This window comes from Hypomesus transpacificus, chromosome 20 (assembly GCF_021917145.1).
Source record: "Hypomesus transpacificus isolate Combined female chromosome 20, fHypTra1, whole genome shotgun sequence".
NCBI lineage: Eukaryota > Metazoa > Chordata > Actinopteri > Osmeriformes > Osmeridae > Hypomesus > Hypomesus transpacificus.
This window is the reverse complement of record NC_061079.1, coordinates 5,004,220-5,071,534: the sequence shown is the minus strand read 5'-3', so window position 1 is coordinate 5,071,534 and position 67,315 is coordinate 5,004,220. Positions and strand designations below refer to the sequence as shown.

The following is a 67,315-nucleotide window of genomic DNA, read 5'->3' as shown; positions in this document are numbered from 1 at the left end:
GAACACGGGAACCTCACATCAGTCTTTCTTTCCCTGAGTTCATTGGACAGTTCGCTGGCGACGGTGCTGGATGTGTCTGGTGGTCCCACCTGTGTGTCAGAGCAAGGGGAGGCTGTGCTGTGGACCTGGATCCTGGAGGTAGCTCATCTGCCAGGGCAGACTCATGGCTGGGCCTGGCTCCGCAAAAGTGTCCATGTAGCCCTGGGCACAGGAGGCCCACACTCCTGTCTGGTAGCCCAGCCCCTCCCCCACTACCTGGGCGTACCTCACAGGGCTGGGCGGCCGGTCCAGGGGGCTCCCACAGTGTCCGTGCGAGGCGTAGAGCTGGCTCTCGGAGGGGTAGCAAGGGTAGTGCGGCGAAGGCGGGCAGGAGGAGCCCATGCCGTCCATGTAGAGATGCGTTTCCGCGGGCAGCCTGCGAGGGCCCTGCTGGCCCTGCATCAGATGAGACATGGACGTGGGCCAGGGGACGTTGTGGTTCTGGGGCTCCACGCGAGGGATGCCAACCCTGGGAGGGTCGAGCCGTGAGGCCCCCATCCCCGAGGGCCCCCCCGTGGGCCGGTGGCACTCCCGGTGGCTGCAGGACTTGCTCGGGGGGTTGGAGCTCAGGAACACCGACAGAGCCGATATGCGGTTGATTGCCCTCTGCAAGGTGGCGATCTTGGATAGGCGCTTGCCATTCAGGTCGTGGTTCAGGGCCACGCGCAGGGCGTTGAAGGCCTGGTTGTAGTCCAGGATGCGCTTGCGTTCGCGCACGTTGGCGGCCACGCGGCGCGCCTTGGAGCGGACGGGGCGGCTGCGCTTCTTGGCCTGGCCCTCCTCCAGCTCCCCGGGGCTGCAGGCGGAGCCCTCGCTGTCCAGGAAGGGCCCCTTGGTGCTGCCGTCGCTTTCCTCGTCCTCCCCGGGGCCCAGCATGCCCAGCTCCAGCTCCTCCTCGGAGAACTCAGATCCCGCGACACTACTGCTACAGCTCATCTTCGCTGGAGCCTGCAACTGCTCTGTAAGCGTGTTACGTGACTGGCCGTGCTGCCGAACTTCGGCTGCCGCTGTCTCTGTGAAGTAGTCCGACGTTCTTCGGAGGCTACGAGGTTCGAGTCGACGCGCCTTTTGGCTGCCTCGCAGGCCAAGGGGTTCCCGCTCTTCGTCCGCCTCTCCTCTTGCTGGGCTGTCGGCGGTGTGTGCTGTTCCGACAGCCCTGATCTCCTCCTGCCTGACTCCTCTGGCGTCCTGTGATCACCTATGCCTGTGCGAGATGGGACGGCCCGGCTTTTTAAAGCACCTGTAGTCACATGGTACAGTCACCGGTGAGGAATGGTGCGCTCTCTCTCACCAGGTTTATGGGTGCCCTCCAGGCAAAACAGCGCTGTCACCTCCTCCACCTCCTCCTCCTCCCCCTTGTCCTTGCCTCAGACTCCCTCTCATCCCTTACAGGATCTCTTAAGTGTTTCAACACTTCGTGTCCGTGTAATGCGTAGACGCAGAAGCAAAGTACTCATTTTGGAATGACGATTGATTTTTCTTGCCTTTCATTCCTCGATGAGACCATAAATTGCTTCCTGCCTCGTGGGTTGTTTTTTTCTTTCTTTTCTTTTGTCAGTCATTCTGTAATCCTCATAATGTTTGCACCGGAGATTAGCCATTTGTGCTATCACCAGCGGTGTCTGAGCCTGCATACCTCCCCTTGGGTCCAGGAAGGGGCTCCTATAGCACCAGTTCTATTGGGTCAAATTCAGATGCATTGATGACAGTCACTTACTTTGCTGGGACTGCGTCACCTGGGACACCTTTTTATCAGTTCCCAGTGAACCAGTCATTTTTCAGTTTTAATGGGCGTTGCATGAAAATTTGTCTCTGCATGTCCATGACAAATTGTGCATTCATCAGATTGGCCGATTCCCCTTGTGCTTGTTCTTCTTTTTTTTCGGATCTATGTGGAGGAAGGGAGGGAAACGGTAATATCTTCCATGGCTAAGATTTGTCCTTGCAATTAGTTGTCTCCAGAGTGATGATTCCCCCTCTCTTTCTCTCTCAGCGCTGGTTAAGAGCCGTGTAATTTAGGGGAGCTTCCCTCAAACACCCCCCCGTAAATCAGGCCTGGGCAGCGCCCAATGACAAGAGCCAAGCACTGTCTGAACTTCAAAGGCAGAGAAAAATGAGGGCAAATATTTTAGAATTAGAACCTCACTGTTTGTCTTTAACTGTCGATCTTATCAGGGTAACGTTAGCCTCCCCCTTTTTTTTATCTGCAGTTAGGAAAGTGTTTCTCTGAATTCTGTGAGAGTTCGATTTTTTTTCAGTTGACTGCCAAACATGGTTAGTGTGTGGATAGTGTTGCAGTATATGGTCAATTGCAAAACTGGGATTATTGGGTTTCCAAGACATCAAAAATCCCCAAAGCTCTGGCAGAACAATCAAAAAGATCACGGAAACATATGTAGATGAGACTAAACGAGTTCTCATGACTTTCCAATTACCAGGTGTCATTGCTTCACTCATTTTCTTGCTGTATTACTTTCTCCCTCAAGTACGCTCTCTAAGGTTTGATCATAGGCCCTCTGACTCCTGCTCGGTATGTTTGTAATAAACATCAACTGACCCAGTGACACTACTGAAATGGCAACTCGTCTCCACAACACAGCCCTACACACCACAGTGACCCCATCTGGACAAGGTGAGAGCCAATGAAAACCAGTTGAACTCGAACACACACTATCCATTAGCACCAACGCAGTAGCCTCAATGGAAATGACCAAACCCTTTCAACCAAACGACATTTACAATGTTACAGTAGACAAACCTCCTGTGCCCTCATGGTTCACTTTTTTTTCATACAAATGGGTCACAGTATTGTACACGGATGTGTCGGATGTGAAGCCTTGACGTGAAAGCACTTCACCCTGAATGGGGTTGTGAGGTAGCCTACTATGTATTTTTAACTGACAGAGAAACACACACAAAACTAAACAACCGAACTTCATGGGCTCTTTGAATCCCTTGACACGAAAATCTGACATTTCTTATTACAAACACTATTGCAACAACCAAAATAAATGTCAAGATTCAATTATACATCTGAAAATGTTCCTTTCAAAAACAAGATAAATCACTTACAACGAGAATGAAAAAAGTGTCAAGTAAAATTTATAAATTGGAAATGTATACCTTTCTGGCTGTGCTGCATAGACCTTCGTGCAATTTCCTCTGCTGGACAGTGAAAGGTGATTGTTTTGACCTTTTAACTGAGGCTTCTGGCCAAGTGCATTGGGTCAGCTAACTAAAGGGTAGGGCAGGCCTCTATGTTGAGAAACATTACTTTCTTCCTTTGCTCTTTCTTATTGGACGTGTTGGAGCTGAAAGACACCAACATTGATTGTCAGGTTGGGAATAAAGAAAAGCTCCAGTGCCTTGGGAAAGTATCTAGAACTATCTACAGTATATTTTGTTTTTATTTTGTTGTGTTTATTGTGTGTCTAAATCGGAAATGATTCAAATATTTTCATTAAATTAGAACATTTGTTCAAGGTCCTGTGAAGTTATTTCAAAATGTAATTCAAAATGATCAGAAAGGCACAATGCTGTACTGTTTTGTCAGCAATAGTATCAGCTGGCAATCTGTGTTTGGTCACAGTAGGTAACAAAAACCCTGCAGCATGGCAATCGCATCCAATGTGGTTCACCAAACCTGCAGCATGGAAATATAAGCTCTGGGCAGGCACATCTAAATTCAACATACTAAAAAACACAACCAGAAAAGGTCAGTTTGTCTACATTGCTAGATTGAGTAGATGCACTTTCAAAATGTAAGTTTACTTTAAATGTTTTCACATGAAGTTATTAATTTAAATTATCCCAAAAAAAACACATCTCTTTTTAAGAATGCCTGTCGTGTGTGAAATATTATGGAAGATAGGCTACTAAACCATACCACAGCAGTCAGAAAAGCGGTTGCTTTGCATGCGCGTTCATAACTGAAAAACGTGTTTACTCTTAATTTTGCAAAAATCTTGCCGGCCTTTTAGTAGGCCTCATCACAAAGTCTCTGATTTATGTCTTTACAGCCACGTCATGTTTACAACCCTGGCGTGGAGAGCATGAAGACCCTAGCCCCAGAGTCTTCCAGTCCATACATTTTGACAGGTGACAAGACACCAGTAATTATCGGCCGCCGTGAATAAATCACAAGCCTTTATTGCGTTCCTCACCATGCCCTTGACGGGATAACCATTTTCAAGCGAGGGGAACCTGCCCAACGCCACTGAACCGAAGATTTGTAAATCTCCTGCTCAAACCCTCATAATGACTAGTTGTTACCTCCTCGTTATTAGAGGTCTGTGTGCCAAACATTATAGATGTACATTTCCAAAGGGGTAGTTAAGGGGTAATAAGTGAGTATGGTCCGGGTTTGCTAACCTTGGCTTTGCCGCGGTATGTTAATGTATGTTTTTGACGTCCGCTGTGGAATTTTCTCACCTCAATAAAAAGCCTACAGTCAAAGGGAGAGCTTCCCGTTATCTATGCACTTCCATTTTCTCCCAACCCAATCCTTGTCGGAGGGTTCTTCCATGATTAATGTTAGAAAGTGCACCCATTAAATACCAAGTTATTTTATTGACCCTTTTAACAACAACTCTTTTTGTTTATAGCACTGCTCAGAGCACTGTATACAAATATCATACATGTCTTTTCAGTTCAGAGTTTTTGATCAGATGGGTGACTGTCTTACTTCCTTGAACGGAAGGAACTGAATCTCTACTGCGTGAAGAGAGTTACAATAGTCTGAGTTTCATCCCGAAAGAATTCCTTTCAGTTCCCCGCTGGCAATTCAGTGGACACTTGGACTCTGGAGAGTGTTATGCTGTGAGCTGTCTCCTCGCCGACCCTTGACATCCTTATCCAGCAGGTCTCTGTCCATTTCTCTCAGTGTCTACTGTCACTGCCAAATGCTGCCTGTCGGGTCGATGGTGTCATTCCTTGCATCAGAGACCGACTCATAAAGGGGAGGATCTCCCGCCTGCGTCTGACTCACAGTCTCACTTTTTCCTCCCCGGTGAATGGAGAGCGTACACCTTTCAGACATACCCAGACTGTGTAAAGGAATCAATCCTGTGGTCTGTGACTTTGTCCGTTTTCCAAGGCATGGACGTGATGGGGCCCGGTTCCGAATTCAGGGATCTCGTAGAGGAAGAGTTGAAGAAAATGGGTGCCCATGCCGAGGCATTGCCCGGTCTTTGGACATCAAAGGTTCAAACATGCTGTCGACAACATGTGAAAGGGGGCCAGGTTACAATAATGATGCTCGACATTGTGAATCATTCTCGTCTGAAATTACTGGCAATTACGTGTGTTTGGCTGCTGTAATCTCTTTCAGCCAGCGCACCGGCCATAAAATCTGAAATGTTGGGTGGAAAAACAGCCCAAGGGAGCTTCAAGTGCACACAACTCAACAGTGAAAATGCCATCTTCAGGATGTCTGTCAGAATGCTGACTATTAATCACGGACTTGTTTTGAAGAATATTGAACTTTGACATCGTCGTTGTTTTCCTCGGTTGATTGCCATGGTAACACAGGTCTTCAAAGACTGACAAAAAAACCATTAGAAAAGCTTTCCTCGTAAGAACCTTGCGTCCTGTGGAGGTAAAATAATATTTGGTCATCGCAAGCTCGTCACTCATCAACTGTATTTTTGTAAGGAAGGCAAAGTTGTTGTCACCTTTAAGTCCATGTCACCAAGTTCTGAAGGCATCCTTGCTTGATGCGTCAGTGCAAGACAGTGGCTGAGTCTCGTTCTGTGGGGTGACTAACAGTCTTCAACTCCTCTCATCTGAGCAGAGCAGTGTGTCGTCAAAACCCCTCTCAATGATTTACAATTCAGTAGCTAAAAAGCAAATATAGGGGTACTAGAATGTCAAGACATGTCTAACAGTTACTTCTGTTCACATTGGGCTTATAGGAATGCAGGACCCCCCCCCCCCCCCCCCTGTGTTTTTGCCTGCCCTACATTCTGATATCAAACAAAAGCAAACATTGAGTGATTGGTGATGATGAATTATTGATCTGGCATATTTAGCAGTAAATTAATGAATGCCTACCAGCTGAATGCCTGGCAGGAAAAATACGTGTTTTCATTTCACCACTATCAGGGCATCATGGTACAGTTAGTAGTCCATGATATGAAGTGTGAATCCAGGCACATAGTTTCACGTTTTATGTGTATGCATGAATAAAACATTGAGCAGGGAAGTCCAAAAAGTAGTCTTGCATGTTCTTGGTGCATTCCTCTCCAAGACTAGTCAGTAATTATGCTGGGTTGTCATTAAGGCATCCATTTGGAGCCTTACAACCAATGGTCAAGGTTAAGTGTCTTAAGGCTAGTTCCCACACAAAAAGGCACATCTACACAGGCCCAAGCTGGGTCTTTGTCAGTTATTTGTATTAACAAGTTTTAAACAAAAATGTTTGGGATATTTAGTTTTGAGAATTATAGAGAGTTCTTCATGTTGCCTGTATATTTGCCCAAGTTTTTTGCAGAGGAATCTGTACATTTTTTTTTACAGAACTGTCTTTATTGGTTCATCCAGAGACAATTGTGAAGGGTTTGTAGACACTACATGTATCACAGTAAGATTTGAATGAAATGCATAATTTAAGAATGAATGTTGTAAACGGTTTGAAGTCCATTTCAGTCGAGACACTCGCGTATTGATTTGACAGTTTATGAATAACCATAGACATGGAAGTAGGTTTGACTTTGGCCGAGTGGTTGTGTATAAGGGAAGTGCTCCCTGTAAATAAAGTACAAATCCCACTTGATGACACACACAACATGGGGGAGATGGGGATGGTGGAGGGTGGCAGCATGATAATACAACAACTGAGGGTAAGTGTACATGTATCCGTGCGGCATTTCCGCTAACCGCCATATTGGACCTGTGGGGTTGAAGTTCCACAGGTGTAGTTGATCCGCCAGACGACGTGCGCTGCCCGAGTGCCGTGCCTGAACTCGGCTTCGCTTCTTTGTCGTCAATAATTAGTCAACTATTCATTTTGTGTCAATCATATGTTAGAAACTCATTTAGCAGGTAGACATTTGAGTCCTTTAGGAAGTAGTAGTAGTAGTTCAGGAAGGAAAGTGTTTAGTGAATGACATAATGTTGCAATTTGATGGTCATCAGTAATTATAGTCCTACTTGTCAGAATACTTATTTGGGGATCGTGACCTCATGTAGCCTTTGGCAGTGTTACCGGCAGTCACATTTCGACCTTCTGAAACCCTGATTCCACAGACAAAGTTTTGCTTTCTTATTTGTATTATTTTTTTGTTACTGCAGTCGTCGTTGTTGAATCGCAAATTCCTCCAACCAGTCCATCTACAACAGAAGAATGTGAAAACTTTTCAAGGAACCCTGATCCTAATAATCTCTTCATCCGAATTGAAGGGACATTGTCTTGGTTCTAAAACAGATGACAGCAATCATTTGTCCAGACCATGTCTGTTATTGAAAACAATATGTATGTTTGCATGTGAATCTTATTTCTAAGTCAACATTTTCATATACACCTTTTGTAAAAGAATGCCCTCTAGTGGCACGGTGGTAACCAGATACTGTTTTTAAGACATTGAAGGAAAAGTCTAATAGTATAAGTGTAAATATTTAGCAAACGCAAGTTCTGTTATTAATCATAGTCTTTAATGCATTCATTAAATTTAAATGTGTGGGATTTATATCAAATTTGCTGAACTCACACGAACATTCTCAAATAGAGTAGTTGATGTGGGAACAACTACCCTGACCTTATAGTGCATATATAGTTAGTAAAGTATGCATATTGTTTTACTTTTCAAAAAGCATTTAACTCATGGCACAGAGATGATTTTCCAAAACATTCCAACCTAAAACCTTAAATAAATAACAAATATTTCTGAATTCAAGACATTATGCAATTTTGATTTGACATGCATGAAACCTCATTACTCATGATGTAATTTCAAATTTGAATGATCATCTATGAAAATATGTAGTTCAAGCAATTGTATTGCATCACCTCCTTAAAGCAAATCATCAAATTACTCGAAAGTGTATTACAAAAGCTGTATTAAAAAACCCGAAAACAATTGCATCCCAAAATAATTGTATCAACCCTTTTATAACCAAAGAGGTATGTACAGCAGGAGATTCAAATGCTTGCAGGCCCCTTTAAATAGGAAGAGTGAACAGTGATCCGAATCAGTCAGCTGCACTGTGGTCCATGTGGTCGCACGTCCTCTTCCCCTCTCATTCAGCTGTTTCCCAACGACAACACCTCCCCCCTCCCTCCAAACCCCTGCTCCCGCTCCGAGTGCAGTCATTTCTAGTGCAGAGAAATGTCCCTGGTGACACTGAAGGATGACGCAGGCTCTCTCCACCTTTCGCTGTTTCTCTCCCCTCTCTCTCTCTTTCAATTCACTCCCTCTCCCTTCTCCTTCCTTCTCTCCCCCCTTCCTCTCCTCCCCCTCTCTCTCTCTCTCTCTCTCTCTCTCTCTCTCTCTCTCTCTCTCTCTCTCTCTCTCTCTCTGTCTCTCTCTCTCCTCCTCGGCTCTCTGTTCAATCTTCTCATCCTTGCTCTCTCTCCCCCTCCCTCCCTCCCTCCCTCCTTCTGTCTCTCTCTGTCTCTCTCCCCGCTCCCTCCCTCTCTCCCTGCTCTCTCTCCCTCTCTCCCTCTCCCTGCTCCAGCACTGCAGTGCTGGTTGTGATTGCACACACAAGCGCGCGCGCGCACCCACCCTCACACAAGAGGAGCGTAGCTGAGAGCCAAGGACTGCAGCAGCATGCACCAGCCACGTCTGATCTGTGTGGGGGACACGAGGAGAGGGAACTGGAAGAGGATCTAGCATTGCACAGCTTACACAACCGCGACGAGAGCGTCTCTGCAGCAGTGGCAACGGTGCATTTCGAGACCGGACAGTCTATGTTCTCTGCCCCCCCCCTCCACCACCCCCCTCTGCACTGCCTCTGCATCCCATTCAACCTACTCCTCCCACTCCACCTCTTCCTCCTCCTCTTGACCACGGCATCATTAGGCAAGATCACGGATTGTTCCGGACCACTGGACACTCTGGCTCAAACCGTCTGGCCGTTCAACATCCACACATCGGTCAACAGCTGGATTCTAATCTGAGGGACGGAGAATGACCAAAGCCCAAGCGAGCCTTGGATGTCTGTGACGCTTTCTGCCGGTGTTGTCATTGGAGCGTTTCCTTTATTTGGTTGGCTGTTTTTGCCTTTTTCTGAGACTGTCAAGCAGGCACTGCAGCATCAGGACTGCAGGAGCCGTGAAGCAGTAGGACATGAGGACCTAGGGGCAATCCAGCGGAAGGGCTTGAGCTACCGTCGCTGCCACTGTTGGTGCTGAGGTGCTTATCTCAATTTTTTTCCCTTTCTTTTTTTTTCCTTCCCCAGAAAGGGCGTCTGGTGGGGGTTGGGGTGGGTGGTGACAGAGCAGGTAATCGGGCCCCTGCAGAACCGGGAGGGGTGCTCTGGCTTAGGAGAGGCAGGCAGGACGTCCTGTGGGAGAGAGAGAAGGGTGGCTGTCTCGGGCACGGGCTCCTGATGGTGGCTATTTTTGTCTCCCCTAGCTGAGCGATTGGGGACAGCAGGTGGAAGAGAAGATGCTTATGGCCCGTGACACGGCGCGGGACGAGGCCCAGCGCCTTCACAGGAAGTGGCTGAAGCACCAGGCCTTTATGGCAGAGCTGGCCCGCAACAAAGAATGGCTGGCCAAGATCGAGCAGGTGAGCGGGGAAGGGAGGAAGGAAGGTGGAAGGAGGGAGGGAGGCTGGAGGTGGTGGGAGGAGGAGGAGGAGGATGGAGGTCAGATAGTCAGAGCAGGTGAATGATGGGTGTGTGGGGGGGGGGGGGGTACTATGCACGTCGGACCATATGATGGAGATGGTGTGCTGGGGATGATGGTTGGCGTGGTCCAGACTGAATCGGTGAAATGGTGTGCCATAAAGACACCCTGAACCAACGTTCCTGTTATGGTTTGCGAAAGGATGTACAGATTTCAAGGTTACAGTAACAGCTATATTGAGTGGTGCAGTGGGGGGACTGTCTTTTTGAATTGCCATGAAAAATGTCTTCAGGCATTCGTGCTACTGCCACGATGCTGGACCTGCTGAATGGTGGGATATTTTTCCCCTTTTCATTGGGTATTCCTGCTCTCCATGTGCATGTCAGAAAATACGCTTTCATGCCCTAAACATCCACACCAAAACGCACAAGATGCAAGCCGTTAGTTAGAATCCCAGATTGTTCTGTTAAAGCAGCCTTCTCTCAATCCTGGTCCTCAGCACACCCTTGCCCTGCACGTTTTGGGTGTTTCAAGCTCAGCAGAAGCCTGATAACGACCCATTCATTTGGATCAGGTGTGTTGGAAGAGGGCAACATCTAAAGCATGCATGGCAAGGGGTCCTGAGGACCGGGATGGAGAGAGGCTGCCTTAAAGAGCCCAGACACCTTTGTGTTTCTGGAAAAGGGGGAACATTTCAGAAATGGGCCCACAGTTTATTGGCATTGAACAATCCATTGCAACCAGTGAGATCAAAACCCTGTGGATTCCCAATATTCTTTTATTTTGTAACACAATTCATTTCAGTACACAAAGCTTTCAGTTTATCGTGCTTCAAACCATAGACTATCTATGTTTGAGTCAATTGGATGAGGCCTCATTTCAACTAATGAGGTATTGGGTGTCAAATATGTTTTAACCAGCAATAAAACTTTGAATTTGAAATGTGAAATGTCGTCAGCATGATCTCACACCATATTCATGAGCTCTTTGAGATTAGCTTATTGTTAGCTAGACTAACCATGGCTTCCCATTTTAGATTTTAATTCACTGTCTCAATTACAATACATTCTATTGAGATAGAATATGGCCTAAGCTAGAGAATTTAGGACGTGGCTAATATCTTTCATGGATGCTCTTTTAGACTTGGATTGTGGAGAACTAACAGTAACATTGAAGTATATGAATGCAACATAAGACAGTAAGTCTACAGAATGTCATTGTCATCATGTATTCTCTCATGAAATCCATAAACACTAAAAAGCCATTACTTTCTAACAGAAGTATTACACATTGATGAGCCTTACGTACAACCTATTTAATTTGAATGATTTGAAGATATTTTGTGGGTGCACTTGTTTTTTTTCTGAATCATATGTAAATCTGGGTATTTTTTTAGGCATGGCAACATTTGTTTGAAAACTTCATGCCAACCTTAATAATTTGATGTATAATTCATGAGTACTTATTTTAGAAAAAATGGAAATAGAGTGCAGAAATGCTTCATTTCATTAATCCTAGATGATCATGTGAGATAGTGATGGTGAAGTAAAAAATGTCAGTATTAACCAATGGCAACTGTAAAAGCTTGTGCTAACAAACCTGATGTGTAAAAATGGTCACATGGTCCCTGGCATGGTCCATGCGCTGTCAAAGGTCTCATGCAGTGTACAATTGTAGAACATTCTTAAGGAGTCTGATGGTTCTCAAGATTCTGATTTGTTAGCGAAGATAAGACCGGAAAAGTAACCCTTGATTTTTAGTCCACAAGATAATTCACATTTGTTGTATTGTAATATGGCATTAGATTTTAGATCAGTTTCTGAAGGCTGAAATGCAATCTATAAATGACCATAGAAGAAGGTTGGTGCTTCCATAGCTCCCAAATGCAGCCGAGAAAATCCACAGAATCCATATGGTTTAGTTATTTGTTTTCCTTTCATTCCACGGTCTAGGATTACCATCACCATTACCATTATATCTCGATGGTAAAACCGATGCAATATAACTAGTTGTAGACCTGTGAAAGATGTACAGTACATTTCCATTAGCGTACAATTCGTTCCTGTTTAAGGCTCATCATGAAGTGTGCTCTGCTTGTCGTGTCGGTGTACAAATGGCTAATGGCAACATGGCCGAGGTTGTCCTCCTGGAATGACAACTCAGCTCAAAACGAAAAGGGAGTGAAAAGGGATACTGCTCTGCTCCTGAGTCATCAGCGTATTTGTATAACCTTTCATGCCAGATACCAGCTCGAAAGCCCTGAAAGAATGGACACTGTAGAAGTGTAGAAGATGGCTGTTCGCTGTTTGTTTTTCGTCCACAAAGCTGACTTGTTGGGATTCCTCAAGAGCTTTGTGTCGTCGTGCCCCAGAACCCGAGGTAGCTCCACAGACACCTTGTGTTATTTTGGACTCAAGCTAAGCGGCCACCGACCTCTCCCTTGTTACCTGAGAGACCGGAAGGAAAAGATGACACTGCATCCTGCTGGGATTGGAGAACTCGGTGTCCTTTTGGATGGGTTCCCTCCTCCGTCTTTCTCTCAATCCCTCCTCAGCCGACAGGCTCGAACACGGTGCTCCAGGCCCAGGCTGTGTCTAGAACACATTCGGTCCTCCGAGGAATATTCTTTGTTCAAAAGAGGGCCCGGGGGTTTACTTACATCTGACCTTGTGCCAAGCTTTAACAACCGCGCAGGAGTCCAGCGTCCTGTAAACATGTCAACTTAACCTATATGTCCACAGGGACGCTCAAGACAGTGTGAGAATGCAAAGCTAAATCCTTTAGGTGTGTTGTATTCCTTCGAACTGGTCATCGTGAGAATATGACCATGTTCACGCCTATTTGCGGGTTGGTTTGCCATGCATATGGTGGCATGCAAGTTTTGGCATTGAACAATAGTAGAAATTCGCCTGGCAGCTGTTCAGATTCTTCTGTGTAATTCATGTTGTTTTGGTTCTGTAGAGTAGGACGTAAGGTGCCTAACAGGCCCTTTTGATGCCTAAAAGTAAACCAAAAGGAATAAAAGGGATTAAAGGGATAAAACTGCCAGTAAGGATGCATACGCAGCACATCGTGCATGGAATTATTCTTACCGGAATGAATGTTCTTATTTTAAGACGGATGTGTGTGTTAAAAATATATACGCGAATAGGTAAATGCATTTAAATTGCAAATGATGTTAAAATGAAGGTTATTCCTGCATGTATGACACAAATGTTCGCAGAGCCCCGTTACGTTGCTGGTCCACATTGGCCCCTCTGCTGTGTCAGCAACGTGTGCTAGCCTGCAGAATTTGAATTGGCTAGGGGTGAAAGTGTGTAGCTGTTGATGTCTCGAGCAACGTATCGTTCGTCCCACCTTGGCTCATTTTTAATCAACTGCCCTGCATTGTTTCCTATATTTCCTCATCTCTGCTGTTTTTTCTCTCGTCTTCCCCCCCCCCCCCCCCCCTTCTCCCCAGTGCTCTCTATTTTACTCGATCCACGCCCCACACATTTCAATTCCCTCTCTTTCACTGTGTCAGAGAAGCCAGGAAAGAGAGAGACCTGTTTTTTTGCTGGCTCTGCATTATGAGAGGCCAAGAGAGGCAGATAAAAAATAAGACAGAGGGAGAGAGAGAGAGAGAGAGAGAGAGAGAGAGAGAGAGAGAGAGAGAGAGAGAGAGAGAGAGAGAGCGCTAGCAGCAGTTAGAGAGCCGTGCCAAGTGGAGGAATGCAGCACTGCATTATGAAAGCCACAGGATCGTCCGACGTTTACTCAGAGACACAGGGGGAGAGATAAGGCAGGATGGGAGGAGAAGACTATTCATTATCCTCCTCAACAGAGACCCAGCAAGGTGCGGGAGATTGTTAGCATTTTGCATCGTCAGAACGCATTGGTCCAGATTTTACTCTTCAGAAGGTCTAAAAACCAGTATTAACATGAGTGAGACACTAACGCTGATGGTTGGAAAGGTCTATACTGGCACGGTGTGGCGAGTTTGTTCCAGAAATGTCTCTGGCTGACATTCAGTGGTCCTTCATGTTAACAGACAATGATCTGTCTGATATAATAGCTTGTCATAGGAAACACCTCCTGTTCTTTATCTAAGAATGGGCGGAGACTGCTCGGATTCTATTTCAGGGACTTGGAATGGAGCCTCATTGACACAGAGGGAAAACGCCACAAGCTTTGATCTCCACATCTCCTCATCCAGCTCACGTTCTGTACAAAGACTAGGATTTTGAAGAAAATTTTACACAGTTGTTGGTTTTGCTTGGACTGACTAGGGGGTTTAATAGACTTTCCATGCGTGATTTTGTAGGTCATCCTTGGGCTAAGATTGGGTCTACACTTGCTTCCTTTTCTAGGGCCCTTGGGATAGGGCTATTGACCATGCCCATGTGTAAACATTGATTTTAGGAACGAGAATCTGAAACATCCTATAGTTGTGTTTTGCTAAACATATCAGGAGGACTGTCTTTGCACAGTTTCAACCCTTCTATAAGTTCAAGGGTCTTTCTTTTTCACCAGCTGTAACATTGACGGTCAACGTGATAGCTTCTCTTTTTGTTCACAACGAAAGGTGATGCTAAGACATATACATTTTGGGTGAGTTCAAAGGACAATATTTAAAAAGGACGGCTGAGTTTTTAAGAGTGAATGTATCTCAACAGTACCAAAAGACAATACTTAAAAAAAAAAAAGAATAAAAAGCTTGTTCTAACTCTTATTTATTTATATGCCAGGTGGCATTCTGTGCCAAGGAGCCATTAGTAATGGGATACTGTACATTTCAGTTCTCAACGTTGAATGGAGAAACAAATCTTTCGGCCAGCAACTAATATCCCTTGAAGGGAAGGCTGACATTATACTTGGGTGCATGTCCAGAGGGGCATTAAAATCACTCAGCTAAGAAATATGGCTGTTTATGACTTTATGTAATGTAAACAGTACAGTTAAGTGACTTCATAGTTTCATGGCAATGGTAATAACAGGCCCCCCCAGCCAATTGGTGAGGGGAGGAGTGGGGTGGGTGGGGCTCATGAAACATTCATCCATTCCAATGGAGAGTATGGACCTTTTGAATAACGATGGAAGCAAAGCACACTCGTCCAACAAAGCGTTTTTTCACTTGTCCCCCTCCCCGCTCGCGTCGTCGTAACCCCAGGAGGGTCAGGAGCTGATCCTGGAGAAGCCGGAGCTGAGGTCGGTGGTTCAGCAGAAGCTGGAGGAGATCCGCGAGTGCTGGTCCGACCTGGAGAGCACCACCAAGGCCAAGGCCCGGCAGCTGTTTGAGAACAACAAGCCCGAGCCGGCGATGAAGAGCTTCACGGACCTGGACACCCAGCTCTCCCACCTGGAGCAGCAGCCCCCATTGCTGGAGCAGGCACACCACCTGCCCACCTTCAACGAGCAGCTCCAGAAATTCCAGGTATGTCTCTTGGGGGGGGGGGGGGGGGGGGGGGATCGCGTTCGTCGGCTTTCGTTGATTACGGTGTGAGGACGTATTAGTCGGCGCATTTAAATACGTGTTCACGTGTTGGGGCGATTTCGATAGGAATCGGTTTCAGCAGGTAGCAGTTGTACATTTTGCCTTCCGTCAAGTGAATGTAATTACGTGACCCAAACCGAAATAACTTTCCAGAGATTAATGTACAGTTTGAGTTTTTCCAGGTATACGGAACAGTATGATAAACGCTTTTAGCCCCATGGCTTCTACAGTTCCAAACTAATTGACACTATAGGAGGCCGTATCTGCTTTGTACCTCTTGCCATTACCTGATATTGATATACCCACATAGGAAAACAGCTGAAATCGGATGTGCTGTGTGCCAGGCCATCTCTCAACTGTCTCTAATGTGACCTCCCTCTCTCCCCCTCGGGCTCAGACTATGGAGTCCCAGATAGGGGACTTTTATAAGGACGTTGGGGAGCTGGGAGGCTTTCAGGGGGTAAGCCTCCCCCAGCGAGGCCTCATGATGGCCGACGAAGAAGGGGGCGAGCAGTCAGGCGTGGTGGAGACGCGCATCGTCCGCCTCATCGAGCCTCTCAAGGAGAGGCGTCGCATCCTGCTGGCTTCCAAGGAGATGCACCAGGTCGCCCAGGACCTGGAGGATGAGATTGTGAGTGACACATATCGTGTGGTTTTCCCCTGGGGGGGACCTGCCTTCCCCCGTTTCACTTCACGTTTTTTATTCTTTTTGAATGAAGAACCTACATTTCAAGGGCATTCGTCGACATACATTAACACATGATCAGGGCTGTTCGGATCGTTTCGCATTCTCGCACGGCCAAAAGTGACTGGTTCATGCTTCATACAGAAAATGCGCCTCAGATCAGTGATAATGGCTGTTCGTCACCTGCATTTGTTTTTCCAGCTGTGGATCCAAGAGAGAATTCCCCTGGCTTCCTCGAAGGATTATGGGAACAACCTTCAGAGTGCACAGCAGCATGTGAAGAAGAACCAGGTTAGCTACTGAGGAGCGGTTTCGACACAGTACACTACCCCCCACCCCCCTCCCCCCTACTTATACTGGCCTCTTCCTTCTGCATTGAAACTCAGTTAAGCATGAATATCCCTTTCTGTGCTTGTTCCCATAGACGCTCCAACGGGAGCTTCAAGGACGCAGGGCGCGCGTGGAGGAGGTGCTGGACCGGGCGGGCATCATCGCCTCGCTGCGGACCCCCGAGGTGGACTTTGTGCGCGACGGGGCGGGGCACGTGCGCCAGCTGTGGGAGGTGCTACGTCTGGAGGCGGAGAGGCGGTCGGTGTTGCTCGACGCCGTGCTGCAGGCGCAGCAGTACTACAGCGAGGCGGCCAAGGTGGAGTCCTCGTTGGCGGTGCAGAAACTGCGTCTCATCAACGAGGACAAAGGCACGGTAAGGCTGCGGGTTTTTTTTTTTGTTCGCGTACGTTCCCTCGTTCCTCGTTCGAAGGGGTTACCAGTGAACTGTTCGAGTTGCCTGCGAGTATTTACGAGTCCGTTTCGTGTCGTTGTAGGACGAGGCGAGCACCCTGCAGCTTCTGAAAGAGCACCTTTCTCTGGAGCACACGGTGGAGAACTACGCCGAGGCGGTGGGCTGCCTCTCTCAGCAGTGCCAGCGACTTCTGGAGCTCGGACACCCTGATAGGTGCACACAGACACGCGCAACAAAAACACACAAAGGCACCCACACACCCCCCCCCCCCCCCCCTCAACATTGCATCTTAATACCCTGCTTTAAAACTGAGAGACTAGTTTGATATACGTGCCCTTTCAACAATTCCGCTCCGTGGCGTTGACGATGTTTGATGCTAAATCCTCTGTTTCTGCCCCTCTTTCCTGGACAGTGAGCAGATCACCAAGCAACAGGCCCACATAGACCGGCTTTACGTGTCTCTGAAGGATATGATGGAGCAGAGGAAGACCAAGCTGGAGCAGCAGTACTGGCTCTTCCAGCTCAATAGGGAAGTGGAGGATCTGGAGAAGTGGATCACGGAGCGCGAGGCGGTGGCCAGCTCCACTGAGCTGGGGGATGACCTTGAGCATGTCACGGTAAGTCCTTGCAGTCCTTCTTGGAAGATAAAAAAAGAGCTAACTCCATAACTGAAGTTCGATAGAATAGAGTTCTAGACTATAGCTTTAGAATTCTACAAGACTATTCCTGATGCTGTCGATTTTCTTGAGAGTTCCAGAGAGTCGTCCACAAATGTAAATCGGATTTAAACTGAATCTCACAAGCTCTAAATGGAAACGCGGAGGATGACTTGATCCCACTTTCCGACTTTCAGATGCTGCAGGAGAAGTTCATCAAGTTTTCCTCCGAGACCAACGCCCTGGGCCAGCAGAGGATGGAATCGGTGAACAAGATGGTGAATGAGATGATCGACTGCGGCCACGCGGACGCCGCCACCATCGCAGAGTGGAAGGACGGGCTGAACGAGTCCTGGGCCGACCTTTTGGAGTTGATGGAGACTCGTGGACAGATGCTGGCTGCCTCGCACCAGCTTCACAAGTTCTTCACTGACTGCAAAGAGGTACGAAGCTGGCACAACAGTAGATTCGACCTGAACCCGCAAAACGTTTGGGAAAAAAAAAACATTCGAGCCGCTAAGTTTGTGGAACCTATTTTTCGAAAGGCGTTTGTGACGTCGCTGTCCTGTGTTGTCATAGGTCTTGGCTCAGATCGCAGGAAAGAGGAGACAACTGCCAGAGGTGAGGGCATGCCAAGCCAGCATCGCTAACCCCGCCACCCTGCAGAGGCTCATGCACTCCTTTGAGCACGCCCTTCAGCTGTTGGTTTCCCAGGTGAGCTGTCCCAACTCGCTGTGACGCCGCCCGTCCATAAAGGGCATCAGAACGTTGTAGAACTTGGAAAACTTTGAAGGTCACTCCACCCAAAACACACCCTATCAACGTTCAGCATAACAAACCGATGAATTCTTAACAGTATTGCGTGCCGTATATACCTAGAGAACAAATACAGATCCAAATGTATTTGATGTGAATTTGAAGGGGCCTGAACTTAACTAGATGCGGTAAAGATGAGTCTAACTCCAGCTCCCTGTCGTGGTACAGGTGAGGCATCTGCAAGAGAACGCTGCCCAACTGAGGACCATCTACGCTGGGGAGAAGGCCGAGGCCATCATGACCAAGGAGCAGGAAGTGATGCTGGCTTGGAAGGAGCTGCTGGTGTCCTGCGAGGCCAGTCGCGTGCATGTAACCTCGGTGACGGACAAGGTGCAGTTTTTCTCGGTGGTTCGAGAGCATCTGATGTGGATGGAAGGCATCAGTGGCCAGATTGGGGGAGATGATGCCAGGTGAGACAACGGAACGGCGCAACACGAAACACTTTGGTTTGTTGTTTGTGAGCATCTTTCATTGACATTATTTAATCTATTTCAGCAACTATTTCCCCAGTTAAGCTGATTTCCTTTTGTCTTGTACATACAGTAGTTCATCACTGCCCGTTATGAAAAATATACCACTCTGTCATCCCTGATCGTATTTCATTTGACATTTGTTGTTCCATGAAATAAGGGTTTACTGTAAATTAGGATGTTTCATGAGTCCTTTGTAAGATATGGACTTAATATCACTCCTCTTTGCTTTCAGTCTTGGCTTTCAGTTGTTTCCGACCCTTGCTCGGCCCGCCATGTATCGTTCACAGAGCAGAAACATTTGCATTGTGTCATCCTCTCTGTTTCTTGACTGTCTTGACCTGAATCAGAGATGCTGCCGCTCTCGAGGGGATGGTCAAACAGCACCAGGAGCTGAAAGCCAAGATGGACGGCCGCAGCAAGACCATTCAGCAGTGTGCGGATCTGGGCAAGATACTGCTGGCCGCAGGCAACCCTGCAGCCGACGAGGTCAGGCTAACGTACAACACATATTGTATGCAGCAAAACCACAGTTTATCCACGGTGTGTCCCAATACAACCACACACACCGAATCATAAACAAAAACAAAATTCACCTCGCATGTTTTTCCTCTAGTCCCAAAAAATCGAAAATGAAGTGATCAAAAACGGTACGGCGATACATTGTGTGATCTTGAATGCCACCCGACTGTCTCCGCAGATAAAAGAGAAGTTGGACAGCCTCCTGGCAAAGCAGAAGGAGCTTGCTGAGAAATGGGACAAACATCAGGAGAAGCTTCAGTGCAGTGAGTGACTCACTGCACAGGCTCCGCGGCGGTACACAAGTCTGCCGTTCACACTGCAGAATTTTAAATATGGAAGAGAGGGGCTCTCGCTGGAGAAAAAAAGAAAAAAAGGGTTCTTACGCTTTGCTTTGTCATGTGGAGCGAAGCTGTCCTACATGGATATGCGGTGAAACCGCGCACGCTAGCGGTGGCTTGAACATCATTTGTCTGTTGACTTGAAAATAAATCACGTATGCACAAACGTGGCATAACGCAGCGATAATGCTAAGCGATAATGCTAAGCGATAATGCTAAGCGATAATGCTAAGCGATAATGCTAAGCGACAATGCTAAGTGATAAGGCTAAAGAAACACATACAAGTATATATATAATGATCTTGAATGAATGTTCTCCGGTGAACGACTGCGCATGTCTCATCCCTGCAGAGCAAGAAATGTTCCAGTTTGCCCAGGAGACGGTGAAGGCCGAGGCCTGGCTGAAGGCCAAGGAGCCCCTCATCACTTCCAGGGAGGCCGGCGGGGGAGAGGCCCAGGCCCAGACGGATGAAGTGGAGCAGCTCATCCTCCGCCATGAGGCCTTTCGCAAGGCTGCGGTCACATGGAAGGAGCGCTTCAGCTCCCTGCGACAGCTTTCCAATGTAAGCTCTAGTCTAGAGACACAGACATGCTGTGTGACCTAACAGTTTATTGGGTGGTAATGTATTCTGGTGATGTGCAGGAATTAGATATGGAGCCAACGACATTTTTTAAGATTCAGTGTGTCGTATCACTGAGACCTTTATTAGCATTCCAAGACAGTTATTTAAAGCCCTATATCTATCGGATGCTCTGTCTGTATGTAAATATATATACACCAATAATAACATTAACTTAAAATTACTGTTATTTCTCTCATAGCCAAATAGTATCAGAATATAAATACAGCATATAAAGCTATGAGTCAAAATATACCTACATATAATATGATATATTTAATAATCATAAGTACATTGTCGTCAGTATAATTCAGTCAATTGTAAGATCCCCATCAGATTAACCCGATTTACTTTTGTCCGAATACATTTTTCATAAAAAAATCAAATTCTTTTCATTGGCAATGTCTTTCACAATCCGTGTACATTTTAATAATTTGTCCCTCCAAATGTGTTCCTCAGGCTGAGAAGAAGAAGGAAGAACTGATCAGGCCCACCCCACTCTCCAGCCGAAGGATGTTCCCCTCATCCTGTCTCACTCCAAGTGTTGCCCCTGCTACCTCGTCTCTGCTGAGGCAGACAGTTCAGGTACATATTGAACCCAGGCCCAAGCAGTCCAGTCTGGAACTAGTTGCTTCCCCTGCAGCCTCGAGATTGGGTCCAACCATGGCCAGCTACTCCCCAGTCATGAACGGATCAGGCTACCATGGACTGGACCATCAGAGCACTGGTGGGGTGGATAGTTCCGGTTACCTTGGTATCACCCATCAGGCTGGAGGAGGGGGAGACAGTCCCAGCTACCTTGGACTGAACCAACCGAGCGCCGGAGGGGTAGATGGCTCAAGTTTCCTCGGGATGAACCAGCAGACTGGGGGAGCTGTGGAGAGTTCCGGTTATCTTGGACTGAACCATCAAAGCAGCGGAGGCATTAGTAGTTCGGGCCATCTGGCACAAATTCCTCCAAGTAGTGGAGGTATGGGTAGTTCAAGCTACCTGGCACAGCATCAAAGTAGCGGGGGTTTGAGTAGTACAGGCTACCTTGTACAAAATTATCAGAGTGGTGGGGGTATGGGGAGTTCCAGCTACCTGGCGCAGATACCGAATAGCGGGGGAATGGGTAGCTCTGGATACCTAGCGCAAAATCAGAGTGGTGGAGGAATGGGTAGCTCTGGATACCTAGCGCAAAATCAGAGTGGTGGAGGAATGGGTAGCTCTGGATACCTAGCGCAAAATCAGAGCGGGGGAGGAATGGGTAGCTCTGGCTATATAGCTCAAAACTACCAGAGCGGTGGTGGCATAGGCAGTTCAGGCTACATTGCGCAAAATCATTATGGCAGTGGGGGAGTTGGTAGTCCTGGTTACCTACCTCCAAGTGGGGGGGTCATGGACCCCAAGATGGCATACGCGTGGCAGCATCTAAAGGCTGATTGCATGCAGCCCCGGATAAATCACATCCACAAGGCCGTAAATCCCCTCTTGGAGGCCAGTCGGGCGCAGAGAGAACAGTTCGGGGACATCCCCATGATGGACATGATCGGGCCGGAGTCAAGCCTGGAGCTCCTCCACGGCAGGCTCCAGAGGGACCCCCGCGGCAGCCGCTCCGACCCCCAGATGGACCACCTGAGGCGGGAGAGGGAGTACAAGCTGGGCCGCCAGACCTCCAGCGAGCAGGAGATCCAGGCGCGTCTGAATGAGCTGCCCCTGATCGTGCGCCAGGAGCGCTACCGGAGACGTCTGGACAGGCAGTCGTCGAGCGAGCAGGAGGGAAGCGGGAAGCAGAGGCTGCAGAGGCAGGACTCGAGCGATATGGAGTCGGCCAAGGAAGGCTCCGACAAACGTTCCGGGTAAGCGCGAGAAAAAGGCAGTGCCTCAGCAGTCCAACGCGTTCTGTTTGCGGCAGCAAATAATTCCAAATGTTCATTACAAAATCGGTTATTACTATTTGTTCGGTCAGCACTGACCACGGTGATCCAAAGACATCGATTTTCAAGGTGATGTACTGATTCTATTTCCTGTTTGAGTGACTCACGGTTGTGTCATTGCAGAGAGAAGAGATCCACCATGGCAGAGATTGTAGAGCAGATCCAAGAAAGGGAAGCAGCACAAGTGAGTCATCTAATGCACAGCACTTCATCCCAACTCGTTTTTTCCCCCCCTGGGCGCTGTTTGGTCTTTTATAATTCATTGCAACCCTAAATACAAAGCGTTTCTCAGCTTTATTTTTGACTTTTAGAAAAGTTGCCATCCTCCATTGTCTGTTGAAAGTACTGTGTTGCTCTCTCAGGCTCGAGGGGAGCCGTTAAGACCGTCCAGCAGCCTCTCAGCCCCCGTGACCCGCTACGAGCGCCCTCGCGCCCGAGACCGGCCCAAACCCCGGAGGAGACCCCGTCCGAAAGAACCCGAGGAGACTCGGCGTTCCCGCTCAGCGCCGGCCCAAAGTGCCCAGGCGGCTAACCAGCCGCCCTCGCACACTGCCCACAACGTAGGCTTCCTGTACCGCAAACACGACTGTGAGGGCCAAGAAAAGAGTCCAAACAGGTAAACACAACGTCCCAGGTCAACGTTCACCAAACACAGAAAGCCATGGATTATTATCCGTATCGTTATGTCGCAGTCAAATCAAAACGCAGTTTTTGCGCCTTCTCCTCTGTCTGAACAACATTTTCACAAGATTTTTGTGATCGTGTGGAAGTCCTTTCATTAAAAATGTCATGAAGGTTTTCCCCAAACATTCCTATTTCAGACAACATTTCTAGTTTTCTTTCTAAATCCCATCATCATGCCACTGAAGTCCCCTACAAGTGTCTACAGAACACCAGAGACCAGAACTTGTTCATTCATATACCGTCACTTCTTATTTTGCAGTAAGACCTGGATGAACCTGTATTGCGTGTTATCCAAGGGAGAGATTGTGTTCTACAAGGACGCAAAGAACACCACCACACCTTACAACGGAGAGGCCCCACTCGACTTAAGCCTCTGCACATGTGATATCACTAACGGATACAAGAAGAAGAAATATGTCTTCATTCTCAAGTAAGGTTCAAAATGTCTCACGTTCAATAATAAAATATGCATCCAGATAAAACAGCACCAGGCAAAGCTTGAAAGCCATGGTTTGAAATATTAAATATGCCACTAAATGCTATTAAAGTGTTCTCTTTTGTATTCTCTAACAGAAAGAATGATGGAAATGACTATATATTCCACGCTAAGGATGAGGTAAGAAGTCTTGTGTTAAACATGCTAATGTCCTTTTGTGCCGTATGTCAATCGTTTCGTCCTCTGACACATTTTCTTTTCAAATGATAGACTCTAACAAACCAAATGTGTTTGTCGCTTTCAAAAGGAGGACCTGAAAACGTGGATAAACAACATCACCACCAGTATAAGCGAACACGAGGAGATCGCCAAGTGGGAGAAGCCCACCACCTCGTCAACGGATCCCGACCGGTCGGAAAGGAAGGAGAAATCCGAGGGCGACGCCGACGCCAGGTCAGAGAGATCTGAGCTGGGAGTGGAGGAGGAGGAGAGGTCCGAGAAGGAGAGGTCAGAGAAGGCCGAGGGCTCCGAAAAGGCAGATACATCCGACAGGGGGGAAAGAGGAGAGGGAGGGGCGGGGGGCTCCAGCACGTCAGGGAAGAGCAAATAAGCAGATTTTTTTTGTTGTTGAGTGGAGGACAGCTTCCATCCGTCTGTCCGAACCCATTCTAACTTTACCCTGTGACTCCGGCAAGCGGAGAGCGGGAGAGATGAAGGGAGAGTGTGTACAGGTATGTGCATGTCTTCTCTCGGTCTATCCATGTTGCTGAGCTGTGGCTTCCTGGGACTACCTGTTATTACTGTGACAGACCACTAGTTCAGCCCTTCCCCCTCACCTAGGCGATATACATCATTATGCCCCCTGCTGGTAGGTTGGAGGATGGCCAGAGATGGACCAGCGCCACCATGTGGTCATTGGAATTAGTCAAAGTCACTTATTTATTGATTCACAGCATCTTTACATATATACAGTATATATATATGTATACATATATATATACAGATGTATATACACCTATGACGGATAATGTAATGCTCTGTCTAGAAAACCCAAGCAGTGGTGAATGAAATGCCTCACACAATTAAAAAAAAGAAGCTTTTTTCTGAAGCAATATACTTTTTTATTTATTCTCTTTGTTTGAGAGAGAGAGAGAAAGGAAACGAGAAAAAGTTGCAATTGTAAATTATATGATTTGTCACCTTCATCATAGCTTGCAGTTCTACACTTTCAAACCTATCTGTGTATGCTAATCATGTTGATATTTTTAAAAAAAGTCACGCGGCTAGTTCTTATCCATGATGTCACAATGGAATGCTAATACTACTCAGTTGAGTTAATGGAATAAATCAACACATGTTTCTCTTTATATTTTTGGGATTAATGGCCATCTGGCCCAGGTCAGGAGAATAGATTTAACCAATGTCTCTAACCTCAGAAACACTCAATAACCCCCGAGCTATTTAAGAATGCTCAACAACACTTGTCGTTTTAGGCCTGTGTGTGTGTACATCACACTTATTATATCAGAAGAGCCTGGCATGATATAGTCTAGTATAGTGCACCTTTTACACGTATGCCTTCATGTCGTGAGAAGGACAGTCTTGAATTTAGACTGTAATATAAAAATGGGAGAGAGGCATTTTTTTGCTGGGGTCTTTGCTTTATCTCTGCAGTAAACATGACAACCAGAGGGTGTATGAGTAAAGTTTGATCTGAAAGATAAATTTAAACACTATTCTTGTGTTGTTTTTTTTAATGATATAATTGCAATATATTTTATATGGGTGGTTTGGAAAAGTGAGAATATAGTTTGACAAAAATAAGTTCACCAAAAATCTGACAATGACTTCTCCATCCCATTCTTTTTCATTTGAAGACTAAACCAATTGGACTTTAGTTAGAGGAGGGTTTGTGTAAAAATATTCTTGATCCAGCTGTTGAATCTTTGTATGTATACACTACCAATTCATCATAATTACACTCTGATGGAAAATGGAAAGGTTATCTGGACTTAAGTGGGTTAAGATTTAAATATTAGTATTAAAAATGAAAATGAAATTCACAATATTACTGTTTATACCATTAAAATAAATATGCAAATTAGGAGTGACTATTAAAGGTTTGTGTATACACATACACCAGTATCAAGTGACATTTTACACATGTTTAACAAAGAAAGGCAATGCAATTCATACTGTTGGTATGCTTTATTTATGTGCTTTTTTCTCACATGGTTTGCTAGCCATTGTGCAGGATTTTATTCCTATAATTCCTTTGGTCCTGTTATACGACTACTTTTTATAGTTTTGTGAGTAGTGTATTGTATTTCCCTTTCCGTTTGCTAACCAACAAGCTCCAATAATGACAAACATGATCTAGGTAGTCTGAATATGGAAGATATGGAATGTGTCATGCGAAACCATTTGAATGATACTTTCAGTCAGTGACCATGAATGTGACAACGGCAATTCACGTTATATTGTGTGCTTCAGTCTAAGCTGACTTAAATGGTTAAAAAGAGACCATTCTACACCATATTGCTCCAAGTTAACATAAAGAGGAACAGAAAATGTATTTTCAATCAGCTATTTGTATTGTCCTTTTGCTGAATGTATGTCCTTCCTGAATGAAGTCTTACTTGGCAGTACATTTGTTTTACTGTATGGCCTGTAAAGAGAAATATACTTCTTTGCCATTGCTGTTAATTAGCCAACACCACCATTAAAGTACTTCTCTAACTACAGATCAGAACATTACATTAAAAAATACAAAATAATTTATTGTTTGATTAGGCATAGATTTACTGTGAACATAAAGCAGCATTAAGCCCTGGACTTCCAGGCTGGTTTAGAAGCCATTTTGTGATTTTGTGTTTTATTTTATGAAATACAGTGTGACAATGTACCTTTAGAAAACCTACATTATACCTTGCTGCTATGACATTGTTTCTCTGTGTAAACCTTCATTTCTGATGCAAATTTGACGTAAAAGTTAATGTATGTGACGCAGACTCATCTACGGATTTGTGGAAAACTGATGTATTCTAGATAGTAATACATACTATGGGAGACTCGTCCTGGTGTTGAATTCATTGTCTTAACCTGCTTTCAGTGTCTCAAAAATCTGAAGTGCTTAACATGAGCAAGACAATGTGAGTGATTCATGTGGCGCTTAGTTGATCTCTGCTTTCATTACAATGCTTGCGTGATCATAAGTTAGCGTTGTTGATTATCTGTGGTAGGAATTAGAAATCATGAACCATCTGACCAGCTCCAAATGCTCCAATTCCAATTTCTAAGCTTTGGTGCTTTTATCAAATGGGATACATTTTAAGAGTCACAATTCAGGTGTTACACTCCAATATACAACAGGCATGATGACATCATTATGCATTAATGCATACAGCCTCAAAACTAAATGGTTCCTTGTATTTAACGTTTGTTGTCTCCTCTTTGCTTTTTTATCATTTGTATAAAGAAAAGAAATGTCTATGTCTTCCACACCTTATAATATTCATAAAGCCATCTTGGAATGGTAATGAACGTAAGTTCTGTAATTAGGGAAGCAAGTCAATGATAGATGTCAACTGAAGGGCTGGTCTTTTTAAAAACTGTATTTCTGTTTAGAGGCTATAACGCGTGAAATCAGTAAAGCTCAAAACATTTTGCTTGTGTACAGTATGTCGGGACAAATAAAGTGTTTTTATGCTGTATTCTGTAGCCCTCTTATAGCGATCAACGAAACACTAAAAATCATCCCAGCAAACTCCCAATTCTCCACAGAGGTGCGAGTATATATATACAAATAATTGATGATGTGAAAACGAAAAATTCATGCAACTTTTGTTTTGCACTAAAGCACTGCCCCATTGCACAGTGTAAAACGCTAGTGGTGACGCAGGGTCTATAAGACATATACATGTATACAGTATTGCACAAAGTCTGCACAACTCAATGTATGTCTTTTGAGAATGTACATTTTAATTCTGATTTGTTTATTGAATTGACTGGAGTAACATCTGCCAATATCTGTCTGTTGAAATATGAAATATGGTAATGTCTCATAAACTCTGTTCATCCCTTAATATTGTCTTTATTATATGTTTATTACATTTACACAAGTGTCCCAGGATTTCAGAATGTGCAGAACTGAATCCAAATGTTTCCTTGCTCTGTCAAATTATCCTATCTAGTCTTAATTTGATTCTTATATTCATAGTACATTGCTTCTTGCATTTACAAATCCATTTGGGAACCAACATTGATGCCTTTTCATTGTGGTTCTCAGAATAACAGTTTCTCCCCTTCCACTTTTCCATACCCCAATATTTTTTCACCCCTAGCCCACCGTTCCTGCAAACTGTACAAAATGGAGTTAGATTTAACCCAAGGCTCAAAAGGAGAAGACCACACCACAACTTCCATCAGCCATCCAATGACGAATCCTTAGTGACAATCAGTCGAATACATCCATCACACACCTGCTTCACGTCATGTACAACTCAGCAAATCACCATGACTACAGCCATGTTCTCTCTACCTGTCACGTGTCTGTTTGTGCTCTTGTGCCCTTCCCTCTCCCCATCTCCTATTTGACTCTCCAGCTCCTATTTGACTCTCCAGCTCCTATTTCTGCGATCCATGCACCTCAGGAGGATCTGCCGAGGTCCAGGAGACTCAGCTGAGACCATAGGACTCATCTACTGTGCCCAAAGTATTCTGATTGGACCATTCATTCATACATTGATTCATACATTCAAACATTCCTTGTTATTCCCTAAAGTAAAACTACGAAACATTGCCAGTTGTTGGTGTGATTTTTCAACTTGTGGATCACGTGATCGTACCAGTGGAAGCTGATCCATACAGAGGCAGAAGAGGTTGCCAATCCTCTGTTTTTGATTTGGCAGTAGAGAGATCCAAATATAAAAAGGAGAAATTGCTCAAATGTCAGTATCATATTATTATTGTTGTTTTGTAATTTGTTTTAAAATTACATTTAGATTTTTCATCGAAATTACTATTCATGACACCTGCAGGGCGCAAAAATGGACAGAGTGTGTGAAGTGGTGTTGGGATGTGGGGGACAGAGAAGAGCTCATGCTTATGCTGTCCTTTGGGTGGTATCTTGATCTTTTACATCATTTAATTTAACCTCTTTCGGATGTTTTTCCATGCAACTCTAATCTGTTCTTGGCCAAAACACGTAAAGGATGCTCCATGGAAGGAGCATCGTCCTTAACCAATCGTTAACCACAACACAAGATTCACGTTGCATTGGTCCAATGATCCTTACCAAATGTCATTATCAATTATCTACCATTGTATTGCACGTGAGCAAGACCAACTGGCGTTAAAGTATCGAATAATACAATACCATATTAGAAAATAAAGCTTGCTAGCTGCTAGCCTTGATGGATTACATAAAATAGCTTTAAGGGTCATTGCTAGGTACATCCCACAATCCACTGGAGGAGGGTGTGTCCAAACAAACCAGCCGAACGACGTCAGCTAGCGACTAGACTCAGCTAAAATGGCCAGTTTAGGCAGAGTTGCAATTGTTCTGCGAAACTTTGTTAAGAGGCCACCATGGACGTTAAGAACTTTGACTCTCCGTCGTGCCCTGGGACCTGGTATATTGGGGTCTCTGATTGGAAGTGGACTGGTGTACCTCCACAAAGAACATAGCTGGACGGCTTTGCCATTCGTCGTACACGCAGAGGAGGTAAAATAGTGTGTGTGCCAACATATTTATCTCAGTGCTAATGGCTAATGGCTATGGCTAGTTAGTAGCCAATGCCAATGAATCATTCGAGCTAGCGAAGTAGCAACCTTGTCAATCAGTCCGGATCCGACACTATCTGGCGTTAGCTGAATCATTTTGTCGTTTAGTTGATCTATCATGTTCATCTATCTATCTGTGTCTATCTGATTTTGCACTATCAGGAAACAACAGTGCCCCAAATGTCAGCTAGAAGGTATCGTTTCAACCAATTTGCCTCCTTGATGTATGAAGGAGAACCTTACATGACTCCAAGAGACTTCCTATTCTCTGTGATGTTGGAGAATGTGGACCGTAAGTATGAACCCATAAGATTCTTGATGAGTATACCCATGGTCGCAGTTCTGTTTTGTACTTGTCAACTCTAAACCTAAACTTCAAACAAACTACATATCACTTATTTAACCTTGACAAAGCATCTAGGACCTGTTCTGCATCGTCTTTCTTCCTTCACTTTTTCTCTTAATTGTGCTTGCAGATAAGTTGCAAAAGAAAAATTTAACCAAAGAGGTGAGTGTTGTGGTATTTTTTTTGTAGGTGCTATAATGGGGAAAGAAAGCTTAATGGGAAGTCGTTGATATGTTCCTCATACTGTTTCTGTAACGTTTTCAGGAGATGAATAAAATGCTTGCATGTGCATCGCAGGCCAAGGCAGGCTGTAGTCTGTTCCAATCCATTGGAGACAATGGTGGGTTAGACTTAAAATATAGAGTTGTCTCTTTTAATATGTTGGACTGTTGGTGAAAAAGATTGTATTTTGTCATTTGAATATATGATTCTAGGTCTGATATCCTACACGGAGTACCTATTTCTGCTGACTATCTTGACTAGTAAGTTATATAAACATTCAAGACAGACTCAGGAATCTGCCCTAAACCTCTCCCCTTTAGAATGCTGATGAACATGCATGAACTCCCTTTTTATATCTGCATGTGTTCTGTAATTGACATGTCAAGTTCCTGGGTAGCACCCTCGCCTATAATGTGAAACTCACACCAAAAAAATGCATTGTCATTTCAGAGCCACGTACAGGATTTCATATTGCTTTCAAAATGCTTGATATTGATGGTAATGAGCATGTGGACAAAAAAGAGTTTCTCAAGGTAGGCCCTTGTCTTTAATAGGTTACTCTAAGGGATTTAATTTATAAAAAAAAAAATGTGGGCTAAGAATAGCTCAGTTGTTAGAGCATTTGACTGCAGATCAAGGTCTCAGGTTTAAGTCTACCCCTGTGCATCACATTGGCGTGTAAATGGTAACATCACTATTGCAATATGGATGTTGCCACAACATTTACATTTAGTTATTTAGCAGACACTCTTATCCAGAGAGCCTTGCAGTAAGTACAGGGACATTCCCCCGAGGCAAATAGGGTGAAGTGCCTTGCCCAAGGGCACAATGTCATTTGGCACGGCCGGGAATCGAACTGGCAACCTTCTGATTACTAGCCCGATTCCCTAACCTCTCAGCCACTTGATTGACAAGTAAGCCTGTTGGACTGTTGATGCCAGCTGCATGACAGGTGAGAGAGGCCAGTGAGATGTTTTGTCAGGGACTCAAGCTTGCTCTTTCTGTACAATGTTTAAATGCTTTCCGCCCGTCTCTGCCGCCTCAATTGGATCCTCAATTGAAGCTGTTGTGATGATAGCTGCTGTGTTCTTAAGGTTTACAGAGCTGAGTGACATGGGTAGTTGATAAGTAAATTAATGACATGTTCTCTGTTAATGCTGAAATGTCACGGATTATTCAGATAGAAGGTGCGTATGTGTTACCACTTGGTTCAGATTAATGCACCCCAGGTGTTTTTGTTTGGTGGAAATGTAGCACGTGAATAACTTGCCCCTCCTCCTTTTCCTTTTTTTCTTTCTTTCTGTTCTTCTTGAAGCTCAAAAATATCATTGGAAAAAGAAAAGAGAGAGTTTCCCCGGAAGGTGCCACAGACGTGAGTCATCTTAGAGAGTGGTCGTAAACAAAGGAGCATGTTGCATATTTCTTGCATGACGGGGCCTGTAGTAGTTAACGACATGCTGAAACGCGACGTCATCTTTCAGAAACCTGTTGTCGAGGTGGACGGTGTGAACACGACACTGCAGGCTTTCTTTTTCGGGAGGAATGGCGAAGGCAAGCTTCAATATCAAGAGTTTCAAAGGTAGAAATGCTGTCGTCCCCCATAGGGATTTTGACTGATGCAACTTGGTCGTGGTTTATTCTTGGTTATGCCATTCTATGCTTTCCTTACGGTGTATGTTGTGCTTGAGATGGGGGGCCGATTTAGTTAATTGTTTTTACAATGTCACCCGGACATTTTTTTCCATCGTCCGTCTCTTGGTTCTAGGTTTATGGAAGACCTTCAGGGGGAGGTGCAGGAGATGGAGTTCCTGCGGTTCTCCAGGGGCATGGACACCATGCGGAGGGAGGACTTTGCTGAGTGGCTGCTGCATTACACTAACGAGGAGGACAATGAGGCTTACTGGGAGAACATGAGGAAGAGGATACCCGCTGGCCAGGTAAGACAACAAGAGACAACGCAAATCATGTAGGTAGGCTTCATATGGGAGGTGAAAGTCGGGCACATTTGTGCGATCACCGTTTTGTGGCCAAATGATGTTGGACAATGTCTGTTCAAATTAGGGTGAGGGTTAGCCCTAACCCTATTAAAGTAATAGAATTTGTACCACTTGCTTCAATTGTTAACGGGTTAGTCAAACGTGATCTTAAGGGTCGACTCTATGGGTCAAGGTTAGCCCTAGCCCGAACCTAACCCTGAGTCCTTTATTTTTATTTCAGAGCATCACGTTTAATGAGTTCAAAGCTTTTTGCCTTTTCACCAACAACCTGGAGGATTTTGCCTTCTCTGTGAAAATGATAAGTCAAGCCAATCGTCCTATAGGAATAGGTAAGTCATTTTTGTACGTCATTTCTTACAGATGTCCATTGCAGGTCCGAACAAGCCATTGACTGTGTTTTACCTCCTTTATATTTTTGGCAGTCCAGTTTAAGCGAGCAGTGAAGATTGCAACAGGGCACGACCTATCAGTGAACGTGCTCGACACTGTGTTCAAGATTTTTGATCTGGACGGAGACAACTGTCTGAGCCACAATGAGTTCCTCTGCGTGATGGAAGAAAGAGTACTGCGCGGGCTGAAGGTACAGTTGTTCTTTCATTGTTTCAAGACTACATTACCCATGAATCCTTATGTGGTGGAAATGATGATGCTAGGGCACTAATTGTGATGCGGATGTCCACAGGTCCAGCCTCAGCACGGCCTCTTGGGCTACTGGAAGTGTGTGAAAAGAGAGACGCTGAAAGGTGCTCAAGAGGCGCTCCAGAAGACAGGTAGTCCTTTCTGAAGGGCAACGGTGTGGAGTTTAGGTAGCTCTATTCTTTTCACTCACTGGGAAATGTTTTAAGGCTTACCATTGGCTCCCCCCACTCACTCGATGTCTCAATAATGCACTCCATAGTAATTAATCAAGGAACAAAGCAAAAAAAGAAATGCATTTTTATATGTGCGGCGATATTCCTACTGCTATATGTCTGGGTGTGGTTTTTGTTTACACTTTTACATGAAATTGGTTGATGTTTTATACAATTTGGTGGATGGATTTGATTTGATATACAAAAAGCATGAAATATATTTTAACAAATTAGTAATCCAACACTTAGCAACAAAGTATCAACGTGCCAAGTGCAGAATGTTTACAAAGGTTTACTGTGGTGTTTCATTAAAACAAAAGGTGCAGAACACTCTGGACATTTTTGAAATATATTTTTCAACTGTAATAATAGATGTATTTATATGAAGTCTAAAATGATAAATGTGTGAAAATAAATTGCACCAATTCAGTTTTTGTCCCATGTCTTGCATTGAGATTTGTTAAGATTCTAACAGCACTGGTTCATTAGACTTTTACAGTCTCTCCCAATAAATTAAATATCTGTAATTAAAAGGGCAAACAAAGGAAAAACAACTATTCAGTTATTTATTATAGAGTTGACCCTTAAGATCACATTTGATTACGTAGGTTAACAATTGAAGCATGTGGTACTAATTTTCTTACTTTTATATATATTTGGGAGAGTTCAGAAAGTAAGGATTAGAGACAGAAGACAAGCATACTTTGTGATAGACAAAGAAACCAGGTGACTGATGCCAAAGGTTATCATTGAATACAGCATACATAGCTGGAATACAATAAAATTACATAGCCATCTTTGGTCTTATCACTAACTATAACTCATACATATAAATTTGTATTGTATCAAAAATAGAAATTACATAGCCATGGAAAGTAAGTTCACATTTTTGACATACAATATATGTAATAAAAGGAGCATACATCGGAGACATTGTATGTGATTATTATTATTTTTTTAAATCTTGGCTTTAAGGACTAAAAGACTGGGGCTGTTTTTGCCATTTTTTTAACATTCTTATTTATACTGCCCAAGGAATTGGGTTCTGAAACCCAATGAGCTAACAATACTGGTATCATTCACTTTGAAGACACGGTATGCAATGTAATATTCATAGCATTGAGAAACACAAATGAAACGGTTGAGATTGTCATTTTGAAAACGGACCTGTGCTTTCAATCCTGGGCTTTTAAAACAAGGCCTAGTCAACAGCCTCTTTAAACATGACTCATCTTGTCTGAAAGGTGATTCTGTGGCCGTCTTCCTGGATTTCTTCTGGTAATTTTGTTTTCTTGCGGCGCCCGAGAGGCACGTGATGAACTACAGCCATATGGACCTCCAGGTATGATAGATCAGGGAAGTGCTTTCTAAGTGTTGTAAGATCCACTGTGAAGAGGGAAAAGAAAAATATAATTAATACTAGGTCTACAACTAGAAAAGCTGGCAATGAGACAGTATGTGTTATTAACCTCATCAATTACCTCGAGAAGACTGAGGGGTCAGGGGTCATTCTCCTTCTTCACCGTCACGTCTCCATCTCCGGCCAGGATGGTGGAGATCTCTCCCTGCATGAAGGCCCAGGGCACGGTGGATCCAGCCAGGGGACAGCGCTCTCCGCTGGGGCAGTACACCTCTCCTCCAGGGCCCTGGCTGCGGATGGAGCCACGCGTGCAGGGGAAGCAGAACTTGTGGTGCGGGACGGAGGGACACTGGACAAAATGAGTGTCCTCCAGGCGCTCTCGGCAAAGCGTGCAGCAGAGGAGAGCTCCCGGGGGCCCACTACTGGACTCCCCGGCACTGGTAGTGCTGGGTCCTCCACTGGCTCCCTGTCCCATAGCTGCCTGGGAGACTGCTGCCGAGGCGGTAGAGGGACTGCCACTGGTGGGGCGTCCGGCGGCAGAAGAATGAGCCGCTGACATGCTGGGGCCATCTCTGGACATCTGGCTGGAGCTCAGGCTGTCAGCCACTCCCATCAAGGCTGAGATAGGCGAGGGCTGGCTGTGAGAGCGAGGTGGGCCCTCTTGAGGGGCAGCCATCCCCGAAAGTGGCTCCATTCCTGGGTAGGCACCCCTGGGCCAAGACTCCCTCGCCGGGTGATCTCCCATGGGCCTCCCTTCGCTCTCGCCGTTTTCCGACCCCGGGGACGCCTTGCGTCTGCGCGTGGTGCTCTTCGGAGGAGCCTGGCGGCTGGCGGGAGCCATCGACATGCCCGCATCAGGGTAGGGCTGTGGCAGGACGTCGGGCATAGGAGGCTCCTTGAAGGCGCGCACAGCATCGCTGAGAAGCTCCGTGAGTCCACGCCAGTCTCCAGCTCCCTGGCGCCTTTCGTACTCCACGTAGCGCAGCCCAGAGTTCACCGCTTTGCCCACATCTTTGGCCGAGTCGCGGAACATTTGCCTGACTAGCTCTGGGATGCCCGAAAACACCATTCCAGAGCCACTGGGGTACTCCACAAACACTTTGAGCTCAAATTCGGGCCCGGTCCCCGCGTCGAACGCTAGAATGCGCCCCACCAGATTGTGGTCTTTCCTGAAGCGCACGTTAAACGGCGCCGAGCTGCAGAGGGTCACCAGGACGTCACGCACCGCTTTGGGGCGGTTCGGCCAGCCCTCTGCCCTGCTCCTGGCACTCTCTGCCAGCTCAGCCATAACCTCCCCGTTCCTCCAGACTCCTGCATCCAGACCTACCAGTGCCGAGGCGCCGGCCCCGACGCCCAACGACATGGCCGACACTACCTGACGCCTGCCCACCTCACCCATTAAGGTACCAGAGGAGACAGTTAGCGGAGGGCCCCCCGCCCTGGAGCCGGGGACTGGTGCCAATAAGCCATGAGGGGCACCCACTAGCCCCTGGGCAATTAAAGCATGGGGTATGGTTCCATGTAGAGAAGGTACTGCACCAGCCATTGCCCGTCTGGTGTTGGGGCTTTGCCTGCTCCCCTCTGACATAGCTACATCCTCAGCTCTGTGGAGACCGTTGGGGAGGCGAGGGGATACCCCATATTCTCCCCTAACTCTGTCTAAACGCTCTGGATGTTGCCTTCCACCTTCCAGTGGCCCGCCGGAGCTGGGTTTGCCTTGCTGAGGGCCGGGGGACCTACCGTCTAAAACCCCATGGGTGCTCTTCAACTGTCTCGCGGTTTCTATTAGGAGCTCGATTCGGTCTGCTCCGTCGTAGTTCACGCAGCCACGGCACACAGCCTCGCTGAATTCCCAGAGCATGGCCCATGGCATCTTGGGCAGATCGCAAAGGTAACACCATTGCCGTCTAGAGGATGCCTGCGAGGCGGAGGACATGTTGTTTACAGGCCCTCGCGTACAAACTTTGTTGAGCGGCCTACGCGTTTCAGTCTTTGCTTTTTAAGAATTATTTAATATTCAGTCACGTCGAGCGACATGCTTCGAATGTTTTGAAAATGATGGAATTGCGCTCGTAGTGCTCCTGTTGATTCCAGCTTTTAAAAGTTAACGACGATTTCTTTCTCTGGTTGTTCGTGTCGGTCTGTCTGGGAGGAAGTAATATGTTATAAGACACCGGATACACCTACGCGGCACTGTCTAAGCATCCTGGGAGCTGTAGTTAATTCGAATCCATACTTTCTGATCCTAGTCCTGCAGTTGTCTACTGAATGAGCCTGTCCTTAGTAGTCAAAATTACAAACCATGTGATCACACATTCGACCATCAAATTAGAATACTTGATTTGCGCATGTAGCTCACGCGCGGCAGTGTAAGCCTACTCCAATGTTTTAGAACTCCGTGAGAGATTTAAAAATTATTAAGCTCGTGCCATCACTAAATCACCTGTGAAAACTAGCTTCCTAGCTAGTGATACCAAAATTGTAAGAAAAGTGGGCATAGGTCCTAGTAAGACGTTTTGTCCAACTATAATGAAAACTACTGAATAATCTATGACTAGCCTAATGCTGGGAACATTTCGATAGCAAATCCATAGCACTACATGGTGTCAAACGAAAGCTAGTAGGCTAACATAGTTAGCTAGGCTAGTTTGCTTAGTCAGTTAGTGTATAGCTTTTTCTTACAGCTAGGTAGAATGCATCAATGGGTAACTGTCTAATATGCCATATTTATATGGCTTAGCCTTGTGTTTTAGTATAATTAAGGTAATATATTTTAAAATCAACAACAATAGAAGCTAGCGCCTAGCGTTTGTATCGAGAAACGTTTGATAAGGCAGTGGACAGTGTTTAGGAAAGTAAAGAAACAACCTTATTACACAGGGTTGAAATGAATATAATGTTTTGGTAATTGTGTCCTGTTTTTTTTGTTTACCTTCCTTGATTACAGATGAGGGCTATTCATATTTTCCTCATCCTAAGCGTTTTGTTTGAGAGGGGCCTTGGACACGATTGTGAATGGGATTTAAGTCTTTGTGATCTTGGTGACCCTCAAGACCCCAAATCCACCTGCACCTTCGACAGTCCTCTGACCACCCTGTCAGGGGGCATAGAGGTGCAGCAGGTTAGCACAAAAGTACAGGCCATCCTCGACACCTTGATCGACCAGCCCATCGACACTCACCATGGTACCATAGTAAGTAACAGCACCCGACTCACAGCACTGTAAAACACTTCTCGCTGCAGGTTGTGCATTTAAAATGTAGTTTCAATGTATTTTGGTTGGCCATTATTATTGGCTATAGTGATTGTTGTGTCAAGTGTGGGTTTGATCCTGGTTGACGTCTACTGGTTTTATCCTGCAGCGTTACTATGGTTTTCCATATTACCTACGTGTGAACCTACTGTGCGAAACAAAGGTACCAACACGCCGCCGCACAAACCTGCTCTGTGTGCTTTGATAGTGTCCGTTTACACTGGTCCCAAAGGAAAGATCCGGAAGATCCTCTATTTGTCCCACAGGAGGAGTCCATGCGATCCATGCAGGAGGCTTTGTACACTGGGCTGACCCCCAAGATTGTTCTGACCTTCCAGGAGCCCATCAATCCCACGCGCCTCAAGCCACAGAGACTGCAGATTGTCCTCAACACAGCTCCTCTGCTCGACACTGGTATGCGTTTGATCATTTATTGTATAGATCTTTTTAGTTTATTTTAAAGAAATGATCTGTCACACTGGATCAATCATTTCTTAGAAATCTGCTTTTGTGTGTGTGTGTGTGTGTGTGTGTCTCCACGTGTCCCTTGTAGTTCCCTGTGACAGTGACTTGTGCCAGATGGGCTGGTACGCTCCCATGCCCATTATTGATGGTTCGGTAGTGTACTGGATTAAAGTTGTGTCCAATGGTCAGGGTCAGAATATACATGAAAACAAGTAAGTGTGTGTGTGTGTAAATGTGACAGGGACCCAGTGCCCATAGGGTTTGAATTATAGAACAAGAGTTTGCTCTGGAAGTCAATGGGATCACTTCTCTCCTGAGGGGATTAGTGCAGTGCATGATTTGAGTCTGACAGTGTGACGTGTCCCCTCTGCCTGTGGGAGCAGTTTTGCAGTAAACGTCAACGGCTTTGTGCGCACCCTTGGAGAAAAACCCCCGGAAATTTCCTTTGGTTTGAAGGTGAGGGACAGCACTCCGCAAGTGCAAGAAACACGGGGTCAGAATAGGACTCGAAACGGGGCCTCACAAATGTTTTGAACGCCAAATGTCTGCAAAAAATGGGAACAACCGACCCAAAGGACACTGTTGTTGAGACCCCTCTCTTTCTCTCTCTCTCGCCCCCACTACCTCTCTGTCTGTAGATGCCAGTGCTGGAGGACATGCTCTCCCTGGACACTCCCTCTCGCCCCCTGTGGGCCACGGTGGGTCGCTCCCCTGTGCTCATCCTGCCAGGAATCCCCGGCTTCAAGGCCGTCCTGATGACCGCCACCGATTTCCAGCACACGTCCGTGATCGAGGTGAATGACGGAAGCGTCGATTTCGCCCGATTCAGGCTGTTGTGTGTGTGTGTGTGTGAAGCGTTTACACCCACCCCCCGTGAGTCTCCACAACCCCCGTGAATGTCACACGCAGGTGGGCATCGAGAGCTGCTGGGCCGGCTCGCTCAACTGCCCCCAGGTGGATTTCTCCTCGATGATCGTGGAGGCCATATCCACCGAGAGCACGCTGTTCATTCGGCAGAACCAGCTGCTGCATCGCTTCGTGGGGAACTACTCCCTCCTTCCTCTCAGGGTCCCGCCCTCAGGTAACACCCCCGCCCCCCCCCCCCCCCCCCACCCACCCGACGTACTCTTTGTCATTCGAGCCTGTTCCCATCCTGTTCCCTTCTCGCCCCTCTTCCTGGGCTGCGTGTGCGCGGGCAGCCTCATGGGAGCAGGTGCTGCGCTCGGTGTGCGTGTCGGGCTTGGTGCCCGTGTTCACGCCCTTCCACGGCCGCGAGTACTTCTACATCCTGGGCGGGGGCTGGCAGAAGGGCACCCTCTACAGGGCCGAGGTGTACGGTCAGTCCACCATCTGTTGATTCGTCCGATTGCCATTTTCCTTCCATTTTTTTGGGTGTGTGTGGGTGGGGGTTCAATGTGTTCTTGTGTCTGCCCCTTCCCCCCCACATGCTGGTTCCTGTAGATGGATACGTGACTTACACCGAGTTGGTGGACTCGACTGGACGCACTGCGTGCGAGTTCATGATGGGTAAACGAACCAGCACCCCGATTTGCAGCACTGTTTTAGTGTGCGCTTGGGGAATGCACGACGAAACGAAGCCCTTCTGTTGCTGTGTGTGCTGTTTCCTGTGATCTGGTAAAACCCACGTGTGTGTGTGTGCGTGTGTGTGTGTGTTCCACAGATCCTTCGTGCCAGGTGTTATGGGCGGCCCAGGATTCCATGCAGAACCTCACAGACATGGTCCTCGTTCAGCGCATCAGCAAAAGAAGAAAGCGTCAAGCCTACGCCCTCCTCATATTAAGTACTAACCTTAATCCAGTTATTGTACGCCGGCACACCTTATTAAAACGTTGTCTATGGCCAATGATGGATGCTACGGATGAGAGTCTAATAACAGTTTGTGATGTTTGCAGAAAAAAACTTTGAGTTTGGAGGTACCTTCCCTGAGTTCATTCCTAAAGGTAAGCCCTCCTGTTCCCCATTCTTTCCCCAAAACATTTTTCACCCCTTTTTTCCCCCCGTTTTCTTCTCCTGTTCTTGTGGAATTTCCATGTTTTGTTTTTGCCCGTGACACGTGACGGTGACACTGAGTCTGTGCAGGCAGAGGCCTCTCGTTCACAGCAGTGGACACCATGCAGGAGAACACCAGCGTGGCTTTGGTGTTGACCGGCATGACCTTCAACCCCATCACTAGCTCTCTCTATTTGTGGGGCAACGCCCTGCTCTGCTCGTGAGTGCTGTCTGTGTGTCCCATCACTAGCTCCCTCTATATGTGGGGCAATGCCCTGCTCTGCTCGTGAGTGCTGTCTGTGTGTGTGTGTGTGTGTCTATGTGTGTGTGTGTGTCAGTGCCATAGGCATAAAAAAAAAAGGCACATTTGCCCCACCCACTTTAATAAGACCATATTCAAGGACTGCATCCTCTGTTCTTTGAAGGAAATAGCTCAGGCTAGATGAGCAGTCACCTAAAGGCTAGTTGGTCTCATCCCCACAGCCTAGACTGGGGGGATAGCTACTTGTTCTTCACCGGGTTCCCCCTGGACCAGACAATCAAGTACTTCACCCTGTCCTACCAAAGAGACTTCGCCTTTGTCACCAAGACCGAAGAGGTAAAGCGCGCGCGTTTTTTTTCTTCTTTTCATTACATAGGGGGCAGGGGGCGACTGGATATATATTGGTTTAACATGGAGAAGCAAGAATGCAGGGTGGTCGTGCTCGTGTCCGGGGGCCATGACGCAGTCCTTCACCCCGTGTCTCTGGTGTTGCTTTGGCAGCTGTGGTGGGGCCAGGAGGGCGTGGGGAAGGTGATGAGGGTAAACCCCTCTCTGGGCTGGCAGGCCTTCTCCAGCCTGCAGGCCATGAAAGGCTACACCTCCTACTCCATGAACTACACCCTGCTCACCATCTTCTACGACGCGAAGAAACAGCTCCAGGAGGTAACACCTGGGGGAGTAGCTCAGACAGGCGGTTGACTTTTGTCCTTGCCTGAGAGCTTGACACCTTTGCCCCCCCCCCCCCCCCCCCCAATACACAAACAATATCTATTGATATCCATTTCATCTCTCTCCTTAGGTGGTCTACACGGTGGACTCTGATGGAAAAGGTTCAGTGATCAAGAGAAAACTGCCTGTTCCTGACATCCTGTCCTTCAATCAATTCTCCACCGCACCCTTCGAGATGCACCACTTAGAGTATGGCGCCACAAACCAACTCCCGTCTCTGTCCGTCCAGACCCCGCCTCCAAAGTCTTCATCCACAACTCTCTCTCCTCTCCCAGCTCCTTCAGTGCGTTCTCCTTCCCCCTCACCTGCCCGTTCTTCTTGGAGCACCTGGAGGACTTGCCCCCCCCGGAGATCTACAACCGCATCCAGACCTACGTGGCCGGACCCCCCCTGGTGACCGCCTTCTCCGGCCTCCACACCACCGCCTCGCTGGCCACCTACCAGGGCCTGCTGAACTACCTCCTCACGTTGCACTCGGACTACATCATGGTGACACCATCCACAGCCCCACAATAGGGTTTTTCGAAATGGCTCTGTACATTTTTTAAATTTGAATCCAAGTGCAGCTCAATGCTCTCAATGCAGAACTAGAACGACCCATCTGTATACCGTAGGGGTGGGGGGGAAATCGACTCACATTCTAATCGCAATTCAGTCTTCCAGCGATTTACAAAAAAATATATATATATATATATTTTTTTTATTTTTTTCGTGAATCGATTTCGTGAGGTACCAAAAGATTTCCGTCCCTAGTATACCGTGTATTTGACATACTGCATTTTATTGTGTGCATTCGACGTACATATTCCCCTTTATTGTGGTGCTTGCTAACTGTACTCCTCCTAACTGCCTCTACAAATTGCCCCTCGGTGACAAGTGAGTTGAATTCCACGAGGGATTTTAACAAGTGCTCGCCTTGTCTCCAGGATATCGGAGACCCCGTCCACAACCCCATCTGGCGCTGGTGGAAGGACCAGGTTGAGTATAATGTGAGCTTGTGTTAGTCTCCCAACCTCCCATCTGGATCGGACACGGCCAGATTGTTCTGGAACAATCGTTTTTTTTCTCCTTGCAGGACTACTACTTCTACATGGCCAGCAACGCTGTGGCGTCCTCGGGCTTCAACGTGGAGATGGAGAGCTACCAGCGGACCTACTTGAGCTCTGAGAGGTTCCTCCCCGACACCATCTACCTGGACCGGGGGCAAACCTTCTCCTTCTCGGTCTATCTGGCCTGCGGCATGGCGGAGCACCTCGCTGTGGAGGACGAACACCTGGGTCAGTGTCGCGGCGGGGAGGGGGCGCTTGAATTGGGAGGCACACGGTGACACGGTGGTTGGGATTCCATGAATCTTGTTACTGATGTGGTGGAGGTGCTGTCTTCTCTGGAAGATCTTCCTCGATTCACACTTGAAGAACCTTGTGCTTACGTACGCCGTTTAGAAAACCTGTCTGACCTGAACTGACTGGTTTCTGGTCGGTCTCTGACGGCTGATGTTTTTTTTGGGGGGGGTGTTTCTTTTTTCAGATCTCAATGACATCAACTTCATCTGGATCTCAGCCGAGGTGTCTGACGACAAATACATCCGCGCCAGAGTCACCAGACAGGAGTTCTTCAACACGGGAGCTATAGTCTACGAGGTCCCTCCCCTCAGCAAACCTACCACAACACAAACACAAGCGACACCTCCTGTGCCATCACCGGCCTTCCTCCTATATCCATTCCCTCCGGGTTTGAACGGTTGATTTAGTGACCTCGCTCAAAGCTATGACCGGGTTCAAAAGCCATTCTCAGGGGGGGGTCAAGCGTGTCGTTTTGTCTCCCAGGTGACCGTGATGGACAGAGGGATGTTTCCGGGTCAGGCCCTGGCAGGGGAGCGTCTGCAGTACGTGAGCGTGCTGTTGAAGGTTAGAGTCGAGGGGGGGGAACTCTTCGTTCAGCGTGATGGAAAGGTTGGGACACCCTCCCTTTCGTGGATGTTCTGTCTGGGACTGGTCTGGAGATGGGAATTCTTGTGTTTGCAGGTGGGCAACTCGGAGATGCAGTGCTACCAGGACAGAGAATCAGGAATGTCCCTCACGGTGAGAATTTTGTTACATTTATGCTGGACCATGTTTCCGCTTCTGGTATCGTTGATCCTCAATGACAACGTTCTACAGAAAACATGAGAAATGATGCCTGGTAACTCCATTTCTGTCTCGTCTGATTTGTTCCCCCCTCCCCCCCTTTCTTGTTAGGGCCAGCACAATGTGCCTGTCTACATTGGCTGTGCTCCAGGAAACCGGCTGGCGTTCGACATCAGCACCACTCTAGAGCAGTGCACCCGCCTCAACAAGCGCTACTTCAACTGCCCCAAGCCTGACCCCATCATGCCCTGCTTCTTCTACAATGACAGTAAGCTTTTTCAATTAGTCATCGTTGCCCACAATATTCATTAGTATGTTTTGGATGAAATAATCAAAGGGGTTAGCATATGTGTTTTGGATGAAATTACCAAAGGGGTTACTATGTGTGTTTTGGATTAAATGACCAAAGGAGTTAGTATGTGTGTCTTCGATGAAATGACCAAAGGGGTTAGCATGTGTGTTTTTGATGGTAAACGACCAACATATGACCGAAAAATTAACAAAGGGGTTAGCATGTGTGTTTTGAATGAAATTACCAAAGGGGTTAGCATGTGTGTTTTGGATGAAATGACCAAAGGAGTTATTATGTGTTTTGGTCGAAATGACCAAAGGGGGTTAGTATGTGTGTTTTGGACGAAGTGACCAAAGGGGTTAGTATATGTGTTTTGGACTAAATGACCAAAGGGGTTTATGTGTGTATTGGAAGAAATAACCAAAGGGGTTAGTATGTGTGTTTTGGACGAAATTACCAAAGGGGTTAGTATGTGTAATTTGGGGTAAATGACCAAAGGGATTAGTATGTGTGTTTTGGATGAAATGACCAAAGGAGTTAGTATGTGTTTTGGTCGAAATGACCAAAGGGGGTTAGTATATGTGTTTTGGACTAAATGACCAAAGGGGTTTATGTGTGTTTTGGACGGAGTGACCAAAGGGGTTAGTGTATGTGTTTTGGACTAAATGACCAAAGGGGTTTATGTGTTTTTTGGGGTAAATGACCAAAGGGGTTAGTATGTGTGTTTTGGACGAAATGACCAAAGAGGTTAGTATGTGTGTTTTGGACGGAGTGACCAAAGGGGTTAGTGTATGTGTTTTGGACTAAATGACCAAAGGGGTTTATGTGTTTTTTGGGGTAAATGACCAAAGGGGTTAGTATGTGTGTTTTGGATGAAATGACCAAAGGGGTTAGCATGTGTGTTTTGGATGAAATGACCAAAGGGGTTAGCATGTGTGTTTTGGATGAAATGACCAAAGGAGTTAGTATGTGTTTTGGTCGAAATGACCAAAGGGGGTTAGTATGTGTGTTTTGGACGAAGTGACCAAAGGGGTTAGTGTATGTGTTTTGGACTAAATGACCAAAGGGGTTTATGTGTGTTTTGGATGAAATAACCAAAGGGGTTAGTATGTGTGTTTTGGACGAAATGACCAAAGGGGTTAGTATGTGTAATTTGGGGTAAATGACCAAAGGGATTAGCATGTGTGTTTTGGATGAAATGACCAAAGGGGTTAGCATGTGTGTTTTGGATGAAATGACCAAAGGAGTTAGCATGTGTGTTTTGGATGAAATGACCAAAGGAGTTAGAATGTGTTTTGGTCGAAATGACCAAAGGGGTTAGTGTATGTGTTTTGGACTAAATGACCAAAGGGGTTAGCATGTGTGTTTTGGATGAAATGACCAAAGGAGTTAGTATGTGTTTTGGTCGAAATGACCAAAGGGGGTTAGTATGTGTGTTTTGGACGAAGTGACCAAAGGGGTTAGTGTATGTGTTTTGGACTAAATGACCAAAGGGGTTTATGTGTGTTTTGGATGAAATAACCAAAGGGATTAGCACATGTGTTTTTGATGAAATGACCAAAGGGGTTAGCATGTGTGTTTTGGATGAAATGACCAAAGGAGTTAGAATGTGTTTTGGTCGAAATGACCAAAGGGGGTTAGTATATGTGTTTTGGACTAAATGATCAAAGGGGTTTATGTGTGTTTTGGGGTAAATGACCAAAGGGGTTAGTATGTGTTTTTTGGACGAAATGATCAAAGGGGTTAGTATATGTGTTTTGGACAAAATGACCAAAGGGGTTAGCATGTGTTTTGGTCGAAATGAACAAAGGGATTAGTATGTGTGTTTTGGGGTAAATGACCAAAGCGGTTAGTATATGTGTTTTGGACGAAATTACCAGAGGGGTAGCATGTGTTTTTGACGAAATCACTGAGGGGTTAGCATGTGTGTTTTGGATGAAATTACCAAAGGGGTTAGTGTCAGGGTTCGGATTTCGGAGGGGGTTTGACCCCATTTTCAGGCCGGGCGACGATGCCACACCTACGGGCCGAGGAGGAAAGGATCTGAGATGAGTGGTCTTCTGAGCAATGCCGTGGTGAACATCTCTCACTGTTGTTGTGACGAGCTCTCCTACTGTCTGATGAACATCTCTCACTGTTGTCATGACGAGCTCTCCTCCTGTCTGATGAACATCTGTCACTGTTGTTGTGATGAGCTCTCCTCCTGTCTGATGAACATCTCTCACTGTTGTCGTGACGAGCTCTCCTCCTGTCTGGTGAACATCTCTCACTGACGAGCTCTCCTTCTGTCTAGTGAACATCTTTCACTGTTGTCGTGACGAGCTCTCCTTCTGTCTGGTGAACATCTCTCACTGACGAGCTCTCCTCCTGTCTGGTGAACATCTCTCACTGACGAGCTCTCCTCCTGTCTGGTGAACATCTCTCACTGACGAGCTCTCCTTCTGTCTGGTGAACATCTTTCACTGACGAGCTCTCCTCCTGTCTGGTGAACATCTCTCACTGACGAGCTCTCCTCCTGTCTGGTGAACATCTCTCACTGACGAGCTCTCCTTCTGTCTGGTGAACATCTTTCACTGTTGTCGTGACGAGCTCTCCTTCTGTCTGGTGAACATCTCTCACTGACGAGCTCTCCTTCTGTCTGGTGAACATCTCTCACTGACGAGCTCTCCTTCTGTCTGGTGAACATCTCTCACTGACGAGCTCTCCTCCTGTCTGGTGAACATCTCTCACTGACGAGCTCTCCTCCTGTCTTTTTCTCTCGTCAGTGTTCTATCCCTTCTTCCTGATCCAGGACATGGTTTCTGGAAAGTCGGAGCCGTTCCTTGGGAGGTGAGACGTCTCTCCCTCTTTATCCTTTTTATCTCTCGCTTTTACGTGATATGTTTGTGTGTATATATATTTTATCGTATTTTGAAATGTATTTCCAAACAGCTATACCTTCAAGATTGTGGGTGGAGGGCCATTCTCCAAAGACAACATACGCCTCTTCTCTCCAGAAGAGGTGATGAGGTACAACAGTCTCAACTTCAGGTGAGCGCACTGAAGATACATATGAACCGCCAGCAAACTTTCTGAAAACTGCGTCATTAGTTTGAAATGCAACACGTCATTGGTCATTTTTGACATCCCAACACTTTTGAAAGTGTAGAAACCGTTTCTACTTGGTTCTAGAACCTTCCAATGACCAATTCCACTACCCCTGGTTGTGCTCCTCAGCTCCTCAAAGACCATGGTCTGGATGTTTGACGATGTGAATCCCTCGTTGAACGTCACCAAAGAGGGTTATGTGGTCCTGCATGGCACCACCAACAGAATCAAGTAACAGTTGGTCCCCTGCCCCTGAACTGTCCTAAACCTCTGCAGTTAGTGTGGAGTCGATTCTTAGACGCTAGTCTGTAGAGAACCCTCTCACGTTTGATGTGTGTGCTGTGTTCCAGGTGGCTGTGCCAGAGGTATTCCCCCTGCGGTGACTTGCCAGCTCTGAGGCTCCAGGCTCCAGACTACTTCTTCATCATTGAGATCTCAAACAAGTATGTGCTTTTTGAAGGTCGTGGGAGACCAGTGTTGTGAATTCACAGTAAAGCAGGAGTTTCCGGTTTGTTCTTTTTCCTTTGGCAGGGACGTAGATTTGAGTACCTACTGTGACTATGCGCTGCAGTTTACCCTCCACGTGCATGGCTTCCCATTGGATCCTCACAGGGGACTGTTCTACATGCTGGTAAGTGTGCTTCGGCCTGTTCCCCCTCAACCTAAACTCCCTTCTCAAGAGGATGTAGTGTACTGAAGTGCATGTAGTGTACTGTAAGTATGTAGTGTACGCCCTTCTCAAGAGGCTGTAGCGTACTGAACGCCCTTCTCAAGAGGTTGTAGCGTACTGAACGCCCTTCTCAAGAGGCTGTAGCATACTAAACTCCCCAAGAGGATGCAGTGTACTAATTCCATTGAAATTGTGTCTCAACCTCCTAGATGACTTTAGCCACCTTCTCGGCAATCCTCTTCAGTTTCATCGTGTACAACTGCTGCGGCCCAAGCTTCCAGCGCCTGGCTCAGCTGACCTACATGGCCGCCCAGCAGTGGAACAAGGCAGACACTGGTAAAACCCCACTCTTTCTAAAAAGGGGGTCAGATGGCTGAGCGGTTAGGAAGTCGGGCTATTAATCAGAAGGGTTGCTGGTTCGATTCCAGGCCGTGCCAAATGACATTGTGTCCTTGGGCAAAGTTTTTTCACCCTGCTTGCCTCAGGAAGAATGTCCCTGTACTTACTGCGAAATGACTTAATGTAATGTAAAAAGAAAATACTTCAACAAGGCAGAAGGTCCCTGTACTAATGCTGCTTTGTGGTGCATTGTTGCTGTCCCAGTTTGAACGGGTGAGTCCAGCACTCTAGAATGTAATGTCTGTTCTTTTTCTTTCTTCCAGATTCTGACATCTCCTTAAGAGACAGTGAGCATAGTGTACTCAGACAACTCGAATGAATCCACGGCCAGCTTTTTCAAGCGTTTAAAACAGTACACTACAACAACGCTCACCATTCACTTTATTAAAAGAAAAAAGGCAGTGTCGACGTTAAATAAAATGTTATATTTTATCATACTGTAAGTCAATGAACACACTTGAAATTGGGGGGAGTTAAAAAAATTAAAGGTCAAACATGACTCACTGATACAAAATCTCTCACCCTTCTATTCTTTAAGTTACATGAGAACTCTAGTGTCATTAGATTATTCTGTTTCTATGTGTTATACAGGAAGTGTCGACATAAATGCAATGTACACGATGCAGATATAGGATGACAGATACTCTGTGTGTGTGTGTGTGGGGTGTTAGTTGGCATGCTGCGCAGTAGAGAAACACAGCTTCAAGGTGTATGGATAAGGACCACCTGCGGAAAGAGGGTAAAGGTATATGAATAACAGGGTTAACAAAAAAAAGAAAGGAGAACTTGTTCCAAGTATTCAATGTGCTTGGATGGTTTTTTGAGAACTCACTAGGGTTCTTCATCTGGTAGTGGTTCATCAAGGCCAGAGCCTCCATGGCGTCGTTGATGGACTCCCACTCTAGCAGTCCGGAGGAGCTGCGCTCACCTGTCGCCCCGCCCGAGGCAAGAGACACACAGTCCAATTTATTGACACCGGACGAGAAGGCTTCCTGGAAACGCTACCCGTTTTTTTTTTTTTTATGTACACGATGGATTTTTGCGTGAATGTTACTCGTCACTCACTCTTTCCGGAAAACAGTTTGACATTCGACGCGCTCTTGATTCCCAGTTCGTCGCAGACCTGGTAGAAAATACAACCACAGAATAGAACCACGTAAGAATCCTCTTTTTCCCTCATACACAATGTTTGATAAGGCATGGACGAGTACTTCACACATCATTACTTAATACACAAGCCCCTCCCCTTTCTCCCACCTGGATGAAGATTTCGTTAGAGATGTCAGGCTGGCCGTTGAAGAAGTGCAGGACGTTGCTTGGGTGCTGGATGCGGTTCTTGGCCGCCTGTTCCGGAGAGGTGAAGCGGTTGTTGCGGGAGCCGTGGAAGTCTTTAAAACTGCTGGAGCCGTCCTCCAGCTCGTAAGACTGGCCAGGCATGATCGCCTGCTGTTTGGACACACTAGCAGAACACAGGCATCTGTTACTCCACAACCGTCAACACGACTACGCTGACACAAAAACAAGCACAGCGTTTTTGTGGATCGTTGGTGAGGAGCGCTTACCAGACATTGAGCTTCTGCCCAAACAGGAAGTTGTTGTTGAGATGGGTGATGGCGCGGTCTACAGCATAGCAGTCTCCCATCTCCACCATGGCTGCCCCAGGCTTGCTCTTCATGAACTTAACCTGAGCGAAGATAACACAGATCAGGAAGCAGTAACATCTTTTTCATGCGTCCTGCCAATCACAAAGCAGTATTTGTCCATTTATGAATCTTATTATTTTTTACTTTGGTGTCGCTTGCGACTCACCCGCTCCACGTTGCCGTAGAGACAGAAGACGTTGAACACCCTGTCTGCGTTGACCTTCGAGGGCTCCAGGCCGTACACCATGACAACGGGGGAGTCCGCGTGGGGGCCGTACTCAGGGGGCGGGGGGCCGTATCCAGGCCCAAAACGCTGGCCTCGACCACGGCCCCCCATGGGGGCCCCCATGCGGCGTCCCTCGTAGTGCGGGGGGGGCCCGTAGCTCTCGTCGTTGTAGCCATGATAGCCTCCTTGAGGGCCACCTTGTGTGAGGATAATCGGGCAAATGGACGTCTGAGATGAACGTGTCGCTCCTTTTGCGGCTATCGTACTGGTAGCAATGTTTGGGGTCGAATATTTACCGTAATCAGGAGGATGGTCTCCCAGAAGGGCGGGCTGCCTTGCTCGCTTGTTAGAATTGGCATTTGGATCTAAAGGCACCAAAGGGTAAAGAAAAGGTCAAGTGAAATGGACCCCTGATATCAAACCCCACTTCTAAGTGCACATTTACTTAACAGCTAAAGGGGATGGTTGTGATCAACATGCAGGAGTTGGGTCAAGATATTAAAGTGTGTTAATTCGCTCATGAATCAAGTTTGCAGGCTTCGAGTTCCCCTAAGACCATTTTGTTGCATCACTAGAAATAATGTAACATAATGGAGATTTTTTTTTTACAGGAGCATTAAGGACACAAAAATGCTTCTTGTTCTCAAACTCACACACACCTTGTGAATTGTTCCAATTGCCTTCACCATCAGCATCTGTGCAGGTACATACACATACATCAACACCAAAACATGGATACTAGCAGGGTAGTGAAATATTCTATCAACCAAACCACTGCTGAATATTTTTCACTTGGGAGATAATGGTTGCAACAATAAAAATAAAAAATAAAACAGGAATGTACAGTTTAAAAAGTGAAATATAAATATTAAAATCAATGAATGACCCCAAGCTGATTTGAAAATAACTTTATAACATTAGCAGCTACATTTTAAGCTACTGTTGCAGTTTGGTTTCATCTCACTTCCAAGACCCATTTTCTACAACAAGAACAAATATCGCAAGATTGAGACATTTGAAATGAGCTCTAGCCTTCCTGTGCCAGAGATCAACACACCATCTTCGGCAAACTTCTGTATGTCATAAACACATGTACTCAACATCATGACAGAACCCAGGAGTGGAATCTCAAAATGTTAATCTAGCAGAAGAACTTTCAATAATACCCCACTAGAAATGTTTATGACATGACTGAACAACTGACTCGATGGCAAACTAGTTGTCCGACGCGTTTGAATGATTTCCTGTACTATGGGACATGACAATCAGCAATCATTCTCATACCCCCCTTCCCCCCAAATCTGTATTGTATCCAAGAGTTCCAATAACGGTCTGGCTCTGAACACGTTCAACCAGATTCCTCATTTGAAATTCCAGACCTGGTGTTTTTGAAAACGTCGTTAAAAAGATCAACGATTCACTTGAGGGGGGGGGGGGGGGAATTGACATTTAGTTACCACGGTCACACAGACATTTACATGTATCCCCCCCCCCCCCCCCCCCCAAATCAGGCCAGTCATGTCTTTACATGTACTTACAGCACCAGACATGGAGCGCACAGGACGCAGTGGTCAGGTAGGGGGCGCTCTTCAGCAGCGATCCTACCCTCCACACACCTGTGACTCCAGCACACTCCTCCCCCTTTCCTTCCCCACCACCAGAGAAAGTACATCCAGCAATCCTCCGAGACGAGTGGGGCGGGCTGGATTCGTTTTGTCGGTTCCAACAACAACAACAACAAAAAAGGTTGCCGTTTTGCGGCGCGGTTCTCCCAGCTTACCGTGCTTTTAACCGCAAAGCAGGAGGGGCATTTGCACCGTTTGAGAGGGGAGTCTGTCCGCAGACACACAGAGCCAAACCTGCATCACACGGGAGGCGTTAAAGGCATCACTGCGTGCCGGGTCAGAGAGAGAAAAAACAACGTAGAAATCAACATAACAGCATAGAGAAGGGGAGATGGAGGGGGGGGGGGGGAGGGAGGTAAAGGGGAAAAGCAGAGCACCAGAGTCCATCAATGGAGAGAGAACTTTGGGAGGGAGAAGAAAAAAACAAAAAGTAAAGATGAGGGTTTTCTATCAGTCTGCCTCTGTGCTTGTATGCTTGACGGGGTGTTTGATGCTTGTGTCTTCGTGGTCCCCCCCGCCCTGGGGTTGTGGTGTGGCGCTTCTCCTCGTGTGCAGTGGCCGCGAGTGTTATGCCGCTTGTTTTTGTACGATAGCTGTCCCCCCTTGACGATGTGATAGGCAGTTTTTTTTTTAAAGTCGTCTGGAGTGTCGATATCTGCATGGTGTGTTGTCACTGGCCGTTCAGCTCGGGGTGTGTTGTCGTGGTGTGTTGTCACTGGCCGTTCAGCTCGGGGTGTGTTGTCGTGGTGTGTTGTCACTGGCCGTTCAGCTCGGGGTGTGTTGTCGTGGTGTGTTGTCGACACAAAAGGAAGGGAGGGGGGGGAGGGGGATAGCGAAGGGAGACCGCACACTCGGGTCGAGAGACGGAAAAGACGGGTCTCTAGGCCCCCCTTCTGTAACACTGTCTCGGTATGTTTCGGTCGTCTGTTGTTCCCTTGTCGGGCTGTGTGTTTGACAACTCCTCTGTTGCTCGCTGAAGTGGTTGTGGTGTGTGACAAACTGGGATCCCCCAATCACACCCAAAAAATGTGTGGTGTCTGTCGAGAGAGGGTGAGGTCTTCAGCGCTCGGGAAGGTGTGCGGCTCCTCGTAAAGAGGACTGATGGTTATCAATGTAATCAGGGTCAGTCTGTGGTTATGGCTGGGTGTCTGCTCACATGGAGTCCCGGCCTCTGTCCCTCACCATGATCAAACAGCACAATGGCCTTCCTCGCCAGAGGTGGAAGAGAGAGAGAGTGGTGGTGGACTTGAAGGGAGGGGGGGAGGAGGGAGGGGGGGAGGAGGGGGGGGGGGGGGGGGGGGGGGGAGGATAAGGAAGTATCTGAGAGTTGAGGTAGTGTGATTCCAGTGTCTGATGCCCCCTCGACTGTGTCCGATGCATACTGTGGAGGCTGCGGTTGTTGTTTTTTGGAGTGGCTGTGGGTGCTCGCTGTCGGATTGTTTGGGGGGGCTGGCGTGTGTCTGCTGGAAGGCTCGAGGGGAGCTGGTGTGAGAGTGTGCACGGTGAGGACACGGGGAGCGCCTTTTCTCACAAGGGCAGCCGGGAAACCTTTTTTTACGAGCGCTCGGAGCTAGACGGCTAGGAACGCCATTCGGTCGCCTGGTCCGCCAGTAACCCGCACGTGGCAAGACTTGGGATGAAGAGGTTGCGGCCGTGAGTCGAGAAAAGGCCGATTAAGACCTTGTAACGGGTGTGTTTGTGAGGTTGTGTGCGTTGCCTGCAGCGCCAGTCAAACGACAATGTGTCAGCGAATCCTTCTACGTCATAGTCTGACTCTCATGGCAGCACATCATCTCCGAATCAAAGCTAAACAGGTCCAAAAAGGCCATTTGAAACCCAACGGTTTCACACTCGTTTTCAAGCTCGTTCCAGAATGTACAGAAACTAGAAAAAGCAGTTAGACACCTACAGCAACAGCTTCACTTGGCTGTTTCTTATCTAGCATACAAGCTCCTCGCTGATTGGACACTTCAATAGCAGCCAGCCAGCCTCTGAGAGCTCCATTGTCTGAGGCTTGTTTCCTCCTAGATATATGAGACACCCATACAGACACGGTAGCTTCCAAGAGACGGGCTGCCTGAACCTTTAATTTGCACAAAGAGACGAATCCATGATGTATCAAAAGCATAAGTTACAAAACAAAATCTCCAATATGTTTTTTTGTTGTCTTTTTAATTTTTTTTGTTATATATATATATATATATATATGAGTGTAGATGCATTCCAAGCAATGCCTAAATGCATGGAAACTGCATTGGAGTGATTCAAGATAGTAACACATGGGGAGGGGGGGGGGGGCGTGAGTTTGTGTGACATGCTGTGTGGGCCTGCAGAGGAGTGTGACAACCTTTGTGACGGGTGTGTCCAGGTGTGCTTCAACGGTGAATCAACAGGTGCATTCGACTGACGTCCCCCCCCAAAAAATTATATAAATATATATAACAGCGGGACGACTGAACATGCGTGAGGCTGAGCTGGAGACCGGCTGCCACCCCCCTGGAGGACGCTCCTCGTGCCCTTACTGTGAGAGCCTGCAGTGTTGTGAGAGAAGATGTAAAAACACAAGACGCGTCGCAGGGATAGTGCCTCTGAGCCGACCTCTCCAACCCTCCTCCCCCCGCTAATCTCGGGGGCGGGTGACTGCATTTTGAGCCGATGGGTGAGGTCACTGCCCCAGGAGAGGCATTCAGAGACACTAGCCCTGGAGGCCTGGGACCCTACCCATCCCGTACAGTGCCGTAAGAGTAGAAGAACCAGAGGAAGACAGACGGGGAGGGGGGGGGTGAGGGGCTGTTGGTGTGCGTGTACCTTGGCCGCTCAGGTTAGGGTTGGTGTAGTCCCAGGTGTCTTGGTCGTTCTTGAACACGTTGAGGCGAGTTGGCTGCGGAGCACGACATTCAAAAAAATCAAAAAATACATATATATATATATACACACACACACACACACACACACACACACACACACACACACACAACTCAAAAACGAATGTTGAAAGTTCCCCGTGTAGCTAGCTTTGGGAGCTGTCAAGAGACGGAGATAGGCACCAACCTTAGCATACTCAATCTTTAGGGTGCAGCAACCCGAGTAGATGTCAGCCCCATTCAAAGACGCTTTGGCCCTCTGGGCACTCTGCACTGAGTCAAACGTAGGGGAGTTATGGAAGCTTGGTGCAGTCAGGACATAACATACATTCTTATTCAAATCTGTCCCAAGCAAATATGTCGTCCATTGCCAGAAAGGAGTGATGATACTCTGCCTGGTTAATTACACCTTACATACTGACTGAAGTTGACTGTATTTCGGCTAAACAACAATGGCATATATTATATCATCGTTTTGAGATTCAAGTTGTAATTATTGGGTACAATGTATAGACTGCAGGAATTATACTTTAGCCTTGTGCTTATAACAAAATATGGAAATGGAGGTGACGGGATCTGAATGCTTTCGGAATACACTAATTGTGCTAGTCTGCAGTGGCGGAGGGTAGACAGTGGGTGTTCAGACTCTGAAAAAGGATATTCAACCATGGCTTGAACCCCGTTCTTCCTGAAGATAACAATCCTCTGTACGGGCCCACAGTTGTTACAAATAGTGTACAGCACATCCTGCAAAGAATCGATACAGTTCAAAGACACAATCAAATATGTTAATGGCAAATAACGTCAAAACAAAAAAAGGCATCTTAGAAATGTTTTATAAACGACAGGCATCACGCGCGTGCAATGTCGTTTTGCGTTACCGTGGTGATGGGATAGATGGGGTTCATGATGGTGAGCAGGAGGACGTTGTTGACGCTGCGCGAGTCGTCGGGGTCTCCCGGTCGGGAGATTTTCTGGCTGGTGGAGTAGTTGATGAAGGCGGGGTGGCCCGCGATGTACACCTGGTTCTCGGCCGCGTAGGTCACGGCGTTGCAGGAGCCGTTCAGGTCCTCGTACTCCACGAGGGCCTGGCGCTTTTTGGGCATCATGACCACAAAGCTGAAGAGAGGGGGAAAATGACCTCGTTGGTGAGCCACGGCACGTACCGGACACGACAGCATGGTGACGAGTTACGTTTGCTGATGTACGGACAGGTGAACGGCGAGATTGGGATTGAAGCAGGATGGGTCAAATCTGCAGACATCTTGAAGGCAAGTAGTAGGCCCACGGGAAATCGTACTTCTTGGTCTATGGCTGTATTCAGCTTTGCAAATGTAGGTTGAATTCTCAAGGGATTGGTTATTACCTGATGGTGCCAAACTCCTGCAGAGCTTCTACCAGGTCCGCTTCCATGATGCCATCAACTAGGCCCCTGATGTGGACCACAGGAGATGGAAGCGTTTTATGCGGGTCGTCGTAGCCCTCCTACAATTAATTCAAACAAATTCAAACAGGCATAAAAAGTTAAGTCCTTGACCGAGAGAGAGACACACGTGATGAATAACATTATAGAAAATATTTGTCATTCAACACATTGTAAATTAATGTTCAATGTGCAGTGGCCCTTAACGCCACCCAAACAAACCCAGGTTATTAGACAACTAGAGTAGCGGCTTTCAAAACTAGGGCTTAAACTAGCAGCTGGCAAAATGAGCTAACAGACGGCACATTATTTTAGCGCGTGTACAAAAAACATAGAATAATCAAAGCCATAACTAGCTAGGCTAGCAAGACCACACCCAGCAAATGTACCCAGTTTGCTAGCTAGTAGTGCTGCCATATGACAAAGAGACAGGAGTCCTGAGAAGTGCAATCTATTCGCGCTAACGCGTAACATTACAGTAGCTACAAGCTATTACTAGCCATCTATTCATACTCAGTTTAGCAATGCTGAATGTTTACAATTAGCATGCATGCAATAAATACCGCAGATGAACAAGAGTAGTGTAGGTAAACAAGTAAGTCTGGGTACAATTGCATAAAAGAGCAAGTTGAAAGTACAATGGGGGGAAAAGTCGTTACAGGGGATACTGATTCGCATATACAGTACTAACTCACCTAGCTAGGCTAGCTAGTACTAGCTGTTGCCATTATAAACAGGGGGTTGCGAACGTTATGCTTTTACTACCCTCTCTGTTCTCAACAAACCAAAAATTCAGGCTTCCAAATTCGACAAAGCAAACGTTATGGTGTCCTACTACAGTGGCATGTAAAATATTACCGTCGTCATCCCTCCTTCCTCAGTTTTTTGCCTTTTCGTTGCTCTGCCACCCTCGTTGTAGTAACGACCCGCCGCAGCAGCCATGTTGTCCCGAATAAACCCTTCAAAAACGCAAAATGCCGAAATGAGAAATTGAGCCTGCAATGAAATGGATTGGTGTAACCGATGTGTCAATTTCCCCCAACAGACGAATCAAACTTACCCGAGAAAGTTCACTTGTTCGTGATTGGATGAGACGAACGTCAGTTACCAAGAGGGCTGGCTCTTGGGTCATGGAAAGCAAACAAAACGATACCTCAATACAATAATTAATAAGTGCTAAATTATACACCGAGAAATTATAGGCCTTATATTAAAATGTATACAGGCGTGTTTCTACTGTGAGGCAGCCTTTTTATTCCTGAAATGCAGTTACAATGCAAAATACTGTAGAAATATAACTTCAAATAACCGATGCCACGGACAATCAAACCAAAAGGTCAAGGAATCAAACCGAAATGCTTTAAAAGTAACCATCATCTCTCCGAATTAAGATTAAAATGTGACAAACTGTAGGATGATTATAAAATTCACCTAGTCCAAATTTAACACACAATTACATTTTATTTCATTGAAAGATTACATCCAACTCATGATACATGATCTCAACATCACTAGAAATGAACAGACAGCATATGAATCAGATTACTACAATGTGTAAAGATTCATTTTATTAAAAAGATAGCCATTTACATTGAAAAATAAAAAATAAAACCCTAATCATTCTTTAGTACAGCGATGCGTACACTTCAATGAACCCTACTGTAGCCACCATCAAGTCAGCACACAGCTTTTAAAAAGCTGTGAGACACTGGCCACTTGTCTTTTTTTAATGAATGCAAAAATAAGAAAAAAATATTCCCTGTGAAAAGAATTAAAATGACCATGGCAAAATGAATGTGGAATACCATAATGTACAGACCAAATAAGAGCTGTAAAGCCAGATGCCAAGGGATAAATTAAATAAAATGGGGAGAAAACAAAACCTAAAACATGAACCGGTGTAAAATGGCTTCAAGCCCTGAGGCAAATGGGGTAAGGGGACCAAGGAGAGGGCTCAGTGCCGCAATTCCCCTAGGGTCAGTCAGCATCAGGTGTTGGGCTTTTCCTTGGACTGGCTGACCTGGAACGACTGGTACAAAAAAAAAAAAGGTTAATCAGTATCCCATCCTACTGTAAAGAAAGAGTGGTAGCCATTCCTATAGACTGGGTCAAGTTAAGCTACTCCTCATTCAAAAATGTACATTTTCAAAAGCACAGGTAACAAAACCCTTTGTAGCAGGTCTTGAAACAGCATTGAATAGTCCGTGGAACACGAGAACATTTCTAAAACGGGCGTCAGCACTGTTTCAAACCGGATTTTAACGCTACAGGGTAAATACCACGAGAAAACGTTGTGGTATTGTGAGTTGTGGGCTCACCTGTCTTTCTTGGGGGTAGCGGAACGGGATCTGGACCTGGAGCGAGATCGGGAGACGTTGCGGGCCCGGGGACGAGACACTGACCGGGAACGGGAACGAGACCGCGAGCGACTGCAGAGAAGGGACAGTGATGTGACCGCTGAGCTTCAACTACCGTCTTCATTGCGATCTACCATCAATGTATACTATCAATCTTCCATTTCAGAAATCAGATTTATTTTTAATTTTTTTCGCCATGCAAGTTCACACAAACAAGGAATTTACTGTGGCAGGAATGCACCTCCCTGTCATAGTAAATTCCTTGTTTGTGTAAACATACTTGGCGAAGAAAGATGATTCTGATTCTTTTTTTACTGAATCAATGGTTTATAAAGTAATGGAAAAGACTCACCTTGCTCTGCGCACTGGAGTCCTTGACCGACGCACTGGAGTCCTGGACCGACGCACTGGAGTCCTGGACCGACGCACTGGAGTCCTGGACCGGCGCACTGGACTTCTGGACTTGGAGCGTGCTGGGGAAGCAGACCTGCAGGGCAAAGAGCCACAATATATTTAAAAAAGTTATAATACAAAGCTGGCATAAGTATAGAGACTGGCCATACATTATCTGCGTCACACACTAGTGTTTTATACCAAACCAGAGTGGTCCAGCTTCATGAGAAAAATAACTATACTTTTTAACATTATGAAAGAAGGAGAGAAAACTCTTTTCTACTACCATTAATCCAGAAAAAGTCTCTCAGGGTTCCCACAATAAATGGATTAGTAAATCTCACCTGCTTCTGCGCTTTGAATAAGACGGGGATCGATGTCTCCTGAAAAAAAAATTATACAAATGTTTAATATAGCAATCAGAATGAAAGGCCAGTCTGGCAGTGAAGTATAATTGAAGCGTTAATAAGACACTGTGCTAGATGGGACATCATTTATTGAGTCAACTGGTCAATTTTACAATGAGAAAAAAAAAAGTTTAAAAAACACACACAGTAGCACTCACCGATCATTGCTTCTGCTACGTGACCTGTAACGCTTTCCCCGAGACCTTGAGCGAGACCGAGACCGTGAGCGAGACCTTATAAAGCAAAACAAGTCGGATTCAGTTACCATTGCATGGGTATGGACTAGCAAGTCACGGGATAGTCTGTCATGTGTGATCCTTCCCATACGAAGTCTGAAAGATGGATGCTGTACCTGCTACGACGGCCTCCTCCCCTCTTGCTAAAGCGATAGCAATCGTATGCATAGTGCCCACTCTCTCCGCACTGGTAGCAGCGGTCGTTGGGGTCGAAGTTCCTGCGACTGGGGCGACCGTAGCGTGACTTGCGAGACATGCCCGTGGACAACTCCACTCTTATGCGGGCCCCGCAGAGTACTCTGAAGATTAGACACAAAGTTGGGTGAAAGGTTTAAGTCGAGCGTTCGTCAATGACAGCCATTCAATCACAGCATCCTCTCATTGATAGAGCCACGTAATCCATGCTCACTCACTTTCCATCCATGCCCTTTACGGCATCCTCTGCATCCCTGGTATCTTCATACTCGACAAAGGCAAAGCCGGGTGGGTTTCTAGCAACCCAGACGCTGCGTAGTGGTCCATAGTAACTGAAGGCTCTCTCAAGCTCGCCTTTGGCGGCACCGTTGCCCAAGTCACCCACATACACCTTGCAGTCGGTGTTGCGAGAGGAACCTCTTGACGACGAGTATGACATCTTGAAACCTTGACCGGGTAAGGGAAACATATTGAAACATTTGGTCTGCCCTGTTTAAACTCATCAGGACTAACTTTATCATCTGATGCATTCATTCAGAGGTAAGACCGCACTTCGGTTCTTAAGTACAAAATTCAATGTAAACTTAGTTATATTGAACACATACACTACTGTAACGAGCAATCGTTAAGCACTAATGTGACTGCATGTCTGATAACGCATAGATGATACAGTCATGCTTTGCAAACCAGGACAACATGCAACAGAGAAAACCAAGACACCAAACTGGCTAGTACGCGTGGGCTAATAACAGTGACAAGGCCGCATTGCCTTCTATGGTAGATAACGTTACCCTTTGTTCGACCATTACACATCAAGAGAAATAGCACCGTAACAATAATTATGTAAGACTTGACTGTGGGGTTGTTGAAAACATGTTCTATTCATGTTCTTATAGACTTTAGTGAAATTTGAAAACATTTTTGGTACACGATAAACAACGGTAGCCGTGGCTAGCTACTCACTTTCCGATATACTTGCTAGCTAGGCTAGCTAATGTAGGCGCCTTGGTTCCGCGAGTGAATGAATCTTTTTCCGGTTGGCGTCCGCCGTCGCCCGCTGCAAGCACTGTAACAAGAAAGCGAAATTATTTAAAAAAATGAATGAATGTCCTTTAGCTGCAGGTGAATTACGCCTTTTTGCTCAATTCTAATATAAACTTGGTAAAGTGCTTACATTTTCCACGATCCCCCCTTTCCCTTTTCGGCCTAGCTGTTCATTCGGGTCAGTAGCACGTTTTTCAGAAAACCAAGAGGAAGTACCGCCAACCTGCATCAGCCAACCGGAGAGCTCATATCTTTCGGTTTCAGGGAGGAGGGGCTTCAGTAATAGTGAAATTCCATTGGTTTCCATTGGCAAACAGCCCTAAACAGCATAAATAGCACGGGCGCGTTCTTACGTCAATCATAAATGTACACTGCGCGCACTGTTCAAATAAAGGTAGCTATTGGTGTGATATGAGATTCGTCTAATGAATTAAACAAGCCGAGACATTTACAGTGATGCAATTTCAGTATAATTGCGATAACTGATACATTTCAATATTATTTAGCTAACAAAAGCTGTGACATTCAGATATACATACATTAAACGACACAATAAATACATAAATGGATAAGTCTTCATATTGTGCTGGATGAATCCTCTCCTTCACACAGTGGTCACTCTAAATGGCAGATATCCAGTTATATCTCCTACCTACATTACAGTATTACCCTTTCATGTAACAACTTCTCAAGAATTGCATTAGTATTTTGCATGCATCATCATGTATAGTGGTTTTGGGAATGATGTTACAAGTGTCAGTATTGAGCTCAAGTTTAACATGTGAGGCTTATAGTACCTATGCCTCTTGTCACATTACATTGTAAATATACAATTATTTCAAAGGAAAAACTATTATACAAAAGCTGTGGAGGGGCCCTTGTGAAAGAGGAGGCTGTAGTTCACAATGTTCATCTGGGTGAACGCAACAGTCCCATCATCGTGCGAAAGTATTTATACTTCGACCCCCAGCAAACCAGCCTTAGGCGAGGTCTTTTTAAATATGGAGACACATTTTCAAATTCCCAGGTCGTCATGTACCATCTAAATTCTAAGTCAGTGACTTACATCTTGTAGAATACTTAACCTTGAGCTAAGTGATCCAAGCCCTCTTCAGGGCAGACTTAGACCCCAGATACTGAGAACTGTGTTCACGTGATCGGTGTTCACATGGTCGTCTCGGTGAGCTGTTCTGTCATTTCTTTGAACCGTTCCCATGTTTTTGTTCCTCTCGTCTCCTCGTTCATCAACAGAGGAAAAAGTATTACCTCTCGGCTGAGTACATGATATCTTTCGTAACATGTTGTCGATGGTGTGCGAACATTTGCGTGCTTGTGTGTTTAAGAGGTTTCTTCAGTGAGGGATATGTATCATGCTAGTATAATGTATGCCTGTTCATGCTTGCGTGTGCACGTGTGTTTCACGATAAATCCTCGTCCAACAATCGTCTCTCAGAAGCCCTTTACATGGCAGTAGGCCTCCAGACTGGCAAAGAGGATATAGAGAAACCAGAGGCTGAAAAAAAACATGGTGGTCAGCACCTTGGTGATCCGCGGTCCTCCCAGCTCGCCCCCTACCGATGGCCTCCGTCGCAACATGAGCACCCCCATGCTGATAAAGGCAAAGATGGTGAACAGCGTGACGGAGAAAGCGAGAGATCCGGGATCCACACGGAAGACTTCCCCTTTGACCTCCCAGTATATGGCCGCCACGGACCAGGCGACTCCGATTCCCAGAAACACGTTAACGGCGTTGCTTCCTGTCACGTTCCCCACCGACGCGTCGGCGTACTGGTCCTGAGTGGCAGCAACTTTACTAGCAAAGGTGTCTGTGAGAAGAAAAAAAAAATACAATCCGGGTGAGGAGTTTGTAGAATATTGGCTTGAAGACAGCTGAGAAATGGAGGACACAAATAATACGAACAGACGCAAATACACACTTACCAGGGATGGAGGTGCCCAAAGCCACAAACACCACAGCTGTGACAGTGTCCCTCAGTCCCACAGTGCAGCCAAAGTGGGAGGCCAGGTCCCCAATGACGGCTGTCAGAAGTCCAATGGCGGAAATGGACACTATGAAGCAGGCCCAGCCGTTCCAATACTCCGTCGGTGGAACACAGGCGAAAAGAATCTTCCAGAATACTGTCACAATGTGAATAAAGTAGTCAAAGCAGTTGGGCGTTCGTTGTTCTTGGCCCTCCTCATCCCCATCACCTGCAAGGATTAAACGGTAGTGGGGGTTAAATTAAATAGTCACCCGTAAATGTTCAACAATTTCCCAGGTAGTATTTTTTCTGTAATTAGATTATAATTATTAAAAGTATTAGCCTAATTCTTTAAGATTAACTTTTTTTCTTGTGTATCGGAAAACACATTTGAGGGAAATAAGTTTTGAATGACCTGCACTGACGGTGACGGCGTCGATGAACTGCTCTCTCCAGGAATGAGTGCCAACCACCAAGGCCAGGTTGGTGTCTCTCAGGAGCTTGTCCACTGTGTTCTATCATGACACAACATCCAGGAGAGATATGAGACCCGGAGGAAGCTCAGGGACATCGTTGAGAAACAGTTTACAGTGTCAAGATTTCACACAGACACATGCAGATATCCGTTAAGTTTAAAAGGATATCAGGAAGGGTACGGACAAGAGGACACTTCAATCAAGTTACACCTTGATCACAGGACTATTTCAGGAAATATCTTTAAATATCAAACATGTCGAAAATACACAGTATAGTATTGTATGTTTTTATATTTTCCGGGAAATAAGAAGGATCTTATAAACATGTGAGAGAGGTTAGGAGGAGCGGTGATCCTCTCAGAGGACCAGAACACACTGCATGCAGCGCTAATAGCTACTGTACCGGGTTTAGAATGCCATTAGGAGTCATTCCCTGTCGAATCTGATGGGAGTAGGCATCCAGGGGTGAGAGTTAGAACAACACTTATGTTCTCTCTCTCTCTCTCTCTCTCTCTCTCTCTCTCTCTCTCTCTCTTGCTCTCTCTCTCTCTCTTTCTCTCTCCCTCTCTCTCTCTCTCTCTCTCTCTCTCTCTCTCTCTCTCTCTCTCTCTCCCCCCCCCCCTCTTTCTCTCTCTCTTTCACTCTCAAATACACAAGCACAGATGCCTGCATGCCGTTTCTCTCCCCCCCCCCCCCACGAAAACCCAGTACCTTTCACGTCACACACACCTTGAACTCATAGGACTCCTCGATGATAACCTCCAGTCTGCTGTGTTCCCCCAGGATGGGCTTGCCCATCTCAGAGATCTTCCTAGCCTCTTCCTCCTCTGGACTGGGTTTGCCTGTTTCAGAAGAGAGAGGTATAGATCAGTCCCTTAAAACATTAGAGTATGGGAATTCTTCCTGTGTAAGAGGTTGTGCAATGTCTAGCGTGCGAGTTATCTCTGCGACTTACCCTGGTTGAGCAGTAGGGCTGTGGGAAATGAGACACAGGTTAACTTGAATTGTAACTAACCACAACATTTGTGAAGGGAGAACGCCTTGCAAAATGGACAAATCATCAAATACAAACACTCCAACCACACCCATGTACGGGACAAACACTGACCTGAGATTCCTCTCTTTAGCCACTTGGGATCTTCTAGAACGACGAAGAAATGCTCCTGCTTCTCGTACTCCTCCACATTCACAATGCGCACCTGGAGGGTCTGACTGTCGAGACAAACACACACAGATATTCACACACACACACACACACACACACACACACACACACACACACACACACACTGTATGAATCAACTCTGAAATGTTCACAAACAGCCTGTTATCTACTGAAAATGACTTAGTAAGGTTAAATAAGGATTCAATCGCACACACACACACAAACATGTTGTGCAAACAGAGTGTGTCCATGCAAACTTATTATGATGCAAATCAATAAAACCCTTGCTATAGTTGGATGTCTATCTACTTGTTTTTCTGTGGATAGTGTACTGGTTACTGTAATGGACCATTGTGATGTAAAGTGCAGAAGCTCCAATCAATGGCAGCTTTTAGGCCTGTCTGAATCCCACATTACTGTACCAGCTAGGTACCTTGTTCCGGCATGATTTGCTATGTCATGGCTTTCACTTTACTGGCTGGATATAGATACAGTCTACACACTTTAGCTGAACATTTACTGGCTGGATATAGATAAAGTCTACACACTTTAGCTGAACATTTACTGGGAAATGGATGAGCCACAGATGGCCAACAGTTCCCGATCTTGATAAAGGCTGAGATTATCATTTGATGTAATCATCTAATAGCAGATGATTGAGACTGTGTGAGTTGCTGACAACCCATTATAACCCCACAACAGGATTCAGGGGTTCACTTCCATTACCACATTTAGTCCATTTTGTAGGCTATCACAAGACTGTAAATATAACAAACTTAAGTACAGTTACAAGACTAACACTGTGTTTATATCCCTTGAGAATATACATAAACATAGACCTCCAAAATTGCCAACTTACTACCAACCACTAAATTATCTTATGCCTTGAGAGGGTGTCATCGATTTCCGGTTAACAGAAACAAACAAGTTGAAAAAAACATGGCTGCCAAAAAGCCCTGAAGACTCTCCCCTTCGGCTGTTTCAACTCACCTCGTCTGTTCGTTGGTGAACTCCAGCTCTCCCTTGGTCTCCTCGTAGTCAACGGCGGCACGGGCACTGCCGTCCTCGGTGTGGTACGGCACCACCACGGTGCCCCGCGAGCCAGAGTTCCTCGCCACCGTCACCACGACGACGCCCGAGCTCTCGCTCACGCGCAGAACGCGCTGGCTGAACGTGAAGATGCCCGCGTGGTCGTCGTCCAGGATGGTCACCGTGGCGAGCAGCGGCTCCACCAAGCGGCCCCGCGGGGGCGTTCCAACCCCGACCTCGCTGCCGCCCTCGTCCAGCCGGAGGTTCTGCAGACGCACAAAGAAGTGCTCGTCCTCTTCGAAGACGTCGTCATCCAAAATGCCCACCTAGGGATCGCAGGACACACCACACTTATGTGACCGAACAAAAGAAAAAACTTGACTTCCTGCTTAAATTGCCAGCTTTGATCCTACAAATATGATGAAATATAATCCGAATCTAAATCTGAAATCATCCCGCCAAATCAAAGACACCTATTTCTTTATTTTTGGACTTAAAAGGGCTATCCTTTTGCCAGCTACAGATGCCAGCGATATCCTTCCTCTCCTGTCTCCACCCTTTCCTAACCTTGATTTCTTTGCGGCTCTCCCCGGGCTTGAACACCAGCGTTCCCTCGTTGAACTCAAAGTCGGCCCCGGCGTTGGCGGAACCGTTCTCCGTACGGTAATCCACGCAGAACGTGTTCTGCCCGGTCCCCCCCTCGCAGACCACTCCCAAGCTCAGCGTCACGCAGTTCTCCGTGCACTGGTACTGAGCACGCTCAAACGACACGTGGGCACACGTGGCCCGGTCGTCGACCTCCTGGGGCCCCCCCTCGGCGGCGGCGGCGGCGCGGCGGGCGGCGTGCTTCTTGAGGACGTTGCCGGCGCCGATCATCATGCGCGTGGCCTGGATGCGGTAGAAGGCTCGGCTCTTCCTCTGGTGCACCAGGGCCGTGTAGTTGGCCATCTCGATCAGCTGCTCCAGGTCTTTGTCCGGATGCTTCTGCTTCAGGTCCTTCAGCAGGCGCACCACCTGGAGCATCGAGCCACAACAGCGACATTAAAGAAACGGCGTCGACCCTTTTTTAAGTTTTCGCCTCTGGCTGCGTGACGGAAGAGAAAAAAACTACTTTCTCCAGGTTTGAAAAGGTTTTCTCATTCCTAAAAAATATGTGATATGGGAGATGATTCCCATGCGATTCCCCTCTCATTCTTACATATACATTTAGTCATTTAGCAGACGCTCTTATCCAGAGCGACTCAGAGTAAGTACAGGGGCATTCTCCCCGAGGCAAGTCGGGCGAAGTGCCTTGCCCAAGGACACAACGTCATTTGGCACGGCCGGGAATCAAACCGTCAACCTTCTGATTAATGGCCCGATTCCCTAACCGCTCAGCCGTTTGACCCCTTGCATCTGACCCCTCTCATCCTTATCTCCACACCTACCTCTTCTCGGTTCTGCTCCAGCTCCCTCCCCGTCTGCACGGACACCGTCACGCTCGAGGAGTTGACGGGACTCGAGCCGCTGTCGGAGAACTTGCCCTCCATGATCACGTCCAGCCCCTTGGGAGCCAGGTCGCCCTCCGTCTCCACGATGATGCCGTGTCTCTTGTCGGCGCGGTAACGCTTGTGCATGTACTTGTAGAAGAGTAGTCGCCGGTCGGCGATCCACGCCAAGATGACGCACACGGGGAAGTAGAGGAGGGTGATCAGAGCCTCCCACACCTGAGGTATGAACACAACGTAAACGTACAAATTAACAACATCGAACCCACAACGTCTCGCGGTGTTGTTCCGCACGCAAACAGACACACAGAACAGACACGCAAACAGACGCAAATAGACACACAAGTAGACACAGAGATAGACACACAAATAGACACATGGAACAGACACACGGAACAGACGCGCAAATAGACACACGGAACAGACACGCAAACAGAAACACGGAACAGATACACAAACAGACATATGGAACAGACACACAAACAGACACACGGAACAGACACACAAACAGACACACGGAACAGACACGCAAACAGACACACAGAACAGACACACAGAACAGCCACGCCAACAGACACGCAAACAGACACACAGAACAGACACACAGAACAACCACGCCAACAGACACGCAAACAGACACACAGAACAGACACACAGAACAGACACACAGAACAGACACGCCAACAGCCACGCCAACACGCGCACCTCTACCACTCCGGGGGAGATGACGGCCAGGATGAGGTAGAGCCAAATGTAGGCGAAGATGCTCCAGAAGGCGGTGATGAAGAAGACGCGGAGGTGCTTGATCTTCCGGGACTCTCCGTCGGGGATGACCCACACGCAGATGCCGATGATCACAAACATGTTGAAGGCGGCGCTGCCCACGATGGTGCCCGGACCGAGCTCCCCGGCGTCAAAGTTGTGCCCACACACCTGGCATTCAGAGGACAAAGGTCAGGGGTCGCCACCTTACTTTGCCCTCGCGCATGACGACCGACGATGACCAAAAAGGGAATGCCTTCATTCATTCATACATTCACGCCCTTCATTCAATCACCTCGATGACGGACAGCAAGATCTCGGGTGCAGAGGAGCCCAGGGCCATGAGGGTGAGGTTGGACACGGTCTCGTTCCAGATCCTCACCGTGGTCACCGACGTCTCCCCGTTCGGTTTGGTGATGGTCACCTCCTTCTCCTAACAACCACAACGACACGGGGGAAACCCCCACCCCATGCTGGTGAGCGGAATCGCGTTGGAGGGAGGCGACAGAGAGGAGAGAGGGAGAGAGAAACGGGAGATCCTACCTGAGAGGTGATGACCTCGATGGCGGCCATGAAGCGATCGGCGATGATGGACACCCCCAGGAACATGTACATGAGGCAGGCAAAGTACACCACGGCCCTCCCGGCTTGCTCTCCCAGAGGGGGGTCGGGAGGATTCCACACCGGCAGCAGGATGCCCGGCCGGCACACCACCTTGTCCGTGCAAGTCCGCTTGCCCGACAAGCTGGAGTTGCCGACCGCCTGGGTCGTCTGGTTAACTGTCTGGTTGACCGTCTGGTTCACCGTCTGGTTCACCGTCTGGTTCACCGTCTGGTTGACCGTCTGGTTAACCGGTGGGGGTGACGCCCGTAGCACCCCCTGAGGTTGGGAAGAAGGCGTGCACGGGTGGGGCAGAAGGAGTAGGAGGAAAATGAGAGAGGGGGAGAAGGAGAGAGGT

The 67,315-nt window shown here is 46.7% G+C and overlaps 8 protein-coding genes and 1 long non-coding RNA gene across 15 annotated transcripts in view; 4 read left to right on the top strand and 5 right to left on the bottom strand.

Annotated features, from left to right (window-relative positions):
- Positions 1–1,224, bottom strand: part of bhlha9 (basic helix-loop-helix family, member a9) — a 1,448-nt gene extending 224 nt beyond the window's left edge. Inside the window, exon 1 of the mRNA XM_047043284.1 lies at positions 1–1,224. This exon is cut by the window's left edge and continues 224 nt beyond it. Coding sequence (XP_046899240.1) covers positions 97–975 — 879 coding nt within the window. The 5' untranslated portion in view covers positions 976–1,224 and the 3' untranslated portion in view covers positions 1–96.
- A 7,631-nt stretch (positions 1,225–8,855) lies between these two features.
- sptbn4a (spectrin, beta, non-erythrocytic 4a) lies at positions 8,856–27,920 on the top strand. The gene is made up of 20 exons (XM_047043380.1): positions 8,856–9,392; positions 9,615–9,770; positions 14,979–15,242; positions 15,700–15,933; positions 16,189–16,278; positions 16,412–16,690; positions 16,812–16,942; positions 17,142–17,346; positions 17,583–17,828; positions 17,965–18,099; positions 18,370–18,611; positions 19,022–19,160; positions 19,372–19,456; positions 19,883–20,094; positions 20,611–21,992; positions 22,194–22,254; positions 22,433–22,686; positions 23,014–23,184; positions 23,328–23,370; positions 23,498–27,920. Exons 2-20 carry the CDS (start codon positions 9,648–9,650, stop codon positions 23,798–23,800), a joined length of 4,599 nt encoding a protein of 1,532 aa, XP_046899336.1. The 5' UTR covers positions 8,856–9,392; positions 9,615–9,647; the 3' UTR covers positions 23,801–27,920.
- A 737-nt stretch (positions 27,921–28,657) lies between these two features.
- Positions 28,658–32,819, top strand: micu2 (mitochondrial calcium uptake 2). The gene is made up of 12 exons (XM_047043158.1): positions 28,658–28,915; positions 29,137–29,266; positions 29,451–29,482; positions 29,585–29,660; positions 29,755–29,802; positions 29,993–30,075; positions 30,858–30,914; positions 31,024–31,121; positions 31,308–31,479; positions 31,760–31,868; positions 31,962–32,119; positions 32,222–32,819. The coding sequence occupies exons 1-12, from the start codon at positions 28,724–28,726 to the stop codon at positions 32,321–32,323; spliced, it is 1,257 nt and encodes a 418-aa protein (XP_046899114.1). The 5' UTR covers positions 28,658–28,723; the 3' UTR covers positions 32,324–32,819.
- Positions 32,820–32,942: 123 nt separating this feature from the next.
- Positions 32,943–35,917, bottom strand: LOC124482692 (interferon regulatory factor 2-binding protein 1-like). Its single transcript, XM_047043157.1, has 2 exons — positions 33,872–35,917; positions 32,943–33,776 (listed from the first exon to the last, which is right to left on the bottom strand). The coding sequence occupies exon 1, from the start codon at positions 35,684–35,686 to the stop codon at positions 33,890–33,892; it is 1,797 nt and encodes a 598-aa protein (XP_046899113.1). The 5' UTR covers positions 35,687–35,917; the 3' UTR covers positions 32,943–33,776; positions 33,872–33,889.
- Positions 35,918–40,937: 5,020 nt separating this feature from the next.
- LOC124482554 lies at positions 40,938–41,638 on the top strand. Its single transcript, XR_006957754.1, has 3 exons — positions 40,938–40,958; positions 41,396–41,458; positions 41,545–41,638. It is a non-coding gene; the product is annotated as an uncharacterized LOC124482554 (long non-coding RNA).
- Positions 41,639–41,709: 71 nt separating this feature from the next.
- Positions 41,710–47,378, top strand: LOC124482546 (cation channel sperm-associated protein subunit gamma-like). The gene is made up of 12 exons (XM_047042903.1): positions 41,710–41,746; positions 41,997–42,109; positions 42,296–42,376; positions 42,494–42,550; positions 42,707–42,863; positions 45,653–45,716; positions 45,819–45,917; positions 46,104–46,205; positions 46,325–46,417; positions 46,506–46,605; positions 46,854–46,980; positions 47,307–47,378. Exons 1-12 carry the CDS (start codon positions 41,710–41,712, stop codon positions 47,360–47,362), a joined length of 1,086 nt encoding a protein of 361 aa, XP_046898859.1. The 3' UTR covers positions 47,363–47,378.
- Positions 47,379–47,407: 29 nt separating this feature from the next.
- On the bottom strand, positions 47,408–55,779 carry hnrnpl (heterogeneous nuclear ribonucleoprotein L). 5 transcript variants are annotated; one of them, XM_047043027.1, is made up of 14 exons: positions 55,683–55,779; positions 54,768–54,886; positions 54,283–54,520; positions 54,063–54,148; positions 53,589–53,685; positions 53,346–53,418; positions 49,572–49,607; positions 49,209–49,277; positions 48,853–49,109; positions 48,606–48,727; positions 48,301–48,502; positions 48,109–48,166; positions 47,876–47,983; positions 47,408–47,769 (listed from the first exon to the last, which is right to left on the bottom strand). In XM_047043027.1, the coding sequence occupies exons 1-14, from the start codon at positions 55,764–55,766 to the stop codon at positions 47,711–47,713; spliced, it is 1,608 nt and encodes a 535-aa protein (XP_046898983.1). In that variant the 5' UTR covers positions 55,767–55,779; the 3' UTR covers positions 47,408–47,710. The 5 variants fall into 5 exon arrangements, with proteins under 5 accessions (XP_046898983.1, XP_046898984.1, XP_046898985.1 ...); XM_047043028.1 differs by having other exon boundaries at positions 47,876–47,971; XM_047043029.1 differs by lacking the exon at positions 49,572–49,607.
- Positions 55,780–56,265: 486 nt separating this feature from the next.
- Positions 56,266–59,697, bottom strand: srsf7a (serine and arginine rich splicing factor 7a). Its single transcript, XM_047043031.1, has 9 exons — positions 59,587–59,697; positions 59,376–59,478; positions 58,631–58,859; positions 58,334–58,516; positions 58,140–58,214; positions 57,919–57,957; positions 57,534–57,668; positions 57,143–57,253; positions 56,266–56,853 (listed from the first exon to the last, which is right to left on the bottom strand). Exons 3-9 carry the CDS (start codon positions 58,849–58,851, stop codon positions 56,802–56,804), a joined length of 816 nt encoding a protein of 271 aa, XP_046898987.1. The 5' UTR covers positions 58,852–58,859; positions 59,376–59,478; positions 59,587–59,697; the 3' UTR covers positions 56,266–56,801.
- Positions 59,698–60,141: 444 nt separating this feature from the next.
- On the bottom strand, positions 60,142–67,010 carry slc8a2a (solute carrier family 8 member 2a). 3 transcript variants are annotated; one of them, XM_047043188.1, is made up of 12 exons: positions 66,901–67,010; positions 66,653–66,790; positions 66,301–66,528; positions 65,536–65,814; positions 64,676–65,122; positions 64,070–64,434; positions 63,023–63,126; positions 62,870–62,887; positions 62,644–62,756; positions 61,854–61,953; positions 61,398–61,667; positions 60,142–61,282 (listed from the first exon to the last, which is right to left on the bottom strand). In XM_047043188.1, the coding sequence occupies exons 1-12, from the start codon at positions 66,970–66,972 to the stop codon at positions 60,906–60,908; spliced, it is 2,511 nt and encodes an 836-aa protein (XP_046899144.1). In that variant the 5' UTR covers positions 66,973–67,010; the 3' UTR covers positions 60,142–60,905. The 3 variants fall into 3 exon arrangements, with proteins under 3 accessions (XP_046899144.1, XP_046899145.1, XP_046899143.1); XM_047043189.1 differs by lacking the exon at positions 62,870–62,887 and having other exon boundaries at positions 63,008–63,126; XM_047043187.1 differs by lacking the exon at positions 62,870–62,887 and having other exon boundaries at positions 63,017–63,126.
- Between the last annotated feature and the right edge of the window lie 305 nt (positions 67,011–67,315).

Bases quoted from the DNA above. Each gene is read 5' to 3' on its own strand.
- sptbn4a (XM_047043380.1), top strand. From the start codon at position 9,648: ATGCTTATGGCCCGTGACACGGCGCGGGACGAGGCCCAGCGCCTTCAC. The intron at 16,691-16,811 runs GTAAGGCTGCGG...GTGTCGTTGTAG, and splicing joins TCAACGAGGACAAAGGCACG to GACGAGGCGAGCACCCTGCA. The intron at 19,161-19,371 runs GTCAGGCTAACG...CTGTCTCCGCAG, and splicing joins GCAACCCTGCAGCCGACGAG to ATAAAAGAGAAGTTGGACAG.
- micu2 (XM_047043158.1), top strand. From the start codon at position 28,724: ATGGCCAGTTTAGGCAGAGTTGCAATTGTTCTGCGAAACTTTGTTAAG. The intron at 31,122-31,307 runs GTAGAAATGCTG...TCTTGGTTCTAG, and splicing joins CAATATCAAGAGTTTCAAAG to GTTTATGGAAGACCTTCAGG. The intron at 31,480-31,759 runs GTAAGACAACAA...TTTTTATTTCAG, and splicing joins AGAGGATACCCGCTGGCCAG to AGCATCACGTTTAATGAGTT.
- LOC124482692 (XM_047043157.1), bottom strand. From the start codon at position 35,686: ATGTCCTCCGCCTCGCAGGCATCCTCTAGACGGCAATGGTGTTACCTT.
- LOC124482546 (XM_047042903.1), top strand. From the start codon at position 41,710: ATGGCGGAGCACCTCGCTGTGGAGGACGAACACCTGG. The intron at 42,551-42,706 runs GTGAGAATTTTG...CTTTCTTGTTAG, and splicing joins AATCAGGAATGTCCCTCACG to GGCCAGCACAATGTGCCTGT. The intron at 46,206-46,324 runs GTAACAGTTGGT...GCTGTGTTCCAG, and splicing joins GGCACCACCAACAGAATCAA to GTGGCTGTGCCAGAGGTATT.
- hnrnpl (XM_047043025.1), bottom strand. From the start codon at position 55,766: ATGGCTGCTGCGGCGGGTCGTTACTACAACGAGGGTGGCAGAGCAACG. The intron at 48,167-48,300 runs GTGGGAGAAAGG...ATTTTCTACCAG, and splicing joins CTAACGAAATCTTCATCCAG to GTCTGCGACGAACTGGGAAT. The intron at 47,770-47,875 runs GTGAGTTCTCAA...CTCTTTCCGCAG, and splicing joins CTACCAGATGAAGAACCCTA to GTGGTCCTTATCCATACACC.
- srsf7a (XM_047043031.1), bottom strand. From the start codon at position 58,851: ATGTCATACTCGTCGTCAAGAGGTTCCTCTCGCAACACCGACTGCAAG. The intron at 58,517-58,630 runs GTGAGTGAGCAT...TCTAATCTTCAG, and splicing joins GTAAAGGGCATGGATGGAAA to AGTACTCTGCGGGGCCCGCA. The intron at 58,215-58,333 runs GTACAGCATCCA...TTGCTTTATAAG, and splicing joins GGAGGAGGCCGTCGTAGCAG to GTCTCGCTCACGGTCTCGGT.
- slc8a2a (XM_047043188.1), bottom strand. From the start codon at position 66,972: ATGTACATGTTCCTGGGGGTGTCCATCATCGCCGATCGCTTCATGGCC. The intron at 61,954-62,643 runs GTGTGTGTGACG...GTGTCATGATAG, and splicing joins AGGAGTCCTATGAGTTCAAG to AACACAGTGGACAAGCTCCT. The intron at 61,668-61,853 runs GTCATTCAAAAC...TAATCCTTGCAG, and splicing joins CGCCGTCACCGTCAGTGCAG to GTGATGGGGATGAGGAGGGC.